Consider the following 72089-nt stretch of genomic DNA (forward strand, 5'->3'; position numbering starts at 1 on the left):
TGGGGGTTCGATTCCTTCCTTATTTATTTTAAAATGATATGCATAGTTTCTCTGGGTGTGTGATATGGTTGGTCTACTGTTAAGACCTCGTCTTGATGGAAATGCTTCTCGGGTAATAAGCATTATTGGTATTACTGTGGTTAAAGAAATCAATGGGCCTCTAGATGAAATAGTATTTCCTACTGTGTATGCATCTGGGTAGTCAGAATATTGTTGTGGTATTCCAAACAGGCCTAGAAAGTGTTCTTGGAAAAGGTTATGTTAACATCTACAAATACATTTCTGAAGTGAATTTTTGCTCATGTCAAGTTGAGTGTAGCCTGAGAATAATGAGATTCAGTGCAGAAAGCCCCCTATAATAGCAAATCGCCCACTGAAAGTACATAATGCAACTATGTAACTACATAGTGTATATCATGAAGAAAATATCTGAAGATGAATTAGCCAGGAAAATTCCTGTTAACCCTCTGACTGTGAAAAGAAATACAAAACCTAGGACTCACATTATAGCTGGGGATCATTTAATGTTACTGTCAAGAGGCATTGCTAATCAACTGAACATTTGTACTCTTGTTGGCCTAGTAATTATAGTGGCTGATGTGAAATAAGTTTGGGTGTCAACATACATCTTTACTGTGAATATACAATGTTCTCATATAATAAATCCTAAGAATCCAGTTGACACTATAGCTCAGACCATTCCCATGCACCTGAAAGGTTCTTTTCCCCTAAGTAACAGGTTACAATATATGAAATCATCCTAAATCCTGGCAAAATCAAAAGATATACTTCAGAGTGTCCGACAAATCAGATCAATGTTGATACAGTATTGGGTCCCCTCCTCCTTCAGGATCAAAGAAAGCTGTATTTAGATTTCAGTCTGTTAATAGCATGGTAAAAATACCAGCTGCCTATACAGTTAGTGATAGTAATATGGCTGTGATTAGGACTGGTCATATGAATAATAGTGTTTGATATTGGGATATGGCAGGGGTTTATATTAATAGCTGTAGTAATAAAATTGATAACACCTAAGATAGAAGAAACACCTGTTAGGTGTAGAGAAAAAATAGCAAAGTCTACTTAAGCTCCAGCATGAGCTAGATTTCTGGCTAAAGGTGTAGACAGCTCAGCCTGTGCCAGTGCCTGCTTCAACTCTTGGTGATGCAAGCAGTAAGAGGAAAGAGGGAGGGAGAAGTCAGAAGCTTATTTATTCAGGGAAAACTATGTAATTAGCTCCAGCTGTCAGGGAAACTAATCAGTTACCAAAGCCTCCAATCATAATAGGTAGCACTATAATGAAAATTATTACAAATGCGTGAGCTGTTACAATTACATTATACATTTGGCCATCTCCAAGTCGAGTTCCAGGTTGGCCCAAGCCAGCACAGATTAACAACCTTGGGGCTGTGCCTACTATTGCCAGCCAAAATCTTGGCCTTCTTTGCCCACTGACGCTGAACGAAAAATATGGAAACCGGGTTTGGAGGAAATAGAATGTTGACTTTTATTCTTAGGTGGCAGAGAGGAGAAACGCAGTAGGCTTATGCCTCGAGAGCTGTGCCCTGCCCCCCATGAGGAATCTAGGGGCTTACAGAAGGCAAGAGCTCACAGTCAGGAATCAGTGATGAGGAGCAAAGGGAATAGGATCTTGATTTCTTCCTTTTGCATTGTTTCAAAGACAGTAGGAGATTGACGTCTATAACCCCGTAATTGAGTCTGGCATTCGGTGACCCTGTGGCCTTCTTTCTGACACGTAACTACAAGGGAAAGAGTGTTCTGAGGGTAAACACCAGATAGGGGATATATTTAGTGCAGAGTCAAAGGAAAATAGGTGACAAGTGTAGCTTCTGCAGAGTTTAGGGACAGAAAAGCAAACTTAGTCACAGACGTTCAGCGTGAGGAGCAGTTACAGGAAAAAGAAAAGTTAGGGATGTTCAGCCCTGCTGACTCTTCTCTTTATCTTCTTTGTTGTCAGAAAAGAAAGGAGAAAAACTCATTCCTCCTTTCCCCTTTCACTGCAACACTGTCTTCCCGGCTCAGGCACCAAATAGTAATTATATAGTGCCGATATCTTTACGGTTAGTTGAAAACAATAGGCAGTTAGTGAACATAGGCTGAATGGCTGAGCAAGCTTTAGACTGTAAACCTAAAGACAGGGGTTTAATCCACTTTTTCTTTTTACTAAGTCCTGTATGAATATTTCACGTTCAGTTGCAAATTCAAAGAAACCGGTTCAATTTTCTGGGACTTATACCGCTTTTTTTTTTTCTTTTTTCCTTTGCAATAGAAGTAGGTTGAAGTCAGTTGACCAGGATATTTAGCTGTTAACTAAAAGTTCATGGGGTTATAGCCCACCAATCTAGAGAGGGTTTAGCTTGAAGTGGCTGGGTTGCATTCAATTGATGTAAGATATTATCTTGCAAACCTTATGAACAGGAATTAAGTAAATTGTACTTGCTTAGGGCTTTGAAGTATAAGGAACACCCTTGTAGTACAGGAAATTTCCTGTAGTTCATACAATAAAGAGTCTGCTTGCAATGCAGGAGACCTGGGTTCCATCCATGGATCGGGAAGATCCCCTGGAGAAGGGAATGGCAATCCACTCCAGGATTCTTGCCTGGAGAATCCCACGGACAGAGGAGCGCGGTGGGCTACAGTCTATGGGATCGCAAAGAGTCGGACATGACTGAGCGACTAAGCACACAGCACACAGGGCATTGAAGCTCTTGGTCTAGTTAACCTAAATTCCTATTTCAGTACTGAGAGAATTGGAGTTATGGGTAGGAGTATTGTGGCTATTACAGTTATTGTGGATAGGAGTGTTATTTGTTTCACAGTTTAGAAACATCATGCTTTCTCTGTTATTTGTGGAGAGGAATAAGGTTAGTGCCATGGAGGCTGTGAGTCATATGTTGAAGTACGGTAGTGCCATGATTGCTATTACTGTTGGTAAAATGATACTCTTTTTGGTTGTTGTTATTTTTCAATAATTATTCACTTGGGTCTGAATCCTAATAGTGGTGGGAGGCCTCCTACTGATAATAGAATGATGAGAATAAGGGTTCTTATGATTGGTATTTTGTTGCATGTATGTGATAGTGATAATGTGGTGGTGCTGGAGTTGGTTATGAACATTCTGAATATGGTGGAAGTTAAGATAATATAACCAGGTTTAGTGGAGAAGGCAATGGCAACCCACTCCAGTACTCTTGCCTGGAATATCCCATGGATGGAGGAGCCTGGTAGGCTGCAGTCCATGGAGTTGCTAAGAGTCGAATATGACTGAGCAACTTCACTTTCACTTTTCACTTTCATGCATTGGAGAAGGAAATGGCAACCCACTCCAGTGTTCTTGCCTGGAGAATCCCATGGGCATCCTTTGTCCTGGAGGCTGCAGTTCCTGGGGTTGCAAAGAGTCAGACATGGCTGAGCGACTAAGCCCAGCACAGAATACACTATTAAATTAACTGATGGTGAAATTTGGTATAGCACAGACATGGGTGCAAGTTTTTGTCATGGTCATAGGATGAAGCCAGATGTTAGTAAAATGTATTGTATACCTTCTGGTACTCCAATGTGAAATGCAAATATTCCCAGTTTTATTCATAAGGCTATCATTATTAATATGGATGCTGTTGGATTGAATAGTTTTGTGACAGTCCATTGGCCTGAGAAAAATAAACAATGACAGCTATCATGAGTAATATTGATGTGGTGGATTGTGTCAAGTATTTAGTTGATGCTTCTGTTACTCCTGGGTTGAAATTATTTATTATGATGGGGATCATGCCTAATATATTTCTTTCAAAGCCAAATAGATAAGTAATCAATTGAGATAATTATAATGACAATAAATCCTGAGACAATAGTTGATAGGATAATGATAAATGATGGGACTTGTTAGTACCGAAAGGGTATACATGATCATTTTTGGGGTACAGGCCCAGTAGTTTAATTAGCTGACCTTACTTATAGAATGTTGTGTAATTTGGTAGCACAAAGAACTTTGGATTCTTAGGGGTATGTTCAGTTCCTATAATTCTAGATATAAGAGGATTTAAATATCTATTATTTACTCTCTCAAAGTAACTCTAGTCAGACACATTTTTTATGCTTGTGGAAGAGTACTTGATAATAGGATGGATAAGGATATGTGTCATGTGCATAGGGCTTAGTGTTAGGGATTGAAAATATTTGAGAGTAAATGTATTCACTGGTCATATTGGAATCAGCGGTATAATTCTCAAATTGATAGGAAGGAGACTGTTAATGATAGTGATTTGGTTCAGTTCAGTTGCTCAGTCCTGTCCGACTCTTTGTGACCCCGTGGACTGCAGCATTCCAGGCCTCCCTATCCGTCACCAACTCCTGGTATCCACCCAAACCCATGTCCATTGAGTCGGTGATGCCATTTCACCATCTCATCCTTTGTCATCCCCTTCTCCTCCTGCCTTCAACGTGTCCCAGCTTCAGGGTCTTTTCAAATACGTCAGCTCTTCGCATCTGGTGGCCAAAGTATTAGGGTTTAAGCTTTAGCATCAGTCCTTCCAATGAATATTCAGGACTGATTTCCTTTAGCATGGACTGGTTGAATATCCTTGGAGTCCAAGGGATTCTCAAGACTTCTCCAACACCACAGTCAAAAGCATCCGTTCTTCAGCACTAAACTTTCTTTATAGTCCAACTTTCACATCTACACATGACTACTGGAAAAATCATAGCTTTAACTAGACAGATCTTTGTCGACAAATAATGTCTGTGCTTTTTAATATGCTGTCTAGGTTAGTCATAACTTTTCTTCCAAGGAGCAAGCCTATTTTAATTTCATGACTGCAGTCCCCATCTGCAGTGATTTTCAGTTCAGTTCAGTTCAGTTGTTCAGTCCTATATGACTCTTTGCGACCCCATGAACCGCAGCACACCAGGCCTCTTATCTATCACCAACTCCTGGAGTTTAGCCAAACACACGTCCATCGAGTCGGTGATGCCATCCAACCATCTCATAATCTGTTATCCCATTTTCCTCCTGCCCTCAGTCTTTCCCAGCATCAGGGTCTTTTCAAATGAGTCAGCTTTTCAGATCAGGTGGCCAAAGGATTGGAGTTTCAGCTTCAGCATCAGTCCTTGCAATGAACATTCAGGGCTGATCTCCTTTAGGATGGACTGGTTGGATCTCCTTGCAGTCCAAGGGACTCTCAAGAGTCTTCTCCAACACCACACTTCAAAGACATCCATTTTTCGGTGCTCAGCATTCTTTATAGTCCAACTCTCACATCCATACATGACTACCAGAAAAACCATAGCTTTGCCTAGATTGACCTTTGTTGGCAAAGTAATGTCACTGCTTTTTTGCCGGGACCAGCCGGCAAACTGAACAAGTCCCGACCGCAACCACACGGAAGCCTGAGAAAAAAAAAGGATGATAGTAAAGGATGGGGTCGAGAGGGCTGAATGCTCTTTAGGCAAGTCAGCGATTTTATTGAGTAGAACAGCTACCTTTATACTAGTACAAGCAGAAAACATAATTCATAAAAAATGCCATCTGGTGTCTGTCACATCAATACAATTCTTTGTTTTAAGTGATTGCAGAAGCTTACATCTTGTTTTTGGCATTCCCAAAATAAACTACTAAGTGAAGGTCACTACTACGTTTTTCTCAAGGAAGAACAAAGGAGGCCCAGCAAATATTTTACTACTTTATCATGGGGTGGCGGGACAGGGAATGGCCCCCTTCAAGGCCTTTTCCCAGGGCCTATTTGGGCCTTGAGCAGGCCGGCTCCCCGCATCTCCCCCTTTTTTATTTATTAAAGGCCGAGACTCCCTACTCATTCCTCGAGAAAAAGCAGACAAGGTTAATTTTTCAAAATACGAGAAAATTTCACAATTCTTTCAGTGACCAAATTCATAATGCATTGTAAAATACATGGTCCACAACAAAGAAAACAGAGTACAATAACAAGCACTGTAAGCAGGTTTTTCCACCAATCACTCGTAAACCAGGATTTAACTTGCTCCCAAAAAGAAAGGGAGGAATCCTGCATGGAAAGTATTTGATGTTGAAGATCATTTACAGCATCAGACACATTGGAAGATAAATCTGGGATATACACATAACATTCTACTTTTATTACAGCACAGGTAATTCTTTTTGACTCATCGGCGAAATCCACCATGGTAAGCCATTTACAACTGACAAAGGCATGGCAGTGTATACCCAACAAGCAGAGGCATTATGAGAGTCAGCATAGGAATGAGTCCAAGAAAGAAAAACATTTCCTTCGGCTCTGGGAAATGCTTGATTCATAACAGCGCATGCTAATGCAAGCACCAGGTAGGATAGAGAAATGTGTGGATTGGTTGTATCCGCAGCAATGTGTCTTGCTTGTTCCACGAACTCATGCAGTTGTTGATTTGTTGGCAGAACATTCCTCTCTCGTGTCTGCATACTCTCCATTCGAGCTGTCAGTGACCGTCTCCGTCTGGCGTACCAGCCTCTCCGGGAGCCAGCGCGGTGCTTCGGCATCCTGTGGGAAAACACAAGCATGTCCCCGCCCCCGTATCAAAACAGGGTCAGGGCCATGCCACTGATTAGTAATTGGATCTTTCCAAGTCACGAAAGGTTTGTTGGTAGCGGCTGGGGACCAGAATCGCTGTGCCGCGGTCTTGCCTTTAGAGTCCAAATTTAAAAAATTAAGAATGAAAAGGGCATGATGTAAGTAATTATATGGTGTGAGGGGATATAACTCCCCCTTCTTTAACTTTAAAAGCTGATGTTTTAATGTCTGATGAGCTCGTTCAATGATGCCTTGACCTTGGGGATTGTAGGGGATGCCTGTTTTAAGAGAGATAGAGAGACGGGAGCAAAAATTAAGAAAAGCGGCAGAAGTATATCTAGGTCCGTTGTCTGTTTTGATGATCTTTGGAGTTCCCATAACGGAGAATGCTGCAAGGCAATGTGCGATACAGTGTCGAGCTGCTTCTCTTGTTTGTAAAGAGGCAAAAATATATCCAGAAAAAGTATCTATATTAACATGAACATATTTTAGTTTACCAAAGGAAAGAATGTGAGTTATATCCATCTGCCATAAATGGTTGGGAAGGAGGCCGCGGGGGTTCACACCATAGTGAGGAACAGAAAAAAATTGAGGACAAACAGGGCAGCGTTTAACTATTTGCCTGGCGGTTTCACGGGGTATTTTAAATTGTAATCTGAGGGTATTGCTCTTTTGATGATGTAATTGATGAGAGCGTTCTGCGAGTTGGGCCTGGGAAAGGAAAATTTGAGTGGCTGAATCAGCTAATGCATTTCCAGAAGTAAGTGCTCCAGGTAGATTTGTATGAGCGCGAATATGGCCAAAAAAGCATTTATGAATCCTTTGATGTAAAAGAGCTTGTATATCTCGAAACAGTTGCTGAATCACTGAATTGACAGTATGAATAAAGGGAACAGTTTCTAACTGGTTAAGAGCTCTAACAACATACAGACTATCAGAAAAAACATTCAGAGGTTCAGAGACAAAGTGTTGTAAAACAGCAAACACGGCGCATAATTCTACTTCTTGTGCAGAGGAACAGCCTGTAAACCAGGAGGTAACATTATCATTAATAACATAAGCAGCCTTCCCGTTTGAGGATCCATCGGTGAATACGGTGACTGCGCCTTTAAGTGGCTGCGAAACAACTACAGAGGGAAACACAAAGTCCTGTTGATTAGCAAAGTGTAGCAGTTTATTAGCAGGAAGATGATTTTCTAATCTGCCGGCAAAATGAGCTAGGGCTGCATTCTAGGAATCGCTGAACTGGAATAGCCAGTCCTGTTGTTCCTTAGTAAATGGTAAACAGATAAAGTAAGGGTCTCTCCCCAATAATTTTCTGGAATCTCGATGGCCCTTAGCGATAAGAGTACTGACTAGATCAAAGTAAGGAGTGAGTACCGAGCAGGGGAAACAGGCAAATGTATCTAATAAAGAGGGGAATCTGGAAAAAGAACAGCTGCAGGGGTGTGTTTAGAAGGAAGTATATATAAACCCCATTCTTTTATATAATCACAATGAGAACTTGTTTGAGCAGCCAAAGCTTTTTCTACTATATTTAAAGCTTGGCGTCCTTCATCAGTCAAAACCCGAGGCGACGTAGGCTCTGAAGGTCCTTTAAGAATATCAAACAGAGGTTTTAATTCTCCAGTAGTGATTTTCAAATAAGGACGAATCAAATTAATATCTCCTAATAATTTTTGAAAATCGTTCAATGTTTTCAAATTATCTTTACGAAGTTTTAATTTTTGAGCTTTAAAAGTCTCTCCTTCCAGTCTAAAGCCTAAATAAGAATAAGGTGGGCTATGTTGAACTTTCTCAGGAGCTATTTGAAGGTCATAGTGCTGTAAATCAGCCTGCAAGCCAGAAAAGGCAGATAAGCACTTTAAAGCTTACTTGTAGTCTATTTCTTTTATTTTTGTCTGCAAAAATTTCACATTGTTTTCCAAATTTTGATTTCTATAGCAAATAATCTCTCCCAGAGAGGCAGGCCCTAGAGACCTGCTTCCAATCATTAGGAGGTAAATATTGACTATTTAAATTCTCAATGATGGACATAGTAAAAGGAGCAGTTGGTCCATACTGAGCACAGGTTTGTTTTAATTCTTTAATTTGTTTGAATGGCAGGGGTTCATAATACCTTCGCTGTTGAGCGTCTTCAAGGACGGGGAAAAGGATAGGAAATCCTGCCAAGGTTTCTCCCTGTTGCCTCGCCTGGCGAATTGCAAGTTGGAGGGGAGACAGTTTGGAGGTGTTTTTTACACATAGTGCCTGTGCGGAAGCCTCAGACCCCTTTTGCATATCAGCTCTTGGTGGGTCTAATCCGGCAATAACGGACGGAGGCTGCGATGGTAACTGATTAGAGGGACATAAGGGCTGGGAAAAAAGCTTTAAGTTAAGAGCATCAAGATGGTTAGTCACAGCTGTAAGCAATTTTTTAACCTCCGAAAAAGGGGATAATTCCACTTGTGTTTTAACAGTGGTTTTTTCAGCAGCAAATAACTCCCACGGATCTTTTGCTTGCTCAGCAAGGTCTAATTCAGAATCAGAGTCAGAGGAACTCTGTACAGGAGGTTTTTCTGCCATATCAGAACCATGCTCCGAAGGAGGAGCAATAGGCAAGGTGGGAGGTTTGCCAATTATATTCTTTAATGCAGTCTCCAATTTTTTGCTTTCATGTTCAGGGTCCAAACAGTCCCTGATAAGAGTCCATAATGAATAGGCATCTAACGGTACCTTCTCAGCCCCATGTAAAGAATAATACTGCTGAATTTGTTCTCCCACCTTCTTCCAAGTTTCTATATTTACAGTCCCATCCTCAGGGAACCAAGGACAAACTTCTTCTACAAACAACAAAAACTTTTCTAATTTATGTTTAGCAACAGTAACTCCTCTCACCTTTAACATAGTCTTAAGCATAGTTACAAAAAGTTCTCTACTACTACCTTGACCCATAGTTTATACTCTCGACTAAAACCCTCTCCGCCCTTAAAAAATCTGTACTCACGTTTCTCTTATTTTATTTTATTTTATTTTTCTCGGGATCCCCTCTGTACTCACGTATCGGGCGGCTGCGACCGTGTAGCCCAATCGAGTCCCTGTTCGAGGCGCCACTTGCCGGGACCAGCCGGCAAACTGAACAAGTCCCGACCGCAACCACACGGAAGCCTGAGAAAAAAAAAAGGATGATAGTAAAGGATGGGGTCGAGAGGGCTGAATGCTCTTTAGGCAAGTCAGCGATTTTATTGAGTAGAACAGCTACCTTTATACTAGTACAAGCAGAAAACATAATTCATAAAAAATGCCATCTGGTGTCTGTCACATCAATACAATTCTTTGTTTTAAGTGATTGCAGAAGCTTACATCTTGTTTTTGGCATTCCCAAAATAAACTACTAAGTGAAGGTCACTACTACGTTTTTCTCAAGGAAGAACAAAGGAGGCCCAGCAAATATTTTACTACTTTATCATGGGGTGGCGGGACAGGGAATGGCCCCCTTCAAGGCCTTTTCCCAGGGCCTATTTGGGCCTTGAGCAGGCCGGCTCCCCGCACTTTTTAATATGCTGCCTAGATGTGTCATAGTTTTTTTTCCCAAATAATAAGCCTCTTTTAATTTCATGGCTGCAGTCACCATCTGTAGTGATTTTGGAGCCCACCAAAATAGTCTGTCACTGTTTCCACTGTCTTCCTATCTATTTGCCATGTAGTGATGGGACCAGGTGCCATGATCTTAGTTTTCTGAATGTTGAGTTTTAAGCCAGCTTTCTCACTCTCCTCTTTCACATTCATCAAGAGGCTCTTTAGTTCTACTTCACTTTCTGCCATAAGGGTTGTGTCATCTGCGTATCTGAGGTTTTTGATATTGCTCCTGGCAATCTCGATTCCAGTTTGTGCTTCCTCCAGCCCAGCATTTCTCATGATGTATTCTGCATATAAGTTAAATAAGCAGGGTGATAATATACAGCCTTGACATACTCCATTTTATGTTTGGAACCAGTCTATTGTTCTATGTCCAGGTCTAACTGTTGCTTCCTGACCTGCATACAGGTTTCTCAGGAGGCAGGTCAGGTGGCCTGGTATTCCCATCTCTTTCAGAATTTTCCATAGTTTATTGTGATCCACACAGTCAAAGGCTTTGGCATAGTCAATAAAACAGAAATAGATGTTTTTCTGGAACTCTCTTCCTTTTTTGATGATCCAGCGGATGTTGGCAATTTGATTTCTGGATCCTCTGTCTTTTTTAAAACCAGCTTGAACATCTGGAAGTTCACGGTTCATGTATTGCTGAAGCCTGGTGGACCCCCTCCGCTCCAAAAAAAAAAAAAAATCTGTCACTGTTTCCGAGTTTTCCCATCTATTTGCAATGAAATGATGGGACTAGATGCCACAACTTTAGTTTTCTGATTGTTGAGTTTTATGTACACATTTCCCAAAGAGGGTGTTTGCTTTCACCAGTGCACTCGCTTGGCAGAACTCTATCAGCCTTTCCTTGCTTCACTCCGTGCTCCAAGGCCCAACCTGCCTGTTACTCCGGGTGTTTCTTGACTTTCTTCTTTTGCATTCCAGTCTTGCAGGTCTTCATAGAGCTGTCCAACTTCAGCCTCTTCAGCAACACTGGTCAGGGCGTAGCCTTGGATTACTGTGATATTGAATGGTTTGCCTTGGAAATGAATAGAAGTCCTTCTGTCGTTTTTGAGACTGCATCCAAGTACTGCATTTCAGACTCACTTGTTGACTATGATGGCTACTCCATTTCTTCTGAGGGACTCTTGCCCACAGTAGTAGATATAATGGTTTCAATAATACGTGAACTGTCAACATCAAAATGTTCATGGTGCTTTTAGAAAAGGTAGAGGAACCAGAGATCAGATTCCCAACATCCACTGGTCACTGAAAAAGCAAGAGAGTTCCAGAAAAATATCTATTTTTGCTGTATTGACTATGCCAAAACCTTTGACTGTGGATCACAATAAACTGTGGAAATTTCTGAAAGAGTTGGGAATGCCAGACCACCTGACCTGTCTCTTGAGAAGCCTGTATGCAGGTCAGGAAGCAACTGTTACAACTGGACATGGAACAACAGACTGGTTCCAAATTTGAAAGGAGCGTGTCAAGGCTGTATATTGTCAGCCTGCTTATTTAACTTATATGCAGAGTACATCATGAGAAATGCTGGGCTGGAGAAAGCACAAGCTGGAATCGAGATTGCTGGGAGCAATATCAATAACCTCAGAGAGGCGAATGACACCACCCTTATGGCAGAAAGTGAAGAACAAATAAAGAGCCTCTTGATGAAACTGAAAGAGGAGCATGAAAAAGCTTGCTTAAAGCTCAATATTTAGAGGAGAAGGTAATGGCACCCACTTCAGTACTCTGGCCTGAAAAATCCCACGATTGGAGAAACCTGGTAGGCTGCATGGGGTCACAAAGAGTCGGACAAGACTGAGCGACTTCACTTTCTGTTTTCACTTTCATTCATTGGAGAAGAAAATGGCAACCCACTCCAGTGTTCTTGCCTGGAGAATCCCAGGGATGGGGGAGCCTGGTAGGCTTTCGTCTACGGGGTTGCACAGAGCTAGACACGACTGAAGCGACTTAGCAGCAGCTGCAGCAACATTCAGAAAACTAAGATCATGGCATCTGGTCCCATCACTTCATGGCAAATAGATGGAGAAACAGTGTAAACAGTGGCTGACTTTATTTTCTTGTGCTCCAAAATCACTGCAGATGGTGATTGCAGCTATGAAATAAAATGACGGTTACTGCTGTTAAGAAAAGCTATGACCAACCTGGCCAGTGTGTTAAAAAGCAGAGACATCACTTTGCCAACAAAGATCTGTCTAGTCAAGGGTATTGTTTTTCCAGTAATCCTGCATGGATGTGAGAGTTGGACTATAAAGAAAGCTGAGTACCAAAGAATTGATTCTTTTGAACTGTGGTTTTGGAGACGACTCTGGAGAGTCCCTTGGACTGCAAGGAGATCCAACCAGTCCATCCTAAACATAATCAGTCCTGAAAGTTCATTGGAGGGACTGATTTTGAAGCTGAAACTCCCATACTTTGACCACCTGATGTGAAGAACTGACTCACTGGAAAAGACCCTGATGCTGGGAAAGATTGAAGGCAGGAGCAGAAGGGGACGACAGAGGATGAGATGGTTGGATGACATCACGACTCAATGGACATGAATTTGAGTAAACTCCGGGAGTTGGTGATGGACAGGGAGACCTGGTGTGCTGGAGTCCATGGAGTTGCAAAGAGTCGGACACGACTGAACGACTGAACTGACTGACTGATGTTTCTCTCATATGCTGGAGAAGCAATTGCGTCACACTCGTGTGACTCTGAGGAGATACCCCACGTCCAGGGGCCAAGGAGAAGCTCCAGAAAGATGGTACGAGGGGCGCAGTCACATTCAGAATCAAACCCCACACCTGCCAGAGACACTCAGGGGGCTCAAACGCACCCTGTGCAAACCAGGACCTAGACCCACACAGAGACTGAGACAGAACTGTGTCTGGGTGTGTCCCGAGGGATACGGGTCAGCAGGGGACTGCCGCAGGAACAGGGACTCTGGGGGCAGCAGACCTGGGTATGGCATAAGCCCTCTTGGAGAAGTTCACCATTAACCCACCACAGAGCCGCCAGAACGTCCACAGGACTGAGAAACAGACTCCTGGAGGGCACAGCAGAACCTAGTGCACACCAGGACCCAGGAGAAAGGAGCAGTGACCCGCAGGAGACTGACCAGGACGTGCCGTGGGTGTCCAGGAGTCTCTGCTGGAGGCGTGGGTTGGTGGTGGCCTGCTGCAGGGTTGGGGTGCTGATTGTAGCAGGGCCTGCATGGCATCTTTAGAAGGAGGTCGCCATTCTCTTCATCACCTCCACCATAGTTTGGCCTCAGGTCAAAAAACAGAGGGAACACAACCTCGCCCTTCAACAGAAAATTGGATTTCCATCAGAGGGCAGACAGACTGAAAACCACAATCACAGAAAACTAACCAATCTGATCACACGGAGCACAGCCTTGTCTAACTCAATGAAACTATGAACCATGCTGTGTAGAGCTAGCCAAGACGAGCGGGTCATGGTGGAGATTTCTGACAAAACATGGGCCACTGGAGAAGGGAATGGCAAACCACTTCAGTATTCTTGCTTTGAGAACCCCATGAGCAGTATGAAAAGGCAAAAAGATAGGACGGTGAAAGATAAGCTCCCCAGGTCGGTAGGTGCCCAATATGCTTCTAGAAATCAGTGGAGAAATAACTCGAAAAGAATGAAGAGAGGGAGCCAAATAAAAGCAACATCCAGTTGTGGATGTGATTGGTGATGTAAGTAAAGTCCGATGCTGTAAAGAGCAATATAGCATAGGAACCTGGAATGTTAGGTCCATGAATCAAGTCAAATTAGTGGTCAAACAGGAGATGGCAAGAGTAAACATTGATATTTCAGGAATCAGCAAAATAAAATGGACGAGAATGGGTGAATATAATTCAGTTGACCATTATGTCTTTTGGGCAAGAATTCCTTAGAAGAAATGGAGTAACCCTGATAGTCAACTAGAGTCTGATGCAGTACTTGGATGCAATCTCAAAAACAACAGAATGATCCCTGTTCATTTCCAAGGCGAACCATTCAATATCACAGTAATCCAAGTCTGTGCCCCAACCAATCAGGCTGAAGAGCTGAAATTGAATGGTTCTATGAGGACGTACAAGACCTGCAAGAACTAACACCCAAAAAGTTGTCCTTTTCATTAAAGGGGACTGGAGTGCAAACGTAGGAAATCAAGAAATATCTGGAGTAACGGGCAAATTTGACCTTGGAGTACAGAATGAAGCAGGGCAAACCCTAATAGAGTTTTGCCAAAAGAATGCTTTCACCATAGCAAACACCCTCTTCCAACAACACAAGAGAAAACTCTACACATGGCCATTACCAGATGGTCAATACCGAAATCAGGTTGATTATATTCTTTGCAGCCAAAGATGGAGAAGCTCTATACAGTCAGCAAAAAGAAGACTGGGAGCTGACTGTGACTCAGACCATGAACTCCTTATTGCCAAATTCAGACTTAAATAGACGAAAAATGGAAAAATCACTAGACCATTCAGGTATGACCAAAATCAAAACCCTTATGACTATATAGTGGAAGTGACAAATAGATAGAAGGTATTATATATGCTAGACAGAGTGCCTGAATAACTACGGATGGAGCTTTGTGGCATTGTATGGGAGGCAGTGATCAAGACCATCCCCAAAAAAAAGAAATGCAAAAAGGCAAAATGGATGTCTGAGGAGGCCTTACAAATAGCTCTGAAAAGAAGAGTAGTGAAAGGCAAAGAAGAAAAAGAAAGAGATACCCATTTGAATGCAGAGTTGCAAAGAAGAGCAAGGAGAGATAAGAAAGCCTTTCTCAGTGACCAGTGCAAAGAAATAGAGGAAAACAATAGAATAGGAAAGATTAGAGATCTCTCCAAGAAAATTCGAGATACCAAGTAAATATTTCATGCAAAGATGGGCACAATAAAGGACAGGAATGGTAGGGACCTAACAGAAGCAGAAGATATGAAGAAGAGATGGCAAGAATACACAGAAGAACTGTACGAAAAAGATCTTCCTGACCCAGATAATCACGATGGTATGATCACTCACCTAAAGCCAGACATCCTGGGATGTGAAATCAAGTGGGCCTTAGGAAGCATCGCTATGAACAAAGCTAGTGGAGGTGATGAAATTCCAGTTGAGCTATTTCAAGTCTTAAAATGATGATGCTGTGGTAGTGCTGCGCTCAGTGTTCCAGCCAATTTATAAAACTTAGGAGTGGCCACAAGACTGGAAAAGGTCAGTTTTCATTCCAATCCCAAAGAAAGACAATGCCAAAGAATGCTCAAACTACGGTACAGCTGCACTCATCTCACATGCCGGCAAGGTAATGCTCAAAATTCTCCAAGTCAGGCTTCAACAGAGCATGAACCATGAAGTTCTCGATGTTCAAGCTGGATTTAGAAAAGGGAGAGGAGCCAGAGATGAAATTGCCAACAGCCATTGGATCATTGAAAAAGCAAGAGAATTTCAGAAAAACATTTCCTTCTGCTTTATTGATTATGCCAAAACTTTTGACTATGTGGATTACAACAAAGTGTGGAAAATTCTTCAAGAGATGGGAATACCAGACCACCTGACCTGCCTCGTGAGAAACCTGTACGCAGGTTAAGAAGCAACAGTTATAACTGGACATGGAATAACAGACTGGTTCCAAATAGGAAAAGGAGTACGTCAAGGCTGTATATTGTCACCCTGCTTATTTAACTTATACGCAGAGTACATCATGAGAAATGCTGGACTGATTGAAGCACAAGCTGGAATCGAGATTGCTGGGAGAAATTTCAATAACCTCAAATACGCAGATGACACCACCTTTATGGCAGAAAGTGAAGAAGAACTAAAGAACCTCTTGATGAAATTGAAAGAGGAGAGTGAAAAAGTTGGCTTAAAACTCAACATTCAGAAAAGTAAGATCATGGCATCTGATCCTATCACTTCATGGCAAATAGTTGGGGAAACAGTGCAAAAGGGGCTCAAAAATAACTGCAGATGGTGATTGCAGCCATGAAATTAAAAGAAGCTTGCCCCTTGGAAGGAAAGTTATGCACAACCAAGACAGCATATTAAAAAGCAGAGACATCACTTTGCCAAAAAAGGTCCGTCTAATCAAGGCTATGTTTTTTTCGGTAGTCATGTATGGATGTGAGAGTTGGATTATAAAGAAAGCTGAGCACTGAAGAATTGATGCTTTTGAACTGTGGTTTGGAGAAGGCTCTTGAAGAGTCCCTTGGACTGCAAGTAGATCCAACCAGTCCATCTTAAAGGAGATCAGTCCTGAGTGTTCATTGGAAGGAGTCATGGTAAAGCTGAAACTAATACTTTGGCCCCCTGCTGCAAAGAGCTGACTCATTGGAAAAGACCCTGATGCTGGGAGGGATTGTTGGAAGGAGGAGAAGGGAACAGCAAAGAATGAGATGGTTGGATAGCATCACCAACTCAATGGACATGAGTTTGCGTAAATTCCGGGAGCTGGTGATGGATGAGGAGGCCTGGTGTGCTGAGGTTCATGGGTTCGCAAAAAATTGGTCACGACTGAGCAACTGAACTGAGCTGAGAATAAAGATTTGTTGTAAGTGTCATGCACTGAAGCTAAGTAAGAATCATGCTGTTGTTTTAATAAAAGCTGTATCAGCATAGGATTTGGAGAAGGCAATGGCACCCCACTCTAGGACTCTTGCCTGGAAAATCCTATGAATGGAGGAGCCTGGTAAGCTGTGGTCCATGGGGTCGCGCAGAATCAGACATGATGGAGTGACTTCACTTTCACTTTTCACTTTCATGCATTGGAGAAGGAAATGGCAACCCACTCCAGTCTGGCCTCTGGTAGAGTTTCTGCTCCCCAAGGACTGGGGATATTGTCTGTCTCCTCACGGTTGTCCCGTGCCTGGAACACGACCTGACCAGAGGCAGGTGCTAAGCAAATATCTGTAAATGAGTGGACGGTCCGAGTGTGGAGATGCACAGGACAGGCGGCGTCAGGCTGCAGAGTGGGGGTTAAGTAGATTAGGAGGCCGAGCCGGGAGAGAGGCGTACAGGATTTCTGAGTCCGCACTCCCAGCCCCCTTGGGCTCAGCTCCACCCAAGCCCGTCTGTTCCCCAGACACCCTGTTTTCTACGGCACATTCCCTCTGGCCTTCACTCACCTGTATGTCCTGCCCTGCATGACTTAACAGCAGCTCCAAGGCTGCTCCTACCAGCTGTGCCTGAAGCCTCTTTATGCTGAAACTGGGATCCCAAGGGCGCCCCCTGAGAGGGGGCCCCTTCCCTGCCCGGGGCCGGGTGCACCTTGTCTGTGCCGTGGGCTCTGCTCTCTGCAGTTGTCTGCCTGATCGGGTCTCTGCCTGACCCAGGGCCGGGAGTGCTCATGGGTCGGTGTGTCCCCGCTGAGTCTAGCAATCCGCCAGGCCGAATCCTGCTGGCCTGCATCGTGACACTACAATTTACTGGTGACATGGGTCCCACCCTGGAGCACCGCTGACAACGTGCCCACTGGTCTCAGCTAGACTTCGCTGTTGGGCCGGGAGCCAGATGGTCAGTGCTGTTGGTGGCTGTGGGCATGGCTGCCATCACAAGCCTTCTCCTTGGGGCTCAGCGGCTGAGCCGTCAGGGTGTGTGCAGAATGCTCTGCAGACCTGCACAGGGGGTCAGCGCTGGGCCTCAGCCAGAGAGCGGAGACACCGACGTGGGGCGTGCCCTCCATTAGGACACTTTCCGGCCTCCTGGGCTGTTTTGTCCCACCTTCGAGGAACGGGCGGAGCTGCTGCACTCATTCTGCCCACCCGCTCCAGAGCTGCCCTCACTGACCTCCCCTGCATTGGGATCCGACCAGTACATTCCTGGTCCCAGCACCAAGCCAGGGCGCCCCGGAGCCCCGTCAGTTAAGGGGTCAGGGGAAGCAGAGCCGCTTTGTTTTGAGCTGGAGGGGATTCGTGTGGGTAGATCTCTCATTTCCTCCAGCGACACTTGTGCCTCACGGCGCCCAGGGCTCCCAGCCAGCCTGTGGGCCGCCGTGGGACCCCGTCTCCTGTCGGCCCCTCTTCTGACTGGTTGGTCCATGTTCTGACTGCTCGGGGCTTGGTGCTCCTGGGTTGAGTGTCTATTGTAATTGGCTAGGGTCTGTTCTTTTTTTTTTTTAACCAGTATTTTTTTTTTTTTTCTTTGAACTATGGCTGGCTTACAATGTGTTAATTTCTGCTGCACTGCTCAGGGATACACTTGTACACATATATACAATCTTTTTAAAAATATTCTTTTATAGTTTATCATTGGATACTGAATATGGTTCTCTGCTATGCAGCAGGGCCTTCTTTATCCATTCTACTTATGAAAGCTACATCTGCTGACCCCAGCCTCCCACTCCGTCCCTCCACTGCCCCTCCTCCTCGGAGAGCGCCAGTCTGTCCCCTCTGTCCCCGAGTCCATTTCTGTTTCATGTGTGTGTGCTCGGGTGTTCAGTTGGGTCTGACGCTTTGTGACCCAATGGACTGTAGCCCACCGGGCTCTTCTGTCCATGGGATTCTCCAGGTGAAAATTCACCGCTGGGTGAGTGCATGCCTGTGGTCACTCTGGTCTGTCACAGACCTATCAGAGGCTGTCTGCTGAGTGAATGCATGCTTGTGGTCACTCTGACCTGTCTCAGACCTCTCAGAGGCCATCCACCAGGTGAGTGCAAGCTCGTGGTCACTATGGCCTGTCACAGACCTCTCAAAAGCCATCTGCTGGGTGAGTGAAGGCAACTGGTCACTCTGGTCTGTCACAGACCTGATAGAGGCTGTCTGCTGTGAGTACAGGCTCATGGTTGCTTTAGTCTGTCACAGACCTCTCAGAAGCCATCTGCTGGGTGAATGTGGGCTTGTGGTCACTCTGGTCTGTCACAGACCTTTCAGAGGCCATCCGCTGGGTGAGTGCAGGCTCATGGTCACTCTGGTCTGTCACAGACCTCTCAGAGGCTGTCCACCCTTTGAGTGCAGGCTTGTAGCCACTGTGGCCTGTCACAGACCTCTCAAAAGCCATCTGCTGGGTGAGTGCAGGCTCATGGTCACTCTGACCTGTGTCAGACCTCTCAGAGGCCATCTGCTGGGTGAGTGCAGGCTCGTGGTCACTCTGGCCTGTCACAGACCTTTCAGAGGCCGTCCACCAGGTAAGTGCAGGCTCGTGGTTACTCTGGTCTGTCACAGACCTATCAGAGGCCATCCGCTTGTTGAGTGCAGGCTCGTGGTCACTATGGCCTGTCACAGACCTCTCAAAAGCCATCTGCTGGGTGAGTGCAGGCTCGTGGTCACTGTGCTCTGTCACAAACCTCTCAGAGCCTGTCCGCCGTGTGTGTTCAGGCTTGTGGTCACTCTGGCCTGTCACAGACCTTTCAGAGGCTGTCCGCTGGATGAGTGCAGGCTCGTGGTCACTCTGGTGCACAGTTTCCACAGGCCTGTCGAGAGGCACCATGTGGCTGCCCCAGCTAGGGGCCACTTATTGCACTCTTGCTGCCCCGAAGTTATGTCTGGAGAAGGCTAATCCCAATGAGAAACTACTTTCAGACTTCAGCTCACATCCCAGGAACTAGTCTTCCAGCCTTAACAGGTCACTCGGGGTTTCCTGTGTTAGTGCTCACAGCTCACAACCCCTAGAGAGTGGCCCGTATCTGGGGACACATGTCCTCTGCTGCTAAAAGTGACATTACACTGTGTTCCCAGGGATGGACCACAAGGGGTGATGGGAGAACGTCTGCCCTACATGATTGGAGGCACTGTGCCCCCAGCCCCTGCCTTCTCCCCACTCAGGTACGGAATGTGGGAGAGCCGGAGGGGGAAGCTGGGTCCCCAGTGAGACCCTCTCAGCAGAGCTGGGCCTGTGTCAGGCTTGGAGGGTGTGACCGAGAGTTTGCTGGACAGGACGGCACATTTAGAGGGCCTCCTGCAGTGCAGGTTTCAGGGCTAGATAGCAGCTAAGTGCAGAGCATGGTGGCTGAGCTGACGGCTGTGGATCCTGCAGGCTGAACGCTGAGCCCTGAACGTTGGAAGGTTGTCTGGAGTCACAGGACCTGCTTGCTCTCTCTTCTGAGATGATCTCAATGGGGACCCAGGTTCCCCTCCCCACACACACACACTGTCTAGAAGCAATCAAATTAAAGCCACTTCTCATGGTGAACCTTGAGGAAATTCAGGAAAGAAAAGAATACCTGCTTTCCAGCAGCCATCAGGCTGCAGCCATTCCCCACTGTGATCCCTGAGGAAACTCAGGAAAGAAAAGAATACCTGCTTTCCAGCAGCCATCAGACTACAGACAGTCCCCACTGTGAGCCTCGAGGAAACTCAGGAAGGAGAAGACAGGATGCTGCTCCCAGGTGATATGGTGTGTGTCAAAGGGATGATTCCAGTGAGATGGCTGGTGCATCTTCCCACACACAGAAAAGTGCTAAGTTCCTTAACTTTAGGTGCTGCCTCCTGGTTTTGAAGTCCTAAAAGATGTGTAATGAATAAAGCAACTCTCAACACCTGTATTATAATATTATTATGTCTGTACATAGGAAGTAGAGACTTTCCAAAGAACGACAGAAGACAAATCTCAACTTTCAGCGCACTGGCACCAGTGGTGGGCGCTCCCCAAAAGGTGCAACTAGTGGGGCAATTAGAACACTCGTCACCCTTTTCCCATGAGATTGTGGAATGGACGCTGACACTGGGGAATTGTTACGGGGAAGAACAATATCTGACTCTATGTTGAATGTTTTACTTTAACCTTTGCTTCCTGTTGGTCTTTTTGCTACAGAGATGCTGTCCATACCTAATGGCCTGCCTCAGGAAACCCCGCCCCTCTGCCTCTGTCCAGAACCTGTCCACCTGTGGATGGCTACAGCAGGGAGAATGTAACACATCTCCTCCCGAGGCTGGCCATTCCAGATATTTGCCAGATTAATGGCCTTTTTAATTTATTTCCTCACCTCCCAGCTCTGTGTTGTATCAAAGACACTGGCAAATAGACCCTGACAAGATGGTTTCTTCGAGATATAAGTCTGCTATCTTCTCAATCTGCTGGCTTTCCAAGTAAAGTCATATTCCTTGCCTCAGCACCTCGCTTCTGATTTATCGGCCTGTTGGGAGGCATGCAGAGTGAGCTTGGACTTGGTAACTACACCACATGCCTCGAAGTCAAAAAATCAAAACATAAAATTGAAGCAATATTGTAGCAGATTTAATAAAGACTATGAAAATGGACCATATAAAAAGATCTGAAACCAAAAACCAAAAGGAGCACAGTGGATGTCTGAAATATTTAGAAAGGAGTTCGTGCCCCTCTTGCCCATACCCCCTGAAGCCACACTGGACATTTAGGACCTGTCCATTCAGGACACCCTCTCCAGACCCCAGCTGGAGGTGCTCTGCCCCCAGTGCCCACCTGGGTCTCAGGAGGTGGCAGGGACCGACCCTGGGGGATCTCCTCTCTGGTCCAGGGGGGCATCACACCAGCCACCCTGTCTCCCTGCCCATAATAAATAAGGAGGGTTGTCAGCGCCTGGGTGAGTGATGCTGTGGGCACCTGGACTGCCTCGTCCTTGCGAGATTTCGTGTGAAGACAACACAGAAGGCGAACCAGCCAAGAGGGATCCAGGCAGCAGTGAACCCCTCTTTACAGGGACCCTGTGAGACCCAAGACTCACTCTGCCCACCCTGCTCCGACTTTTGGGAACTGGCCTGTGTCATTCTCTGGGCAGGAGGAGGGAAGGACAACTCGGTCTCTCTTCCACCTCCTGAGACCCAAGTCGCCATCTGGGGTCCAGAGAGGGTGTCCTGAATGCACAGGGCCTAACCGTTCAGTGAGGCCGGCCCTCGTCCACAGTGCACTGACCTGCTGCCGGGTCTCAGGTTCCCTGGCATCCAGCTCCCCCATCGCCAACCCCAGCTTGGTGTCTTGGGAGCCCCTCACTGGCCGGCACTCCGCAGGTGAAAGCTGCATGCCCAGCGAGAAGGAGGAGAAGCCGGTGGGGCAGGGGCCCAGCATGGAGTGTCCAAGGCCCTTCTGCACCCCCAGGAACACCCAGCCCCGCCTTCCGTGGCCTTTCTCCTCTTCAGTATGTCTCTTTGTGGCTGATGTTGCCAAACCCCTTCCTCTGGAACAGAAGGCTCCATGACCATGGAAGGGGTGGAGATGAGGAGGCGCTGTAGCCCTAAACCCAGAGAGCTTCAGAACCAGCTTCCCTGAGCCCTGAATGTACTGCCTGTTACATCTGTACCAACCGAGGCCGAGATCCAGGCAGATTCTCTGTGGAAACACTTTCCATGTCCAATGAGAGAACCAAACTAGGCCAAGATCTGGGCAGATTCTCTGTGGAAAAACTTTTCTGTCCAACAAGCGAGGACTTGTTAACCCCCAACTGAACCCCAAGACGTGGGATGTGCGTAACTCTGGAGACTGAAGGGAATGTGTTTGAGAGGCTTCTTCCCGGGCGGCTCCCTGAGGTTCCTGGAGTTACTGGACCCAGAGGTGGAGCACTCTTGCTTCTCTCCTCACTGCAGGCCAGACGGTGCCCCCAACCGCACAGCCCTGCTCCCCTGCCTCCCTGAGTTCAACAGAAACCCCCCGGTCATGAGGCCAAAGCTCAGTCTTCTTGGTGAGTAGAGCAAAGGCCAGTGGGAAGGGGGGTTGAGGCTGAAAGGTTTTTTGTAGAAGAAAGACACGGACGTGTGTTCCCGTGTGTGGTGGCCAGATGCTGCAGTAATTGATGTTCCCCACACATTTATGGGTGGGTTTTACTTTCTGTATTTTCTAAATTTCTTCTTTCTTAAACAGTTGCATATTATGAGAAAATTTTGCAATGCACCATGAGCACTTGCAAAATAAGATCTTTTGTTTTTTTCATTTCCTAAAATGTTGCAGTTTTCTCTGGTGACAGATGAAGAGCCTCCTACTTTTAAGTATTCATTTAATTGGCTGCGCTGGGTCTTAGCTGTGGCATGCAGGGCCTTCAGTTGCAGCATGTGGGAAATAGTGCCCTGGCCAGGGATTGAACATGGCCTCCTGTGTTGGGAGCTCAGAGTCCTAGCCTCTGGATCAGCAGAGAATGCTGCGATCTCCTACTTAAAAAAAGGTTGTTTATTTATTTTTGGCTGTGCTGGGTCTTCGCTGTTGTGCGAGCTTTTCTCTGGTTGTAGAGCGTGGGGGCTGCTCTCTCGTTTCTGTGCTAAACTTCTCCCTATGGTGGCTGCTCTGGTTGGGAAGCAGAGACTCTAGGATCTTGGGGTGCAGTAGTTGTGAACGGACTTAGTTGCTCCACGGCACGTGGGGTCTTCCCAGATCAGGGATTGAACCTGTGTCTCCACGGGTGTGGTCGACCTTAAGAACACCACGGACTTCACTCTGTGTTGGAGCTAGGTTCCGGGTCTCAGCAAGCGTGGCTTCCTGGTGCTGTCCCCACCCTAACTCACCCAGGGTGGGGGGCTTTGTGTCCACCTTGTCCCCTCGTGCAGCCTGGTCATCCCGGGACCCGTGCTGTGTGAGCATCTGCTCTGCTCACAGCGCACCCCGGGGCCCATCAGACTTCACTCATGAAAGGGAATTGTAAGGATGACCTATTCCATGGTTAAGAATTTCAAGGTCACGACAGCATTGACCAGAGAGTTCGGGCACATGTACGAGGCCCATGCATAGAGAAGCCGCGGTGTGGGCTTCAAGGACCCTCCGTGTGGGGGTGGGATGGGGGCCGGACGGGGATTTCCAGCAAACGCGGCTCCAGGTCTATTCTCGTCGGGGGGACGACTGTGTCCCTGCCTGTCTGTGGAGGGGCCCTGGGGCTGCCCAGCTCAGCAGGAACGGCAGGGGTGCGAAGGGAGGTCACCCTCCTTTAGCATCCCTGACCTCACACCCCCTCATCAGGGCATCCTAGTGCCTGAACGGCCCCTTCCTCATCTATCTGAGTACTTGGAAGGTGTCAGGGCTGGAGGACATGCAGAAAACAAATTCTGTAAAGCAATTATCCTTCTATTAAAAATAAAAAAAGATTAAAGAAAAAAACACAAAGGGCAGCAAAAGTGGGCTTGCATTCTCAGCCAACCTCTGCCAGTTTCCGCCTGTGCTTATGCATCAGACCAAAAGGCTGGTGCTCCCACCCTGTATCACAGATGAGAATACAGACACAGAGAGGTTGAGCATGTTGCCCCAGCTCATGCAGCTACTTGTGGCAGGGCTGAGACCTGGACTCCTGTGGTCGAATCTGGAGTCCAGATGCTGTCATGACCCCGAGGGAGCGGCAGAGACCAGACGGCCCATGCTGAGTCAGGCGCGCGCGCACACACACACGTGCATGTGGCCTTCACCTTTGCGGCTACAGAAGTCAGAGGGAAGCAGAGGGCCACCAGGAGAGTCCAAAGGAGAGCCGGGGTCTATAAGGAGGAGAGGCCCCACTTCCCAGGAGGCCGGGGAATTCCCTTCCTTGGTGAGTCTGACTCCACTCTGCATTCCTCTCCCTGGACCCAGGATTGACTGTCCAGTGACCTAACTGAGTTGGCTCCAGAATTATGCCTTCCCAGGGGTTCAGCTAACTGGACTCCACTGCTGTCAGTGATAAGGGGGGAATGAGTACATAGTCTGCGCTTCAGATTTGTGTGGGGACAAAATTTATTAGAAGAGGAGTACTAAGTAACCATGAAGGCAATTGGCATGAACATCTCCAGAACACTTAAGAAACCCTCTGCTCTTTAACTACTTCCTCTCCTGTCATGAAATTGGAAGGTCTATTTAACAAATAATTCTGTGCTTATCACACTGTTTCTTTAAAATATTTATTATATATTTATTTTTTTGGCTCGGCTGTGTCTTAGTTGCAGCATGTGGGAGCTAGTTCCCCAAGCAAGTATTGAACGTGGGTCTCTGCATTGGAGTTTTGACCCCTGGACAACCTGGGAATTCTCTCCTCATACTCGTGGGGACAGTAACGGGTCACAGGCCTCCTCTGAGGCCCCCTGAGAGCTGAGGCATGGGGTGGCTGCAGAAATCCTCCTGTGGCTAAGGTGTGGTTTGTTGCTCATGACTCACTCACACTCCCTGCAAACCTAGGTCTACTCCCCTGTGTGTGTCCTCTGGTGTCTGATGAGGGTGGATATCTGACTGAAGCTTTGCCCACACTCCCTGCAAACATAGGGCTTCTCCCCTGTGTGTGTCCTCTGGTGTCTGATGAAATTAGACCCGTGATGGAAACTTCGGCCACACTCCTCGCAAACATAGGGCTTCTCCCCTGTGTGTGTCCTCTTGTGTGAGATGAGATTTGACTTATCACTGAAGCTTCGCCCACCCTCCCCGCAAACATAGGGCTTATCCCCTGTGTGTGTCCTCTGGTGTCTGATGAGGGCTGACTTCTGACGGAAGCTTCGCCCACACTCCCCGCAAGCATAGGGCTTCTCCCCTGTTTGTGTCCTCTCGTGTGTGCTGAGACTTGACCTGTCCTTGGAGCCTTGCCCACACTCTCCGTATGTGACCTTCATAATCCCTGAGACCCCTGCCCCCATGAGCAATGTGCCTGTGTCCTCTGAATTCAGTTTTTGGCTTGTGCTGGGCTGGTCTGTCATTCTCTCATGCACCCCAGAAGCCCCCATTTGCCCTCCGGGTGAGTAGGAAAAGACCCTTGAAATCCTCTTCAGCCTTACGCTTTTCAGCAATTGTTGGGGCCTCTCCTTGGCCTCCTGACCCTCAGGTTTGTCGCTCGGGCTGTGTGGATGGGAATATCGCTGATTTTGACTGCCTGGGCAGGGATCCTCTGGTTGGAGGAGGTCTCTTTCAGATGGTCTCAGGAGGGTCTGAGAGGGGTGACTGCGTTGGATGTGTTGGCTGAGGAATTTCTGGCTGGAGAAGGCCAGAGAGCAGGAGGCACATGGGTGGATCTTGGGCTTCGGTTCTGCTGAAAGAGGAAGCTTTTGTCAGGTAGTTGGTTTGCCGTGGTCAGGCCCTCCCCACTCATCATCTAAGTGTTGACAGTGCACGATCTGTCTCCCATCAAGTGTCTTTACAGTCCATTTTTCCGTTCCACTCTTATTCTCTACATCTACAGAAATCCAGGAAGCGGGTGTCAGGGGCCTTTTCTACATATCACCCGTATAGGGACCTTCCAGCTGCATCAGAGGCAGCGTCTCTCCTGATAGAGATGGATCTGCAGGGACTTTCCCTGCGGGTAAGTGTCTGAAAAGTCACGTCACAGTGGCCACAGGTATTTACCCTACTGAGGGATAAGACTTGATGACTTAGGTGGAATCTCCTGAGTGGCTCCCTGTGAGGGGAGAGGGTCTATTAAGTTAGGGGCGCCTGGCCTGGAGCTCTCTGCATATGGGAGGCAGCACAGGGGGTGGTTGGAGCAGGTGTGGGTAAATCTGACTTTGTGGTTCCTTGTTCAAAGAGCAGCCTTGGTGCCAATCTCTGCAGGAAGTGAGTTTGAGCATGGACGAGACCGAGCGGCCCAGGTCCCACTGACTACAGGTCTGGCTCCTGCTGCCCAAACTGGTTCACAAATTGCTCCTCTTTCAGTTTCCCATAAATCATAAAATAAAGGCATATCCTTTCTCAAGCCTCACCAGTACTCATACCTCATTTATTTCATTCAGGCTTAATCCACTTAACATGCACTAGGAAGCCCTGTTTAAAAATATATCTCCAGCCAGACTCTTCACAACCTCACTCCCGAGCACATTAGCCAGCCCACTCTCCCCTCATGTCTGGAAATGAAGTGACCTCTGAGGAGACTCCCCGCTGCTGTCTCTTCCCAAAAGTGAACCAAAGCATCGTCTTAGCACAGAGAGCATGCCGCTTGCAGCTGAAAGCCTCGTGGTTGTTCTGTGTCACCCAGGAGGACCCCTGGGGCCTGCACGTGGACACAGGCCCTGAGGCTTCCGTGTCCAGTCCGGCCTCTTTCCTCTCCCTCTGTGCTTCCTCCCTCGACCCCTGGCATGGCCTCTCTTCCCCGCCCTGGGGCTGTGGCACTGGCTGCTCACCTGCCTGGAATCCTTCCCCGCAGGTGTTATCTCTGCAGAGACCCTGCCCCACCGTCCTGCACCACACCCCACCCTCTGCTCACGCTGACCCGAGGCACATTCCCTGCGCTGGTTTTCCTCAGAGCACAAGCCGCTGTCTGGTGTGAAGCCCCTGCTGCCCCAGGGCAGTGGTTCTGTCTGTTTCCGTGCGTGGAGCCCCGTCTGTCACAGAGCGTGAGCTCACATGACAGCAGACTGGAACAGTAACTGAATGGGCATCTCTGTACACGTGTCGCTTAGAAATGGGAGGAAATGAAGCAGAAACAAATAAAGGGCAGAGAGCTGGTAGGTGCTCGAAATGTTGCTTTTTGCTTCTCAGCCTTTTAGCAGAAGGTGATGTTGCACATTTTTTTGCATGAAATATTAAAAATTAGAACTAGCATTTTTGATATAAAATTTTTTCCTAACAGTCATATGAGAAGAATCAAATTCTGAGGCATTTTAACTGCAACTCAACTGACTTTGGACTGGATTGTCCTCTGCTTCGAAATCGGACCTCGGAGGCTCCCAGGATGGGGTGGGGTGCTGGAAGAGGGGAGACACTCACCTCTCCCGGTCGCGAGCTCACTCTTCCCCCTGCTGTTCCACTTGATGCCAAGGTCCTGACCGTACTCGTCCCCGTACCAGACCAGCAGCTCACAGCCCGGCCTGACCACCCGGCAGGTTCGGTAGAAGATCTGCCCGTGATACTGGAAGGCCACCAGGTTCTGCTCCTCGTCGTCCCGGGCACAGTTCACATACCTGGGGGCGAGGCCGGGAAATGGAAAGAAACCTCAGGGGATGAGTGCTCTCCACTCTCCGACCATGCCCAGCTCCTTGCCTTCCGCCTCTGAGGCCGCCCCTCATGTGGACCTTCTGTTCACACCTTGGACCAGGCCATGTGAATTCCCATGCTTTTCTCTCCTTACCTAAGTAGCCAGACTCATCTCCACCTGGACTGTCCGTGATGCTGGTGACCTCCAGCTCCTCTAAACTCTGAATTAAGTTCTCTTTCATCCACAGGACTTGGGGCTCCTTGGCTAGCACGCAGCCCTCAGCACTCACCCCAGCCTGCCTTCTCTCCCGAGGCTTTCTCCCATCTCCCCACGTGTATCCAGGGTCCTATTAGCTTGCCCACCCCCTCCCACGGAAACTTGGAGAGAGCTCTGATGTAGCTTGGGACACGGAACAGTAATAGTCTGTTCACTGTCTGCCTGCCCTGATGAAAGGAGAGGCCCTCAGAGAATGGCCCTGCTCAGGGCCATCCTGCCCCGATTCCTTCTGAGGCCTCAGGGCCCACCTCTCACGGGAACCAAGCCTGAGGAGGTTGTTGCCCACAGAAGGTCAAGGTCTCCTGTGTTAGGTCATCCTGGCGTGGGCAGTTACTCAAAGATAGAAAAAGTAAGGTTACTGCTCCTAAAATCATTTGGCAAATGTCTGTTTGCAGTATGTTCTCCAAAAGGACATGGGTTGTGTGATCTGCTTCAGTACCGAAGTTCACTGTCTAAACTGAAACATAAAGGGCATGGTAAGTGTCCACTAACTGAGTTAAAGTGTCCCTGGTGAACCTAGACTCCTCAAGTTGCTTTCAAGTCCACCAGTTTTGTTCAGCATATAGACTTGTATCTTGACGGCACATGCCATATTTTTATTTCCTTATTTCTAGTGTCTTTTGAAATGAAAGAGAGTGATATGGAGGGAAAATAGGAAAGAAAATGTGAAAGCTGCTGAGGGAGCCGTGTTGAGAAGGAAAGGGGCGTGGGATGGAGGGAGTCTCAATGTCTACACACTGCAGACTCACGGCACCCACCTCATCCAGTTGGCCCAAGACGTGTCCTTTCCATCCACATACTCGTAGCAGTTCCTCCCTTTGGTGATCTGAGTGTCAGAGAAAGAGTTACAAGCTTTCCTTTTTTTTTTTTTTTTTTTGGTAAGAAGCAATAGAAGAGCTATTTCCCTGTGTAGTCATTGGTGCTTTTCAGCCTGCATGGATTCAACTGCCAGTCGGGCCACACGGTAAGCTCCTTATTCATCATTCCAAGTCTGAGTGTCTTGGTTCATTGAAGGCAAGGGCTCCACAAGGGAGGAGTCACTTCTGTGTATCTCTACACTCTGCTCCCACCTCTCCTCTGACCTTAGATAGAGATCTAAGTGTCTGTAGACTGTGTTCCCACCTCTCCTCTGACCTTTAGATAGAGGACCTGAGTGTCTCTACACTGTGCTCCCACCTCTCCTCTGACCTTTAGATGGAAGTTCTGTGTTCACGCCCAGGACACACAGTACACAGGGCTGACTCTGTCATTGCCGACCGTGTTATCACCATCTGTGTCCTCCCATGTAGACATGAAGTGCTCCCCACCACATACAAGCGGTTAGAGGCCAGAGGACAGGGAAACGGGTGCTTCTCACCAGCCAGGCGTATCCACTGTTGGCGGCCTCTTCATCGTCTGTGATCTGGCCCTCATAGGGGCCAAAGTGCAGGCCCAGCGGCAGATCGGACGCCTCGTTCCACACTCCAAGCCCAGCGTCAGGGATGCCCGACAGTCTGATGTTTAACCCAGGGGGCAGCGTGAGGGCTGAGCGATTGGCATGCCCCTTTTCCACTGCACAGTCCTTTACAAAGGTTGGGGGCCCATGGGCAGCACAGCTGTCGATGAAGAAGTTCTGACACTCCTCACAATCTGGAGGTGAGAACAGGGAATGAGAGGAGTTATAGTGATGTTGCTGGTAGCAATGACCTTCAGAACGACCTGGGGCATTCATGACCTTTGGCCTCGATCTTGTACCCTAAGTCATAGATGAAGGGGATGATCGGGGGACCAAGTGGTGACGTGAGGTTAGTGGATCAAGGGCTCGTAGCCCCTTCTCCGTGAGTGGGCCAGCGGGGTCACTCACAGAGGTAGTCGTCATCCTGGGGCTCGCTGACCTCTTGGTACACGTGGCCCTTTCTTTCCCGTAGACTGTACCTCTTCACTCCAATCTCCTTTCCTCTGAGTTCTAAGATGGAGAACAGAAGCTAAGGAAGGCTGGTGGGGTCTGGGGAGTTAGTCCCTGTTTTATCAGAAAGTGTGAAATCTCCTACCTGTCCCTCTATACACTTTGTTAAAACTTTCTTACATGTAGTTTTCAAACTTTACTTTTGGAATTTTATGCTTTTATGATACAATATTAATTTCTTGGCCAGACTGCATGGCTTGTGGGATCTTAGTTCCCTGACTTGGAATGGAGCCCACACCTCCTTCAGTGGAAGGGTGGAGCCTTAACCACTTAAATACCAGGAAGTCCTTTCTCTATGCTTTGTTTTTTGTCCCTTTAACTACAGGTTCAGGAGACTGAGGCTCCACTGACCACAGATGCCCAGTTCAGTGATAGCATCTTGCACTTCCTGTTAGTAGGTTTAACTTCCAAACCATCTTACTTGGGAAATAGTTCAATGACACCTCTACTCAGACAATATATGGTAAGGGCTCATGATACCTAAGGCACTGAGCAGAGGTCTGGGCATAAACACTAACAAAGCTCGGTTCCCATTATCACAGCTGGATTTATTGAACTACTTGTAGGTGTCAGACTTTTCATTTAATGTAAGGCTTTCAAGCACTGTATGAGTCATGTACCTTATCCTCACTTTACAGATACCAATCAGGACCTCAGAAAATGTATAAGATTTTCCCAAGTCCCCAGGGCTAACTTCATGTCTCAGATCAGTCCAGCTTTAACCCATGCATACCCAAAGTCCATGCCACACACCTAGTCCATGCTTATTAGTTTTTCTATAGGGTTTAGAGGAACTAATTAGAGGAACTCCCCAAATTTTCTCTTACCGACTTTTTGTCTGGGGTGCTGTCCAGTGTTCCTTGCTTTTCTGGGAGTGGGGACCGGTTTCTGAGCCTGCTTGGAGCCACTTGTCTTCAGTGATTTTGCTGCTCCCGGCATTTCCTTCAAACCAGATTCATTACTTAATGGTGTCCTGGACATTCTCTTCCATGTGAGTAAAAGACAACATGCATTTCTTTAGTTCTTTAGGACTTTATGAAGTGTTTTCACATGCATGACTTGAGTTAATACTTTGACAATTCTTGGAAATACCTGATTTGTGGGGAGGGGGTCTGAACACTGGAGTGTAAAAAAAGGACCTACATGGATAGTGAATCAAAACTAGAATTGATATCTTAAGGTTCTTCCCCTTCAACTTTCTGAATAAAAGTGCGAGCAAGGCAGGGAGAATAGCTGGAGGTCAGGGAAAGAAGAGGGTAAGGGCTGGTAGATAGATCCGGGGGGTTTCTATTAATTAGTGGCCCTTTGATGGACGAGGAACTATGGTAAATTACAGAGGGGGCAAAACACATCTGGAAAATAAGGTGACAAAACAGTGAGATTAAGAAGAGAAAAGACGATTGGCAGAAACCCATTTAGACAATAAAGAAAATGTGATGAAAGCTACAGGGTGCCATGTCCTAGCGACAATGTTTGGAATTAAAGTAGCTGGTCTCATCAGTTCTCCTTGAACAAGGCTGTATGACTAGCTGGTTCTACTCAGTTTTCTGATCCATGAATTGGTATACAGGCTAATTCTTAATATTATAGTGGACATGAAATTTAATAACCTTCAACAAATTGTTGTGTGAGCTATTTAATACAGTAAGAATGTGAGCGTATATCTCTGGTATCAATTTATTCCCTAAACTGCATCTATATTTGAAATCTAGCTCACAGATACTATCTTCAGCATTCTTTGACCTTTCTACTCCTAGATGAATGCTTAAATGTGGAGTCACTCATTCATAAAGCATTCAGGGGGCCCTCAGGGACTTTGAGCTGGGCTTGGACTTCTGCGAATGAATGGGTGTGGGCTAGGCTCTCAAAGCTCGCCACACAGGGGCAGGCTAAACACATGATTCCAAACAGGAGACTTGCCTAATTGGAGCTCAGAGGAAGAAGTTGTTACTCCCTGTTATAAAAATGAGCATTTGAAATGATGCCCAGATGATCAGTTTCTACTCAAATGTGGGTAATCTATGTGAAGTCCTTCTGTTATTTTCTTATTTGTTGCTTTTCAGTCATAAACCTGAGGCTTATCAGGGTTGCAATTTGCTTCGTCTTATTGGAGTGGGAAGCTCTGAGATAGGGATCTTCTCTCCTTCTTCATCATGGACTGTCCACTCTACAAGCTGCCCGGCATGTCCTTAAGCTTCTTCATCTTGGACCATCCACTCTACAAACTGCCCAACATATCCTTATCTTCCCTTAGTCAGATGTCTTAGCATATCCCTCCCTAGCACAGCACAAAAGAACTGAGGTTGAAAACATCTCTCAGATAAATGATATAAAGATGTGTGAATAAGCTTCAAAGAACTATGGAAGCTTTAATCAGTTTGTAAGGGGTTTAGAGTACGTGCATTGGTTTAGATTGCACTACCAGTGATACTGTGATCCCAGGCATATAATTAAATGTTTTCACCTCATTTGTTTGGGTCTATAATGGTGATATCTATTTACCTAATTATAGGTACTGTAGGATTGTTTTAAGGTTTAAGTAAGTTTATTCACATAAAATGCTTAAAGTCTGAAATATTTTGAAAATAACATAACAATAGAACAGGATACTATGGTTGTTGTTCTTACTAACTATAAAGGTGGTGATGATATCAGACAGTGTGCTAAAGATTCAGGACAGGAAGGCTGCAGTCTCCAGGATCTCTGTGTTTTCTCCTATTCTCACCTGTGACTGGATCCATGAGGAGGATATTTTGTAAACAGGATTTGGGAAATACGCACCTTCTGGTGTTTACTGTGCTCCACTCTGTAGGGCATCGAAGAAGGTTTACCTAAAAAGTGATGAGAATCAGTGTTTTGGTTGGTAAATGTTTCCAAACTCTGGGTATTCTAATTAAGGACACATAATTCTAAGCCAGAGAGTGACAAAGACAATGATTACCAAAGGAGGAATGGAAAATGATTTCTGTATCATCAACTCCCATGGTTCCACTGGGAGCATTACATAATTTTCTTAAAATTAAAAAAAATATGAAACTTCATCTGTGCCTCATCTGATATTCATAAAATATCTAATAAATTTACTAGTCTTTCATGACAAAAGTACTCAACAATGTAGACATAGTAGGAAGTGACTGCAATATAATAAAGGTCATATATTGAAAGGCTATCTCTAACATCATAGTCATCAGTGTAAAAGATCAAAGAAAAAAGGCAAGGATGCCCGTTTTCAACATTTCTGTTCACCATAATATTAGAACTCCTAGCCAGCACTGTAGGTTAGAAATGGAAACAAAAGGCTTCCATTTGGAAAGAAAGAAGTAAAATCATATCTGTTCACAGGTGCCGGTTTTATGTGTAGAAAAATCTTTAAATCCACATACACAAAAAACCTGCACAGAAAGTTGCACGGTACAAAATCAACATTCAAATATCTTTCCGTGCATGAAGAATGACCATTCCACAAAGGAAAATAAGAAAACAATACTATTTATTTTTTATTTTTTTGAAGCTATAGTCGAGTTAAATTAAAAAAAAAATATTTATTTTTATTTATTTGTTTGTGCCAGGTCTTTGTTGTGGCATGTGGGATCTAGTTCCCTGACTAGGGACAGAAACGAAGTTCTCTGCATTGGGCATGTGGAGTCTTAGGCACTGGACAAATAATCTTATTTATAATAGCATTGAAAAGAATGAAGTAATTAGAAACAAACGTAAGGAGATGAAAGACTTATATGTTGAAAATTACAAAATATTGCTGAAAGGAGTCTGACATAAATAAATAGAAAGGCATCTCATGTTTATGGATTTGGAGGCTTAATATTATTAAGCTGTTCATACTACCCAAAGCAATTTAAACATTCAATGCAATTCCTATTAAAATCCCAATGGAAGTTTTTTCGGATATAGCAAATCCATCCAACAGTTAACACGGAATCTCAGAGCACCCCAAATAGGCAAAGCAATCTTAGAAAGAACAGCAAAGCTGGAGGCCTCAGATTTCAGAACACACTACAAAGGTACAGGAACCACAAGAGTGTGGATTTGGCAAAACATGTGTGCTTAGTCGCTCAGTCTTCTTGACTTTCTGTGACCTTTTGGACTGTAGCCCACCAGGCTCCTCTGTCCCGGGGATTTCTCAGGCAAGAATACTGGACAGGGTTGGCATTTCCTTCTCCAGGGGATCTTCTTAACCCATGGATTGAACCCGCATCTCCTGTGTCTCCTGCACTGAAGGCAGATTCTTCATCTGCTGAGCCACTGAGGAAGCTGGCTGGCATAAAGACAGATATGTCAATCAATGGAACAGAATAGACAGCCAGAAATAAACTCTTGGATACATGGTCTAATGATCTTCATCTAGGGTGTCAAGATAATGGGGAAAGTTTAATCCCTGTAATGAATGGTGCTGGGGAAACAAAATAACCATATGCAAAATAATGAACATCTTACATCTTGAAGAAAAATCAATTCAGAATGGATGAAACACCTAGATGCAAGACTTGATAAGACCCTTAGAAGACAACAAGGGTGAAGCCTCAGGACACTGAATCAGCAATGATTTCTTAGATATGGTGCCAAGTGCACAAGGATTAGGAAAAAAGTAAAAATAGACAAATGAGATTAATCTTAAAACCACTGTGCATCAAAGACACTAAACAGAGTTGAAAAGGCCACCTATAGGATGGTAGAAAATATTTGTAAAATCTGCATCTGATAAGGGATTACTAAGCATACACCAGTTTGAAGGCTACCTATAAGCCAGGAAGAGAACCTGTTTGAACATGATGGCACCTTGATATCAAATTTCCATGTTCCAGCATTGTAAGAAAACAAATTTCTGTGGTTTAAGGAATGCAGTCTGTTTTGTTAAGGCAGTCTGCGCTGACTAACAGTGAGAGAAGTATACACAAATGGCCAGCAAATATATGAAAAGATGCTTAATATTACTAATCGATAGGGAAATACAATTTGAAAACTTCTGTGATGGGCAATATGTATAAGAAGACAATAGCAAGTTTGGTAAGGATATAAAGAAATTGGAACCCTTATAAACTATTGTTGGCAATGTAAAATGTTGCAAGCTTTCTAGAAAAGACTATGGAGTTTCCACAGAAAATTAGAAGTGCTGTATGATCTAGCAATCCCACTCAAGAATGTGTTTCTGTAAAAAATTAAAAGCAAAATATTGACTAAATAGTGGGCAAATGTATGGTCATTGCCGTATTCTTCCCAATGGGCAATATGTGTGAGCAATCTAAATGATCACTGGTGGATAAAAGATAAAGATTATATATAAGACATATGTTATAGCTCTTATATCCACATGCACACAACAGAATGTTTTGAAGCCTTAAAAAAGAATTCTGTCATATGATACATCAAGGATGGGCCTTGATGATATTATACTAAGTGAAATATACCAATCAAAAACGGCAAATATGGCCTGATTCCACTTCTATGGGGTATCTAAATTAATCAAATCCATGGAAACAGAAAATATAATCGTGGTTGCCAAGGGCTGTGAGGAGGAAGGTTTGGAGAATTGTTCCTCAGTGGTTTAGGGCTTCAGTCACGCAAAATGTAACATTTCTATAGATTTGTTGTATAGCAATGCGTTTATATATCCCCAGTGGCTCAGCAGTAAAAAATCCATCTGCAATGCAGGAGATGCAACAGATGCAGGCCCAATCCCTGGGTTGGGAAATCACCTGGAGCAGGAGATGGCAACCCACTCCAGGATTCTTGCCTAGAGAATCCCATGGACAGAGGAGCCTGGTGGGCTCCAGTCTCTGGGGACGCAGAGTCAGACATGACTGAGCGATTAGCACTGTGGCCACTAACACTAACGTGTACATAGTTAGCAGCGGTGTGCCATACACTCAGAAACTGTTAAAAAGGTAAATAAAGACGAGCAGGTGTATGGTGAACCGAGGCGTATGTATTCCCCATGAAGAATCTCTCCTAATGTCAAAACCTTTGCAGACAACCAAATGTTTGGTTTTCATGTCCCTTTCACTAGTTTTAATAACATCAGGGAACAGAGAGACTTCCCTGGTGCACAGTGGATGAGAATCTGCCTGCCAGTGCAGAGGACACAGGTTCGATGGCTGGTCCAGGGAGATGCCACTTTCTGCGGGGCAGCTGAGCCTGTGTGTCAGAAACTACAGAGCCTGCACGTGCTCTGCAACGAGAAGACACTCACCGCAACCAGAGAAAGCCCATGGACAGCAATGAAGACCGAGTGTAGCCAACTAAATAAATAATTTTTAAAAATCTGGGACAACAGAAATCCATAGATGGAGAATCATAGAACTATCTAAATTGTTTTCTCCAGTCAGGCAGTTTAACTCTCATAAACTGTTTTAGCAGCAGAAGAGGAAGTGAGCTGCTCACTTCTATTTTATAATAAGTGTACTTTATTTTATTTACCTGATGCCATCTCTGGTCAGTGAAATGTGGGAGAGATCATAGAGCATAAATAATTCTCTCCAATCCTTTCCGAGAATCAAAATAAAGAATTAGTTTAACCTTAGGGTAAGGAGATCACTGGTCTTGTTTTATATACATACATAAATAATGTATCTTGACATAATATGTTAATCATTTCCTCTTTGAAGAGATTTAATCCAATAACCAATAACCAATCTGTTTGGTGAATTTATTTCTAAGGTTTGTTTAACTGCCTTTCACTAAGAATGTTTAGCAAGATAATTCTTTTTTTAAAAGAATGATAAATTTTAACCATAAAACTTTTGAGCGTTACACTGGAAAGCCTATACATTCATCTTCATTCAGGCTAATGTCAATATTCAGCCACAGCCACTTGGGAATGCTGAAAATTATGTTTTCCTTGCTAATGGCTGAGATGTAGTTGAGACCTAAGCCCAGGCTGGTTTCAGCAGGACACGTCCACATCCTCCTGGCCTCTCACCTTGCTGCCTTGGTGTCCATTCTTCATCAGAATCCTCAGTGTCATCTCCCTGGGGCTTGATGGCCTGCCTGCGGGGATGCATGAAATCTGGTCGAGTGGCTCTGAAACCTGGAAAGAAGCAAAACATTTGTTCTAAGAAGGGGAAACAAAGCATAGAAGCAATGGAAAGGGTCACAAAGTCAGGGAATCTGTGGGATGCGCTGGGGGAATCTAGAACAAGGCAAGAGGTGAGCTCTGCACTGCAGGGTCACCCTCCCTCTGATACAGAACTGCAAACATTTCCTCCAGGTTAGTCTCCACACAAAAGGAAACTGTGAGCAGGTGAAGCCACCTAAGAGCAGGCCAAGTGAACCCTGAGGGTGAAGACCTGTTTCAAGTTTCCCAGGCTCACAGGCGCCCAGCACTTCCTGTTACCTATAGCAATTAGCGCTTCGTAGTTTCTTTTCACATTCCTATATCGGATTTTTTCCCATTCTCCCATCTCTTCCCATTCTTCCTTGGAGAAGTATACGGAGATGTCTTTGAAAGCATCTTTGTCCTAAGGAAAATAATAGAATTCATCAGTGATTTACTAATCTAAGTCAGGCCTTAGAGCTGAGGCTTCTCCTCCACCTTTTGTGCGGGGAGTAGCCTGAAGCTCCTGGATGGTCTGTGTGAGACAGGGATGAAGACTTTCCTTCCCGACTGTGTCCTGCTTTACTGAACAAACACTGAGCATTTTCCTAACTCTCCCTGGACACAGAGCAGTTGAGAAGCTAGTGTCCTGTTTTGTCCCTCTCCACCCCACCATCTCAGACAGGACCAGGCATTGCCATCCTGTGTACGGTCACAGGGAAGTTCACTCAGCTGCACAGGCAAGCAGTCTGTGGTGCTTCAGGGACCAGCGCCGTGTCCTTCCTATAGAGCTGGCTTCGAGCCCAGCTTTGCTGCCTCCACCTCTCACCGTGGGCTTCCCCTCTGTTCTCCCGGCATTTCCCTCAGTGCTCTCCTCTTGAGACCTGTTCGGCCTCATGGCCACTGGAGTGCTCAAGGCCAAGGTGCCTGTGGAAGAAGAAGGTGCTGAGATAGCCCAGACCGGTGTCCAGAGCCTGAGCTGCCTGCCTTGGGTGGAGTATCCAGGGCAGGAAGATGAGGGGAAAGTCAGGGTGAGGGTATTGGTGGGATGGATGGATCCTGACTAGATATGACAGATCAGCGTAATATGAACTAGATTTGGTTTCTTTGGTTCACCTACAATTCAGCTGCTCTGAGGGAAGGCACTGGGAGGGATGTGACTGTGGGTGACGGAGGGATTCTCGAGGAGACCCTTAAATCCCTAACTGCTGGACTGGGGTCAGGCTGAAACCAGGGCTCTGTTCCAGTGAAGCAGAGGGAATGTTTTTCCAAGAAGGGTTTCGAGGATCTCCTCCTGGGGACTCAGAAAAATCTGGGCATAACGTAGGTTCTACGTCTAAGGGAGAAGTCGCTCTGCTTGAGGAAATCTATGTCCCATGGGCTGAAGTAACTGGGGTCCTCAGACAGGGGGACTGGGGATCTTTTTTCTGATGTTGAATGCGCAGGGTGAGAAAACTTGGGATCTGTGAGGCTGAAGGAAATCGTGGGTTTCTTTTTAAGGGACTTTAGGGCTCCGACAGGCAGAACAATTAGGGTCTTGAGGAGGAAGAGTTTTAAGAGCTCCCAGGCGGAGGTATTCAGGGTCTCCGAGGTTTAGGAAATTTGGTCTCTCTGCGGGTGGTATTTTTAGGTTGCCTCAGGCTGAGGGGAACTAGGGTTAATCTAGGTATTTGAATGTCGCATCAGTAGGGGATTCGGTGTTTCTGTGGGTGAAGGGACTTGTAATCCCTGAAGCTGACGAGAGGCAAGCCTGCTTCAGATTAAGACTCAGGTTAGTCAAAGTTGACGGGATTTCGGGCCTCCCAACCTGGAATTTGAAGCCATCAGGCTAAGGGTTTATGATGGCTGCACAGGACGCGTTCCCGTCAGCCTCCCCGCTGTCCTGCCGCGCTGCCCACCTTCTCCCCAGGAGCGTTAGAAGTTCAGCGAATTCCAGTCCTTAGGCGCTGAGGTGAAGTGACGGGCCAGCAGCCTGCCTGTACCCTGTCAGGCACAAGCGACCAATCGGCGTGGTGACTGAGGCAGTCTGGCCAATAGGCGCCCGGAGGGTGCGGAGCGCGATGGAGGCCCCGCCCCACCGCTCGGGGATTGGCTGCTATGTGGGCGTGTCTGCCAAGCCTCCAGTGCGCAGGCGCAGCTTGGCTGGTCTCTTTGTTTTCAGGCATGGCCTCTGAGACCTGGATCCTCAGGTGGGCGGGCTGTCCTCAGGCTGAATGTTTCTTTCCAGTGCCCTCAACTGGTATATCGGCTCCACCAGACTGACACCGCGCTCCCGGAGTTTATCCTAGGCCCACTGTGCCCTGCCTTATCAAATCCAGTTTTGGCGAGAACTCTTATGTGGTGAGTACTGCATTATTCAAGGGAAACGGTGTAATTAACTACATTCTGATGAGATGCACGATAAACACCGTATGGTCAAAGATTTAAATACAACGCGTGGAATAAGGATGTTAGAAAAAACATGGAGGATTTTTAACCTGAAAGTGGAAGTGACACTGATGAGCCATCTGTTTATTTAATGTAGGTATGAAAAGCCTGCAGAAATGAGGTATAAGTAAAACCTCAAAGCCTTGCAAGTGTTTTCTGTAAGCCAAGGCATCGATCTGGAGGACTGTGGATCCATAGAGCTGAGTTTGCCTGACACCTACTGGTTTCGCAAGATAAAATAGAGACACTGTTTCTGGCCCTTAGGTAGCTTTGCTCTCATAAAAATAATGTGATTTCCATGTATTGGAAGCAAGGCTACTGATTGTAGCATTAGTATCAAGTAGTGGTTGGGAGTCTGGATGGAGAAATGTTACCAGAAAAGCGAGTTTCCCTCTTGGTGGGTGTAGAGCCAGAAGGTACAACGCAGCCAAAGCTCATGGGAAGGAAAAGTGTATTACTTGCAGAACTATGGAGAACACCATGGAGCTTTCCAGAACACTGTCTCTGTAAACCACAAAGTTTGGTAAACTTTAATCTATGAGTACAGGCATGTTCCGGCTTCTGTTGTGACTCAGATGGTCAACAATCTCTGCATAGCAGAAGACCCGGGTTCAACCCCTAAATGAGGATGATCCCAAGAGGAGGGCAGGGCAGTCCACTCCAGTATTCTTGCCTGGAGAATCCCATGGACAGAGGAGCCTGGTGGTCCATGGGGTTGCAAAGAGTCAGACATGAGTGAGTGACTAACACTTTAACTTTACAGGCAGGTTCATTAAGGGTCTTGGGCTGTGGGAGACTCCAAGCTTCAGTTGATTGAAGTCTTGAGAGTCAGAACCAGTCACCATCAGCATCCCTTACATTCAAGCTGGTCTGGTAAACATATAGATATCTATTCTTGGTATAGATATAGATATCTATTCTTCTTCATATTCTTTCTCCTTATCAGTTCAATTCAGTCACTCAGTCGTGTCTGACTCTTTGCAGCCCCATGGACTGTAGCACGCCAGCCTCCCTGTCTATCAGTAACTCCCGGAGTTTGCCCAAACTCGTGTCAACGGAGTCGGTGATGCCATCCAACCATCTCATCCTCTGTGGTCCCCTTCTCCTCCTGCCCTCAATCTTTCTCAGCATCAGGGTCTTTTCAAATGAGTCAGCTCTTCACAGCAGGTGGCCAAAGCATTGGAGTTTCAGCTTCAACATCAGTCTTTCCAATGAACACTCAGGTCTGATCTCATTTCAAATGGACTGGTTGGATCCTCTTGCAGCCCAAGGGCCTCTTGAGTCTTCTCCAACACCACAGTTCAAAAGCTTCCATTCTTCAGCACTCAGCTTTCCTCATAGTCCAACTCTCCCATCCATACATGACCAGGGGAAAAACCATAGCCTTAACTAGACAGACCTTTGTTAGCAAAATAACATCTCTGCTTTTTAATATACTGTCTAGGTTGGTAATAACTGATCTTCCAAGGAGTAAGTGTCTTTTAATTTCATGGCTGCAGTCACCATCTCAGTGATTTTGGAGCCCCCAAAATAAAGTCAGCCACTGTTTCCCCATCTATTTGGCATGAAGTGATCTGACCAGATGCCATGATCTTAGTTTTCTGAATGTTGAACTTTAAGCCAACATTTTCACTCTCCTCTCTCACTTTCAACACGAGGCCCTTTAGTTCTTCTTCACTTTCTGCCATAAGGGTTGTGCCATCTGCTTTGCTGATATTTCTCCCGGCAATCTTGAATCTAGCTTGTGCTTCATCCAGCCCGGTATTTCTCATGATGTATTCTGCATAGAAGTGAAATAAAGCAGGGTGACAATATATAGCCTTGATATGCTCCGCTCCCAATTTGGAACCAGTCTGTTGTTCCATGTCTGGTTCTGACGGTTGCTTCTTGACCTGCATACAGATTTCTCAAGAGGCAAGTCAGGTGGTCTGGTATTCCTATCTTTTGGGAACTTTCCACAGTTTATTGTTACCCACACAGTCAAAGGATTTGGCATACTCTATAAAGCAGAAATAGATATTTTTTCTGGAACTCTCTTGCTTTTTCGATGATCCAGTGGCTGTTGGCAATTTGATCTCTGGTTTCTCTGCCTTTTCTAAAACCAGCTTGAAGATCTGGAAGTTCACAGTTCACATCTTGCTGAAGCCTGGCTTGGAGAATTTTTGACATTATTTTGCTAGTGTATGAGATGAGTGCAATTGTGCTGTAGTTTGAGCATTCTTTGGCATTGCCTTTCTTTGGGATTGGAATGAAAACTGACCTTTTCCTGTCCTGTGACCACTGCTGAGTATTCTAAATTTGCTGACAGATTGAGTGCAGCACTTTCACAGCATCATCTTTTAGGATCTGAAATAGCTCAAGTGGAATTCCATCACCTCTGCTAGCTTTGTTTGTAGTGATGTCTCCTAAGGCCAACTTGACTTCACATTCCAGGATGTCTGGCTCTAGATGAGTGATCACACCATCATGTCTATGTGGTCCATGAAGACCTTTTTTGTTCAGTTCTTCTGTGTTTTCTTGCCACCCCTTCTTAATATCTTCTGCTTCTGTTAGGTCCATACGACTGATGTCCTTTACTGAGCTCATCTTTGCATGAAATGTTCTCATAATCATAAGTTTTAAGGTTGCTATTGCAGGGAATGGCCACAAGGCGTCAGGATTTCTTCATGCTCAGTTTTGATTGCCTTGAATGTGAAAACTTTCAAGTTTTAACTCAAGACTGTAATTCAATATGGAATGTAGCTGAAGAAACACCCAAAAGCTTGTGTGTTTTTTCTGAACATTCTTATTTATTTATTTTAATAATTTTTTTTAGTTTACTGGCAGATTCATGTTGCATGTGGGGTTTTTAGTTCCCCGACCAAGTGTTGAACGCTCGCCCCCTGCATCTGAAGCACAGGATCTTAACCACTGGGCTGCAGGGAAGTCCTCCTAAGCTTCATTTTTTTTAAAGTAACCTTTATTTCATATTGTAGTAACATTGATATACCTTGTGTTGTTGGTGGCGGGTGAACCGAATGTATTTTCTATTCTGTTGTTGTTCAGTTGCCGAGTCAGGTCTTTTTGCAGGAGCATTCCCTTTTCTACAGGCCCTGTTATACTGGTTAGACATCTATTTGTATATACATAAGTGTACATAAATGTAAATATCTAGATACATAGATATGTAAATTTCCAGATCGAGATATAAATGTCTAGGTACATAGATATATAAATGTCTATATGCATAGAAATATACATTCTAGGTACATAGATGTATAAATACCTAGCTTCATAGAGACATAAATATCTATATACATAGGCATATAAATATGTATGTAGATACAGACATAACTATCTATGTATATACAGATATAAATATCTATTTTAGATACATATAGGCATAGATATCTATATACATCGACATGTAAATATCTGTATACACGGAGGAGCATTACACAGTGGACAATGAAGGAGACCACCTTATAGACAGAATAAATGATACAGATAGTGGCACTTATAAGAGCATACTAGGAGAGAGAAACATAAACAATTTCAAACAAAGAGAACACAGCTAAGCAAGATGCATGTGACTAGTTTTAATCTGAGGGCACTAAACCAACAAGTCCACAGGGCGTCAGTAGCTGATGGCAAAGTCTGGAAGGGTGAGATAGTGAAAACAAGTTAAATGTTTCATCTTTGTTTACAAAAGTTACCTTATAAATGTTTGGATTCATAGTTGTTACCTCCTTAGGTATGTATCATCCTATATATCCTCATATGCCCACATCCAAACTGCTTCAACTCAAATCAAGCATAACTCCAACTTGCTGCAACTCTAATTAGTCAATTGTTGCAGTTTCATGAAAAAGACACATTGTGATTCTTTTGTATAGACCAGTAATGGTTAGGATTTCTGTCTAATGTTTATTTTTGTTAGTGTCCTTAGAGATCATTTACAATTTCAACTCTTCTCCCTGCTTCACCTTGTTCTGATTCAATTGACATTGGAAAAGTCATGGAAGGAGTGTTTAATATAATCTGAACTCACCAGGTATCTATTGTTTGGTGTACATAAAGATCTGAGAAGTAGACTTCGATGGATATAAATATAAATATTGTGGATATGGAACATAATTAAAATTGCTAGAGTCATTTGACCAGAGAGCAATCACAATGGATCCACTTCATCTCCCACACCCATGAGGACATGTTTATCTTGGTAATAATATCAGCGACTGAGGAATTAAAGTGCTGAACGGTTGTTGCTGAACAATAAGACGCTGGAATTCTTAGCCTGAGAAGGAGATGAATTCATTCCAGGGTCAGAGACGATGAAGAAGGAATTCATAGGGCCTGGACTCCATCTCAGGCCTGTCTGTGCTGATCGTGCTCGGCCAGCTCTCCCGTGGACTCTGAACTCTCTGCTTAGTGCCTGTGGGAACGACAATGGAAGGATAAGACTCCCTCCAGACAGGGGAACCTTGAAGATCACATCCAGGTTACACATCACCTAAGAGAAAACAGACACTAATCACCACTGCCTCCAGACACTATCTATCAGAATGCAAGCACAGGCTTATCGGTTATTAACTGGTTGGAATGTAACCGCGCGCTTATTGATTACTGACTGTTTGAACACATAACACGTGAATGATGGGGTTATTGTGACTGTATTTACCCTTCCTTTGTAAACATCAAGGGATTGGGATGGTGGGTTTGGACACGTACACATGGGGTATAAAAGATTTTCAGAAATGCTGGTCGGGGCCCTTGGCTAAGAAGAACCGCACTCCACTATCTGCATTGTCCTTCTGAGTGAGTTTGTTTCCCGGAAAGCGTGGCTACAACATTTGGTGCATTGGCCGGGAAGCTCCTCACTTTGAGGAGACAGGTCTCATTTGAGGCCACCCCAAGGCTTTGTAAGTTGAATCTCTTAGAGGGGGGAAGGTGCCTCACCCCTCTGGAAGGATTCTGCGTCTCAACGCCCAGACCTTTCATGTCACCAGGTAGTGGACTGCAGCAGGGGAACTGAGCGCTCAGGTGAGGAGGAACCCACCAGGCAGGGTGGAAGAGGGGTCTGATCACCCCCCTGGGAGGGACTAGAAGGAGCGGGGACCCACAGGAGCCTGGAGTAGGCAGGCGGCGATTGCTTGGTACACAGGTAGACGAGCGTTCTGGGGTTTGGGAAGGAAATTTGTGATGGTCATTTAGGAGGTGTGTCCACGCCGTCTCGGGAGTAATTATTATCAAGCGATCACCAGGGGATTTTTAGGATAGGAAACTGGTCCTTGTATGCTCGTAATCTGCCCTCCCCCAGGAGGTGTCCTGTCTGCTGTCAAATTCTTGATCCCTTGGAATTGTTAGGCTAGAAGGAGGGGGATACAGAAGTGAGTATGAATTGGCTTTTCCGGAGATGGCCTGGGACATGGGATATTTAACCCATCTGTGTTTTCATTCGCACCTGATCAAGCCCACCAAGGCAGAATGGACTTTGAGGGAGAAACAGTCTTGGACCATGTGATGTTCTGGTTCAGCTATGCTGACCGGCAGGTGAAGACATGCCGATCCCCCTTTTCCCGCTGGGGTCTGGCAGGTAAGGCGCTTCTCACCCCAATTAGGAAGGAGGCAGAATGGCAATTTAAGTGTCACTGAGTGGAAATATGAGAAGTACATAGGGTACTGAGAACTTTGTAGACAGAACGAAAAGGAAAAGTACAAGAAGGCCTGAGAAGGTAAGCAAGATGGGGCGAAGTGAATCTAAGGAAACTGTATTGGAGTGAAAATTTTAAAGAAGGGATTAGGAGGAGACTATGGGGTGAAGATGACGCCTAACTGCCTCCACATACTCTGTGAGGTCGAATGGACCCCTATGGGAGCAGGATGGCCACGAGAGAACATCATGAACTCAAAAATAGTGGAAGCAATCTATACAGTAGCCACAGGAGAGCCAGGACACATGGATCAATATCCATCTATTGACTCACGGCTAGGGTTAGCTTGAGACCTTCCTACTTGGACAAGGTTCTGTATCCAGAAGGGAAAGGGAAAAATATTAAGGGCACAAAAATTGACTGATGATAAAAAAGGGAATTCTATAGGATTTTGACGGGGATGACCTGACCCCTCCCCCATGTTGGATAATGACACGGCTGCCTCCCAGGGCTCTACCAGGACCAGAGGCCACCTTAATGCCCGATCCAGGGCCAGGTGAAGTTCCTGCAGCAGCTGCTGCTCCTCCGCCAGCTTTCCCGGAGTTCGTAGAGCCGCCGTTTTGGCGGGCTCTGATCCCGGTGACAGAAGCCTCTGGCCAACACTTCCAGGATCCGCCTGCCTGCCAATGCAGAAGATGCAAGAGACGCGGTTTCGATCCCTGGGTCAGGAAGATCCTCTGGAGGAGGGAATGACAGCCCACCCCAGTGTTCTTGCCTGGAAACCCCCCTGGACAGAGGAGCCTGGTGGGCTACAGTCCATGCTGTCTCAGAGTCGGACACGACTGAGTGACTAAGCACCCCCCAATAGGCACATGTTATTAGCAAACGCTTAATTTATCCCTCATCCATAACATCTTTTCGATAATCTTAAGTTGGTTTTCTCAGTTTGTGAGTGTTTCTAACTTGGTGAAGTACTTCATTTGCATTAGGTGGCTCAGATGGTAAAGCGTCTGCCTGCAATGCGGGAGACCCAGGTTCAATCCCTGGGTTGGGAAGATCTCCTGGAGAAGGACATGGCAACCAGTACAGTATTCTTGCCTGGAAAATCCCATGGATGGAGAAGCCTGGTGGGCTACAGTCTATGGGATCGCAAAGAGTCGGACATGACTGAGTGACTTCACCTCACGCACTGGAGTATAATTCTCAATGATATCTCATGACGTTTGTCTTTCTCTCTCTGACCTGCGCTTAGTATGAAGATGTCTGTCCATTCATGATGCTGTTGGTGGCATTATACCAAATCGAGCTTCTGATTGCTAAGTGTGTGCTAAGTTGCTTCAGCCATGTCTGACTCTCTGTGACCCCATGGACTGCAGCCCACGAGGCTCCTCTGTCCATGGGGTTCTCCAGGCAAGAATACTGGAGCGGGTTGCTATTTCCTCCTCCAGGGGATCGTCCCGCCACAGGGACTTCTGATGGTCCTGTCTCTAATAGAGTTGATGAGCATCTTGTTATGTGCCTCATGGGAATCTCTATGCCTTCTTAGAAGACATATCTGTTTCTATCTTGGGCCCTTTTATTTCTCGGGTTGCTTGTTTTGTTTTTTTGACATTGAGCTGCACAAACTCTTTCTATGTTTTGGACACAAATTCCTTGTGGGAATGTTTGATTGCAAATGTATTTTCTCATTCTGTGAGTTGTCTTTTTCCTTTGTTGAGAGTTTCCTCTTCTGTGCAAATGTTTCAGGTAGATTATGTCCTGTTTTGTTACATTGGATTGATGTTTCATCATTCTAAGATTTGGAGCCCAGAAGAATTTCCTGTGATGCATGTCAAAGTGTGTCCTGTGTATATTTTCCTCAAGAATGTCACAGTCTCCATCTTCCCATTTAGATCTTGTATTTTTGTGTATGTTGTTGGGGAACATTCTGATCTCATTCTCGTTTTCATTGTTCGAGGAACCCACACACTGGTCTTCAGAGGGGCTGTCTCCAGCTTCCATTCCCAGCATCAGAGGAGGAGGGTTCCCTTTTCTCCAAGCGTCTGCAGCGCTTGATGTTGGTAAAGGGCTTGCCAGTGGCCCTTCTGACCGGCCTGAGCTGACACCTCGTTAAGGGTTGGCAGGCACTTCCCTAATATTTAGCGGTGTTGCCGTCATTGCATGTGATTTTTTTCCTTTAAGGGTGTGAGTTAAAGGTAACTGTTGAACTTGGCTCTGTGACCGTCTGCTAAGTTTAGAATTCTTGTTTGTTGACCCTCCCTGGGGGTCAGCTTCTGGAGGGCAGTAGTTTACTTACAACCCCAGGGCCCTTGTGAATATCAAGTGCCTGGAATGACTGAAGGAAGGACAGAAGGGGACGACAGAGGATGAGATGGTTGGATGGCATCATCGATTCGGTGGAGCTGAGTTTGGGCAGACTCCGGGAGTCGGTGATGGACGGGGAAGCCTGGCGCGCTCCAGTCTGTGGGGTCGCAAAGAGTCGGACACGACTGAGGACAGGACTGAACTGCACACAGCTTTCAGAGTTGTTGTTACAAAAAATGACCACGAGGTGGGAGCATTGTTTTTGCTTCAAACTTCACTGGTCCGTTTCTGTGCATCCCTTGTTTTATTTCCAAGTAGGGTTGATTCCCGATACTGTCACGCGTGGAGGAGCTTGCTTCAGTGATACACCGACGCCTGTCAATTCTTTCTTGGATTCCTTTTCCCCAGATAGAGGATTACAGTGTCTCCAGGAGGCTGCCCTTTGCTATTCAACATTTTTTTTTCCCGATTTTCTGTTTGATGTATATTGATGTCTGTTCCTTGCAAACTCTTCATTTATCGCACATCCCTAACTTTATATTTTAATAATCATAAGTTGGTTTTCTAAGTGTGTGAGTCTGTTTCTACTGCGTAGTAGCCTACATTTGCATTAATTGTAAGAAGATAGCTGTCAGTGATACCTTCTGACACTTGTCTTTCTCTCCCGGCCTTCCTTTCCTTAGTATGGTAGTCACTCTTTCCACCCACGCTGTTGTCACTGGCATTATTCGGCTCTGATTCAGGGCTGGGTAGCATTGCCGGGTACAGGGGCACCACTCTGTCTGCAATTTCCTGTCGATGGATATCCTGGTTGAATTTGTTGCAGGGGAAGGAAAAAAAGGGCTTCCCTGGTGGCTTAGCTGGTAGAGAATCTGCCTGCCAATGCAGGAGGCGTGGATTCAATCCCTGATTGGGGAAGATCCCCTGGAGGAGGGCATGGCAACCCACTCCAGTGTTCTTGCCTGGAGAATCCCATGGATTCTGGTGGGCTGCAGTCCATGGGGTCACAAAGGGCTGGACACGACTGAAGTGACTGAGAATGCATGCAAAGGAAAAAAAAAGACAGGGTGAGCTTTTTAATTTTTCCCTTTTTTGAGAATAAAGGAGATAAAACAGTGAGCTGGTGTGAACATTCCTAGTTTTTTTTTTTTTTTTTTTTACTTTTAACTGCTCATATCTCTGAATGTCTGTAACTAAATTTGCTTTTCTGCCCCCTAATTCTGCAGGAGCTACAGTAAACATTTTTTCCTTGGACTGTATGCTAAATACATCCTCTGTCTGGTGTTTATGCTTTACAACACCGTTCCCCTTGTACTTACATATTAGAAAGAAGGCCGCAGAGTCATCGAACTGCCAGAGTCCGTTCCTGGGTTATTGACTTCAGTCTATGACTGTCTTTGAAAAAATGCATGAGGAAGAAAGCGAGGTCCTGTCGCCTTTGTTCCTCATCACTGTCTCCTGACCGTGAGTCCTTGCCTTATGTAAGCCCCTAGACTCCTTATGGGCGGGGTGTGGGGCACAGTTCTTGAGGCATGACCCTCCTGTGTTCCTCTCTCTGCTGGCTTGAGAATAAAAGCCACCTTGGTATTTCCTTCAGACTCTGTCTCTGTAATTTTTATTTGGCTTCCCTGGGAAGAGAAAGCCAAGATTTTGGCCAGCAACCATTCTAGCTTGGCCATTGTCAGTCGAGCTGCCCTGAAGACAAGTGTTCATGGGTAACTGTGAATTCTGATTTTTTCTGGATTGGAGCACAAACGTGGGATTGAGGTTAGGGCCATGTGGTTTCTGGATGTTTACCTGATAAGGAACCTCCTTCCTGGTTTTGATAGTTCCTGCAGCCATTTACATCCCCACCAAGAGTGTAGGAGAGTTCCTTTTTGCCTCCACCGTCTGCAGCCCGTATTCTCTGTAGATGTTTTAGACGGTGCCATGCTGACCTGTGGGAGGGGATTTTTCATGGCAGCTTTGATTTGCGTGGATTTAGTACACAGTGGTGTGCTGCAGTCCACGGGATTGCAAAGAGTAGGACATGATGAGTGACTGAACTACATAGTCAGCTGCAGGAATTTTCCTGGTACTTTTCGATACTGTACAGAGTGACTACAGTTTACTTCTTGAAACTATGTTCTTAAAAGTTGGCCCTGTTTGAATTCATGTCTGATGATTTACCCCAGGACATGACTGGACAGGAGAGGTCATTTACACTCCCGCAGGCCTTGTGAATACGAAGGGCCCAACAGCACTAAGTTTAAAGTCGTTTTTCTGGAGGACGGCCCTAAGGAAACAGCATTGCTTCCTGCCCCACTCTGGTCCACAGGCATTGAGTCTCATGGAAAACTCTGTTCAGGGATTGTCAGCTAGAGTGGACTGTGCCAGAAGAAACACCCCAGGCTTGAACCTCTTCTCCTTCCCCCTTCCCCAGTGTCTGCAGGATACATCCCAGGTTTTTGGAACACCACTCTCAGAGGGTGCTGTCATCTGTAGGCGGGGTGACCCTAAGGATGGAGGCTGGAGGTAGGAACCCCAGCCTAGGGGACATAGACTGGCCAGGGGACCTTGCAAACCTGTTCCAGCCCAGAGGTTCCACCAATTCTTGGGTGATGTAGGCTTGGTTTCTCTGCAGGAGGTTCCACCTGCATCTGGAGATTGGGGGCTCATGCAGAGGGCAGGAGGCACCCCAAGTCCATCGTGGGGCCACATTTCCTGCCGCATGCTCCCAGCTCCTCTGCATTGAGCCCCTCCAGTCTTGGGTTCCCTCCAGCTTGAGTCCCTCCAGCTCAGGTTCCAGGGATGTGACACCATCTGGGTCACCGTGGCCTGAGGGCAAGAGTCAGCCTTTCTGATTCCTGTTTTGTACTTTGTTCCCCAATTTGAATTGCAGTATGTAGTTGAATGACAAGGTTGTGGGTGTTTTCTTCTTTTTTTTGGATCGACAGCAACTTGTTTCACTTGTGCGTAGATGTATATATCTTCCCTTCCAGGTTCTTCTCTGGTATAGGATGCTGCAGAGTGTTGAATAGGATTCCTGTATTACTCAGTGGGTCCTGGTGGACACTTTTTTTAAAAAATAATATTAGCCTCCCTATGTTAGACTGAATCATTTTATTACTCCCTGTCCCACATCCGGTCCCATCACTTCATGGCAAATAGATGGGGAAACAGTGGAAACAGTGGCTGACTTTTTTTCTGGGCTCCAAAATCACTGCAGATGGTGATTGCTGCCATGAAATTAAAAGACACTTCCTCCTTGGAAGGAAAGTTATGACCAACCTAGACAGCATATTAAAATCAGACATTAATTTGTCAACAAAGTCAAGGTTATGGTTTTTCCAGTGGTCATGTATGGATGTGAGAGTTGGACTATGAAGAAAGCTGAGCACTGAAGAGTGGATGCTTTTGAACTGTGGTGTTGGAGAAAACTCTTGAGAGTCCCTTGGACTGAAAGAAGATCCATTCAGTCCATCCTAAAGGAGATCAGTCCTGAGTGTTCATTGGAAGGACTGATGCTAAAGCTGAAACTCCAATACTTTGGCCACCTCATGCAAAGAGATAACTCATTTGAAAAAACCGTGATGCTGGGAAAGATTGAGGACAGGAGGAGAAGGGGACAACAGAGGATGATCTGGTTGGATGGCATCACTGACCCAGTGGACCTGAGTTTGCATAAACTCTGGGAGGTGGTGATGGACAGGGAGGCCTGGCGTGCTGCGGTTCATGGAGTCGCAAAGAATCGGACACGACTGAGCGACTGAACTGAACTGAGCTGTCCCAGAGTTTTTGTTTTTTTCTGGGGACCATTGATTCTTTTCTGAGTCTGTGAGACAGTTTCTCTTTGGTAAAGAAGTTCATCTGTATCCATTTTTAGATCCCAGCTACAAGTGATATCCTGTGTTAATATCCCTCCCTGTCCCCCTCACCTCACTATGATCATGTCTAGTTTCTTCCCTGAGGCCTCCCAGGGCATTCTTTCCTGCTTGTTATGGCTGAGTGATGGTTCATCGTGTCTATGTACCCCATCTTCTTTATTCCTTGTGGACGTCTTTGTTTGCAAATGTTTTTTTCCCCATTCTGAAGACTGTCTTTCTCTTTCATTAGGGTTCCTTTTCTGTACAAACACTTTTAACGTTAATTCAGTCCTGTTTTCTTTCTTTTTTAAAAAAATATAAGTTTTTTTATTTTAATCGGAGGCTAATTACTGTACAATATTGTATTGGTTTTGCCATACATTGACATGAATCTGCCCTGGGTGTAAATGTGTTCCCCATCCTGAAACCCCCTCCCACCTCACTCCCCATCCCATCCCTCAGGGTCATCCCAGTGCCCTGGCTGTGAGTGCCCTGTCTCATGCATCGAACCTGGACTGGCGATCCATTTCACATATGATAATAGACATGTTTAAATGCCATTCTCCCAAATCATCCCACCCTCGCCTTCTCCCACAGAGTCCAAAAGACTGTTCTATACATCTCTGTTTCTTCTGCTGTCCCGCATACAGGGTTATCGTTAGCATCTTTCTACATTCCATATACATGCGTTAGTCTACTGTATTGGTGTTTTTCTTTCTGGCTTACTTCACTCTGTATAATAGGCTCTAGTTTCACCCACCTCATTAGAACTGATTCAAATGTATCATTTTTATTGGCTGAATAATGTTGTATATATGTACCACAGCTTTCTTATCCATTCGTCTGCCAATGGACATCTAGGTTGCTTCCATGTCCTGGCTATTATAAACAGTGAACATTGAGGTACATGTGTCTCTTTCAGTTCTGGTTTCCTCGGTGTGTATACCCAAGAGTGGGATTGCTGGTTCATATGGCAGTTCTATTTCCAGTTTTTTAAGGATTCTCCACACTGTTCTCCATAGTGGCTGTACTAGCTTTCATTCCCACCAACAGTGTAAGAGGGTTCCCTTTTCCCCACACCCACTCCAGCATTTATTGCCTGTGGGCTTTTGGGTAGTAGGCATTCTGACTGCTGTGAAATGATACCTCATTGTGGTTTTGATTTGCATTTCCCTGATAATGAGTGATGTTGATCATCTTTTCATGTGTTTGTTAGCCATTTGTTTGTCTTCTTTGGAGAAATGTATATTTAATTCTTTGGCCCATTTTTTGATTGGGTCGTTTATTTTTCTGGAATTGAGCTACAGTAGTTGCTTGTATATTTTTGAGATTAATTCTTTGTTGCTTCGATTGCTATTATTTTCTCCCATTCTGAATGCTGTCTTTTCACCTTGCCTATAGTTTCCTTTGTTGTGTAAAGGCTTTTAAGTTTAATTAGGTCCCATTTGTTTGTTTTTGTTTTTATTTCCAGTATTTTGGGAGGTGGGTCATGGAAGATCCTGCTGTGATTTATGTCGGAAAGTGTTTTGCCTATGTTTTCCTTTAGGAGTTTTATAGTTTCTGGTCTTACGTTTAGATCTTTAATCCATTTTGAGTTTATTTTTGTGTATGGTGTTAGAAAGTGTTCTAGTTTCATTCTTTTACAAGTAGTTGACCAGTTTTCCCAGCACCACTTGTTAAAGAGATTGTCTTTTCTCCATTTTATATTCTTGCCTCCTTTGTCATAGATAAGGTGTCCATAGGTGCGTGGATTTATCTCTGGGCTTTCTATTTTGTTCCATTGATCTATATGTCTGTCTTTTGCCAGTACCATACTGTCTTGATGACTGTGGCTTTGTAGTATAGCCTGAAGTCAGGCAGGTTGATTCCTCCAGTTCCATTCTTCTTTCTCAAGATTGCTTTGACTATTCGAATTTTTTTTTTTTTTTTTGTATTTCCATACAAATTGTGAAATTATTTGCTCTAGTTGTTTGAAAAATACCCTTGGTATTTTGATACCATTGGTAGCTTGGTAGGGATTGCATTGAATCTATAGATTGCTTTGGGTAGTATACTCATTTTCACTATATTGATTCCTCTGATCGATAAACATGGTATATTTCTCCATCTATTTGTGTCCTCTTTGATTTCCTTCACCAGTATTTTATAGTTTTCTATGTATAGGTCTTTTGTTTCTTTAGGTAGATCTATTCCTAAGTATTTTATTCTTTTCATTGCAAAGGTGAATGGAGTTATTTCCTTAATTTCTCTTTCTGTTTTCTCATTGTTAGTGTATAGGAATGCATGGGATTTTTGTGTGTTGATTTCATATCATGCAACTTTACTATATTCATTGTTTAGCTCTAGTAATTTCTGGTGGAGTCTTTAGGGCTTTCTATGTAGAGTATCACGTTTTCTGCAAACAGTGAGAGTTTTACTTCTTTTCCAATCTGGATTCCTTTTATTTCTTTTTCTGCTCTGACTGCTGTGGCCAAAACTTTCAAAACTATGTTGAATAGTAGCGGTGAGAGTGGGCACCCTTGTCTTGTTCCTGACTTTGGGGGAAATTCTTTCAATTTTACACCATTGAGGATTATGTTTGCTGTGGGTCTGTTGTATATAGCTTTTATTATGTTGACGTATGTTCCTTCTATTCCTGCTTTCTGGAGGTTTTTTTTTTTTTTTATCATAAATAGATGCTGCATTTTGTCAAAGGCTTTCTCTGCATCTATTGAGATGATCATATGGTTTTTATTTTTCAATTTGTTAATGTGGTGTATTATGTTGATTGATTTGTGGATACTGAAGAATCCTTGCATCCCTGAGATAAGGCCCATTTGGTCATGATGTATGATCTTTTAATATGTTGTTGGATTCTGTCTGCTAGAATTTTGTTAAGGATTTTTGCATCTATGTTCATCAGTGATATTGGCCTGTAGTTTTCTTTTTTGTGGTATCTTTGTCTTGTTCTGGTATTAGGGTGATGGTGGCCTCATAGAATGAGTTTGGAAGTTTACCTTCTTCTGCAATTTTCTGAAAGAGTTTGAGTAAGATAGGTCTTCAGTCAGTTCAGTTCAGTTGCTCAGTCGTGTCTGACTCTTTGCAACCCCGTGAACCGCAGCACGCGAGGCCTCCTTGTCCATCACAGACTTCCGGAGTTTACTCAAACTCATGTCCATCGAGTCAGTGATGCCATCCAGCCATCTCATCCTCTGTCATCCCCTTCTCCTCCTGCCCCCAGTCCCTCCCAGCATCAGGGTCTTTTCCAACGAGTCAACTCTTTGCATGAGGTGGCCAAAGTATTGGAGTTTCGGCTTCAGCATCTATCCTTCCAATGAACACTCAGGACTCATCTCCTTCAGGATGCACTGGTTGGATCTCCTTTAAGTCCAAGGAACTCTCAAGAGTGTTCACCAACACCACAGTTCAAATACGTCAATTTTTCGGCACCCAGCTTTCTTCACAGTCCAACTCTCACATCCATACATGACCACTGAAAAAACCATAGTCTTTACCAGACGGACCTTTGTTGACAAAGTAATATCTCTGCTTTTTAATATGCTATCTAGGTTGGTCATAACTTTCCTTCCAAGGAGTAAGCATCTTTTCATTTCATGGTGGCAATCAACATCTGCAGTGATTTTGGAGCCCCCACAAATAAAGTCTGAGACGGTTTTCACTGTCTCCCCATCTATTTCCCATGAGGTGATGGCACCAGATGCCATGATCTTACTTTTCAGAATGTTAAGCTTTAAGTCAACTTTTTCACTCTCCTCTTTCACTTTCATCAAGAGGCTTTTTAGCTCATCTTCACTTTCTGCCATAAGGGTGGTGTCGTCTGCATATCTGAGGTTACTGATATTTCTCCCGGCAATCTTGATTCCAGCTTGTGCTTCTTCCAGCCCAGCGTTTCTTATGATGTACTCTGTATATAAGTTAAATAAGCAGGGTGACAATATACAGTCTTGACGAACTCCTTTTCCTACTTGGAACCAGTCTGTTGTTCCATGTCCAATTCTAACTGTTGTTAGCTCTTCTCTAAATTTTTGGTAGAATTCAGCTGTGAAGCCATCTGGTCCTGGGCTTTTATTTGCTGGAAAATTTCTGATTACAGTTCCGATTTCCGTGCTTGTGATGGGCCGGTTAAGATCTTCTATTTCTCCCTGGTTCAGTTTTGGAAAGTTATACTTTTCTAAGAATTTGTCCATTTCTTCCAAGTTGTCCATTTTATTGGCATATTGCTGCTAGTAGTAGTCTTTTATGATACTTTATATTTCAGTGTTGTCTGTTGTGATCTCTCCGTTTTCATTTCTAATTTTGTTGATTTGGTTTTTCTCCCTTTGTTTCTTGATGAGTCTGGCTAACGGTTTGTCATTTTTATTTATCTTTTCAAAATACCAGCTTTTAGCTTTGTTGATTTTTGCTATGGTCTCTTTGTTTCTTTTGCATTTATTTCTGCCCTAATTTTTAGGAGTTCTTTCCTGCTACTAACACTGGGGTTCTTCATTTCTTCTTTCTCTAGTTGCTTTAGGTGTAGATTTAGGTTATTTATTTGACTTTTTTCTTGTTCCTTGAGGTAAGCCTGTATTGCTGTGAACCTTCCCCTTAGCACTGCTTTTACAGTGTCCCATAGGTTTTGGGTTGTTGTGTTTTCATTTTCATTCGTTTCTATGCATATTTTGATTTCTTTTCTGATTTCTTCTTTGATTTGTTGGTTATTCAGAACCATATTATTTAGCCTCCATATATTTGAGTTATTAATAGTTTTTTTCCCTGTAATTGAGAACTATTCTTACTGCATTGTGGTCAGAAAAGATGACTGGAATGATTTAAATTTTTTTGAATTTTCCAAGGCTAGATTTATGGCCCAGGATGTGATCTATTCTGGGGAAGGTTCTATGTGCACTTGAGAAAAAGGTGAAATTGATTGTTTTGGGGTAAATGTCCTATAGATATCAATTATGTCTAGCTGGTCCATTGTGTCATTTCAAGTTTGTGTTTCCTTGTTAATTTTATGTTTAGTTGATCTATCCATAGGTGTGAGTGGAGTATTAAAGTCTCCCACTATTATTGTGTTACTGTTAATTTCCTCTTTCATACTCATTAGCATTTGCCTTATATATTGCAGTGCTCCTATGTTGGGTGCATATATATTTATAATTGTTATATCTTCTTCGTGGATTGATCCCTTGATCATTATGTAGTGTCCTTCTTTGTCTCTTTTCACAGCCTTTATTTGAAAGTCTAATCTGTCTGATATGAGTATTGCGATTCCTGCTTTCCTTTGGTCTACGTTTGCGTGAAATATTTTTTTCCAGCCCTTCACTTTCAGTCTGTATGTGTCCCTTGTTTTGAGCTGGGTCTCCTGTAGAGAGCATATATAGGGGTCTTGCATTTGTTTCCTTTCAGCCAGTTTTGTCTTTTGGTCGGGGCATTCAACCCATTTACATTTAAGGTAATTATTGATAAGAATAGTCCCCTTGCCATTTGCTTTGTTGTTTTGGGTTCACATTTATACAACCTTTCTGTATTTCCTGTCTAGAGACGATCCTGTCGCATTTGTTGGAGAGCTGGTTTGGTGGTACTGAATTCTCTCAGCTTTTGCTTGTCTGTAAAGCTTATGAATTCTCCTTCATGTCTGAATGAGATCATGGCTGGGTACAGTAATCTGGGTTGTAGATTATTCTCTTTCATTATTTTAAGTATGTCCTGCCATTCCATTCTGGCCTGAAGAGTATCTATTGAACGATCAGCTGTTATCCTTATGGGAATCCCCTTGTGTGTTATTTGTTGTTTCTCCCTTGCTGCTTTCAATATTTGTTCCTTGTGTTTGATCTTTGTTAATTTGATTAATATGTGTCTTGGGGTGTTTTGCCTTGGGTTTATCCTGTTTGGGACTCTCTGGGTTTCTTGGACTTGTGTGACTATTTCCTTCCCCATTTTGGGGAAGTTTTAAGCTATTATCTAAGCTATTATCTCCTCGAGTATTTTCTTATGGCCTTTCTTTTTGTCTTCTTCTTCTGGTACTCCTATGATTCGAATGTTGAGGCTTTTCACATTGTCCTAGAGGTCCCTGGGGTTGTCCTCATTTCTTTTGATTCTTTTTTCTTTATTCCTCTCTGTTTCATTTATTTCCACCATTTTATCTTCTACCTCACTTATCCTATCTTCTGCCTCCGTTATTCTACTGTTGGTTCCCTCCACAGTGTTTTTGATCTCATTTATTACATTATTCATTTTTATTTGACTCTTTTTTATTTCTTCTAGGTCTTTATTAAACATTTCTTGCATCTTCTCAATCCTTGTCTCCAGGCTATTTATCTGTAACTCCACTTTGTTTTCAAGATTTTGGATCATTTTTATTATAATTGTTTTAAATTCTTTTTCAGGTTGTTTCCCTATCTCCTCCTCTTTTGTTTGCTTGGTGGGAATTTTTCATGTTCATTTACCTACTGGGTATTTCTCTGCATTTTCAGCTTATTTAGATTGCTGAGTTTGGGGTGGCCTTTCTCTATTCTGGTAGTCTGTGGTTCCTTTTTATTGTGGAGGTTTCTCCCAGTGGGTGGGGTTGGACGATTGGCTTGTTGTGGTTTACTGGTTAGGGAAGCTTGCGTCTATGTTCTGGTGGGGGGAGCTGGATTTCTTCTCTCTGGAGTGCAATGGAGTGCCCAGTAATGACTTTTGAGATGGGTCAATGTGTTAGGTGTGACTTTGGGCAGCCTGTATGTTGACACTCAGGGCTATATTCCTGCGTTGCTGGAGAATTTACGTGGTATGTCTTGCTGTGAAACTTATTGGCTCTTGGGTGGTGGTTGGTTTCAGTGTAGGTATGGAGGCTTTTGGATGATTTCTTATTAATTAATGTTTCCCACAGTCAGGAGTTTTCTGGTGTTCTCAGGTTTTGGGCTTAAGCCTCCTGCCTCTGGATTTCAGTCTTATTCTTCCATTAGCCTTAAGACTTCTCCATCCATACAACACTGATAATAAAACTTCTAGGTTAATGGTGAAAAGGTTCTCCACAGTGAGGGACATGCAGAGAGACATACATGAAGAAGAGGAGAGGGAGGGAGCAGATAGAGGTGAGCAGGAGGGGAAAAGGGGGGATTCAAGAGGAGAGAGACAGATCTACACAGTACTCTGTTCCCTAAGTGTTCTCCATAGCCCAGAACACCCACAGAGATTCACAGAATTGAATTGAAGAGAGAAGGGGGAGGGAGGAAATAGAGGTGATCTGGGGGAGACAAAGGAGAGTCAAAAGAGGGAGTGAGTAATCAGACCAGTAATCACACTCCTGAGTAAAAATGGGTACTGAAGGTTGGATTCGTAAATGTCCAAAATTGATATCAAATACTGAAAACAAAGATTAAAATTCTAGCGTAGAGATTGGACTCTTAAAAATACAATATTAAGAGAAAAATCCTCAACAAATTTAAGAAATATATATGAAGTTTGTTTTAAAAATAGGGGCTTTTTTTTTTTTTTTTTTTTGCCAGGTATAGTGGGTTATAAAAATGAAAATTAAGGAGTAATGACTAAAACAAACAAAGTTTTTTAATTAAAAAAATAATAATAGTAAAAGTATATCTAGGAATTTCTCTGGAGCTGTTGCAGGCAGTGTGGGTTCGGTTCAGTTTCAGATAGCTCCTTGTTCCAGCTTACACTTCTCGATATCTATAGGCCCCTTCCACTGCAGCCAGTGTTAAGTACAGGGATTTTGATCTGTTGCACCTGTCACTTCTAAAGTGGTTCTGTTTGTTTATTTGGCTTCTGTTTGCAGGTCTCTTCAGTGTCTAATTTCAGCCCTGATACAAATGGGAGGAGGTGGTCTCTTGTTTAGGTTCGCTTGGTCAGTCGTGCTGCGGGGAGGGAGGGGCGCTGCAGACAAATGTCACTGGCGTGTGTGGGGAGCACTAGCAGCGTTCTGGCCACGCTGGGTTTGCCCCCGCTCACGGCGTGAATGCTTTCCCCGGCTACACTGCTCAGGCTCCTGGTTGCTCTCCAGGGAGCGGGCCCTGAGTTGCATGCACTTCCAAGGCCCAAGCCGCTCAGGTTCAGGTTCTCGGGTACTCCAGGAAGGCGCAGACTTGGTTGGGCCTGTGTTTCATGCCTTCGCCGTCTGAGCAGCTCAGGGAACCAGGAGCTTGACGAGCGCACTCTCCTCAGGAGCAGCGCGCCTTCTCCACTCCGCGGTCCCAGCCTCAGTTTCCAGGCGCGCCCTTGGGTGCGCCTTGTGTCTCTGCTGGGGAGCTGATCTCTGGCTGCGACCCTCCTGGTGGATGTCAACCATCCAGAGTCTCAGGAAGTCTTTGGTTAGAAACTGGAAGCCGGTTTGCAGTTTGGTAGGGGATGCCATCTCTGGGACCGAGTTTGCCCCTTTCCGGCTCTGCCTGGAGCCCCTCTCCCCCCTGCCTCCAGCGGGGGATGGGCCGGTCCGCAGCCAGGCTAGCTCTTCTCTGGTATTGCTCAGTCCTTTGTTCTGTGAATGGGCTGGCTGTGCCTTAGGTTGGGGCTTTTCGCAGGTTAATTCTCTCTCTCTCTCTTGCCATCCCACAGTTTAAGATGCTATCTCACGTTAGCTCCCTTAGATGGCCCTCAGGGCATTCAGGTCCGGTCCTTACCCCAAGCAATGCTGCCCGCTTCTCTCTGTTCAGCCCCCCTTGCTGGTGGCGAATGCGAGCGTCTGGGATACTTTTCTGCTGGGAGTTGCTTTTAGGCATATAATATGTGGGTTTTGTTTATTTTTCCTCCTGGTTAGGATGCCCTCCGAGATTTGAAAACTTTTCCCAGACCCGCCGGTGAGAGGGTTTCCTGCTGTTTGGAGACTTCCTCTATTAAGCCTCCCTTCCCTGGGCGGATCTCCATCCTTAACTCTTTTGTCTGTCTTTTTATCTTCTCTCCTACTTCCTTTTAAAGACAGCGGGCTGCTTTTCTGGGTGCCTGATGTCCTCTGCTTGCAATCAGAAGTTGTTTTGTGTAGTTTGCTCTGCGTTTAAATGTTCTTTTGATGAATTTGTGGGGGAGAAAGTGGCCTCCCCGTCCTATTCCTCTGCCATCTTAGCTCCCTCCCAAGTGCTCAGCCTTCTTTATGGCCCAGCTCTCACATCCGTACATGCCTACTGGACAAACCACAGCTTTGACCATATGGACCTGGCTTGTTTACACACTAGGGGCCTGCCGACCACAGCCATGGTGCCCTGACCAAGGGAACGTGTGACCCCAGTTAGGGAGGTCTGGGGACTGAGCCTCACCCCATCTGCGTGGGCCAGAATCCTGTGCAGAGGGAGACCATACACTCGAAGTTTAGAAAAAGGGAGGAACACATGTGAGCGTCGCTTGACTTCTGTTTAGGAATCAATGCTTTACAGTATCGTTTTATCCATATCTCTGCCTATTTCCTCTTCACCCCTGAGCGGTTCCCCATCTCTGGGGCTCCTGGACACTCCTCAGGTGAGCTACCTCGTAATTATTCCAATTCACCAGCAAGAGCATGGGGTGAAGGGAGCAGGTTTATCTGGGCAATTGATTGCAGAGCACATGGACCAGCAAAAAGCCACTGAGCAGCAGGTGAGGTTGCAACTGTGTTCTCCTTCCAGAAGACATCATACTCACTCAGCAGAGACCAGACCTGCCGCGCCTCTTCCAGCCCTGCATCTGGTGTGCTTTCACAGAATCTCAGTGGGGACCCAGACTGCTAGAACCAAGGTAGTGTGTTCAACATTATTATGATGGCTGTAAAAACAGTTAATATCACACAGAACAGAAGGGAACGTGGGAGAGCAGGAGGGGGAAGCTGGGTCCCCAGTGAGACCCTCTCAGCAGAGCTGGGCCTGGGTCAGGCTTGGAGGGTGTGACCGAGGGTTTGCTGCACAGGACGGCACATTTAGAGGGCCTCCTGCAGTGCAGGATTCAGGGCTACATAGCAGCAAAGTGCAGAGCATGGTGGCTGAGCTGACGGCTGTGGATCCTGCAGGCTGAACGCTGGGCCCTGAACGTTGGAAGGTTGTCTGGAGTCAGAGGACGTTCTTGCTATCTCTGCTGAGATGATCTCAGCGGGGACCCAGGTTCCCCCTCCTTCTCTCTAGCAGCCATTGGAGTGCAGCCACTCCCCACAGGAGCCCTGAGGAAACTCGGGAAGGAAAAGACAGGATACTGGCCGCAGATGGCGAGGTGTGTATCAAAAGGAATAATTTCAATGAGAGGACTCTTGCACCTTCCCATACATTAAAAATGCCAAATTCCTCACCTTTAGATGCTGCCTGCATTTTTGAAGTCCTAAAAGATTCTCACTGAATAAAATTTAACTCTCAACACCTAGATTATAAATATTTTTATGTCTACACATATGAAGTAGACACTTTCCAAAGAGCAACAAAAGACGAGAAATCTCAACATTCAGCACACTGGCACCAATGGTGGACAATCCCCAAAAGATGCAACTGATGGAGCGATTAAAACAATCATCACCCCTTTTCCCATAAGACTGTGGAAGGGACACTGAGTCTGGGGAATTATACAGGGAAGAACAAAATCTGACTCCATGTTCAAAAAATATATATTTTTTCAAATTATATCTTTTATTTTAACCTTTGCTTCCTGTTGGTCTGCTTGCTACAGGGATACTGTCCATACATAATGGCTGCCTCAGGAAACCCCGCCCCTCTGCCTCTGTCCAGGACCTGTCCACCTGTGGATGGCTACAGCAGGGAGAAAGTAACACATCTCCTCCCGAGGCTGGCCATTCCAGGAGATATTTGCCAGATTAATGGCCTTTTTACTGTATTTCCTCACCTCCCAGCTCTGTGTCCTATAAAAGACACTGGCATCCAGACCCTAACAAGATGGTTTCTTCGAGATATTAGTCTGCTATCTTCTCAATCTGCTGGCTTTTCAAGGAAAGTCATATTCCTTGCCTCAGCACCTTGCCTCTGATTTATCGGCTTTTTGTGAGGCATGCACAGCGAGCTTGGACTTGGTAACAATCCCACATGCCTTGCAGTCAAGATATCAAAACATAAAATGGAAGCAATATTGTAACAGATTCAATAAAGTCTCTGAAAATGGACCATATAAAAAGATCTGAAACCAAAAACCAAAAGGAGCTCAGTGGTTGTCTGAAATGTTTAGAAAGGAGTTCGTGCCCCTCTTGCCCATACCCCCTGAAGCCACACTGGACATTTCGAACCTGTCCATTCAGGACACCCTCTCCAGACCCCAGCTGGAGGTGCTCTGCCCCCAATGCCCACCTGGGTCTCAGGAGCTGGCAGGGACCGACCCTGGGGGGTCTCCTCTCTGGTCCAGGGGAGCGTCACACCAGCCACCCTGTCTCCCTGCCCATAATAAATAAGGAGGGTTTTCAGCACCTGGGCGAGTGATGCTGTGGGCACCCGGACTGCCTCGTCCTTGTGAGATTTCGTGTGAAGACAACACAGAAGGCGAACCAGCCAAGAGGGATCCAGGCAGCAGTGAACCCCTCTTCACAGGGACTCTGTGAGACCAAGACTCACTGCGCACCCTGCTCCGACTTTTGGGAACTGGCCTCTGTCATTCTCTGGGCAGGAGGTGGGAAGGACAACTCGGTCTCTCTTCCACCTCCTGAGACCCAGGTCACCACCTGGGGTGCAGAGAGGGTGTCCCGAATGCACAGGGCCTAACCGTTCAGTGAGGCCGGCCCTCGTCCACAGTGCACTGACCCACTGCAGGGGCTCAGGTTCCCTGGCATCCAGCTCCCCCATCGCCAACCCCAGCTTGGTGTCTTGGGAGCCCCTCACTGGCGGGCACCCCGCAGGTGAAAGCTGCATGCCCAGCGAGAAGGAGGAGAAGCCGGTGGGGCAGGGGTCCAGCATGGAGTGCCCAAGGCCCCTCTGCTCCCCCAGGAACACCCAGCCTTTCTCCTCTTCAGAATGTCTCTTTGTGGCTGATGTATCCAAACACCTTCCTCTGGAACAGAAGGCTCCATGACCGTGGAAGGGGTGGAGGTGAGGAGGCGCTGTAGCCCTAAACCCAGAGAGCTTCAGAACTAACTTCCCTGAGTCCTGAACGTACTGCCTGTTACATCTGTACCAACTGATGCCGAGATCCAGGCAGATTCTCTGTGGAAACACTTTCCATGTCCAATGAGAGAACCAAACTAGGCCAAGATCTGTGAGATTCTCTGTGGAAACACTTTTCTGTCCAACAAGCGAGGACTTGTTAACCCACAACTGAACCCCGAGACGTGGGATGTGCGTAACTCTGGAGACTGCAGGGAATGCGTTTGAGAGGTTTCTTCCCGGGCGGCTCCCCGACGCCCCTGGAGTTACTGGACCCAGAGGCGGAGCACTCGCGCTTCTCTCCTCACTGCAGGCCAGACGGTGCCCCCAACCGCACAGCCCTGCTCCCCTGCCTCCCTGAGTTCAACAGAAACCCCCCGGTCACGAGGCCAAAGCGCAGTCTTCTCGGTGAGCAGAGCAGAGGCTAGTGGGAAGTCGGGTGGAGGCTGAAAGGTTCTTTGTAGAAGAAAAACACGGACGTGTGTTCCCGTGTGTGGTGGCCGGATGCTGCAGTAATTGGTGTTCCCCACACATTTATGGGTGGGTTTTACTTTCTGTATTTTCTAAATTTCTTCTTTTTTAAACAACTGCATATTATGAGAAACTTTTGCAATCAACCATGAGCACTTGCAAAATAAGACCTTTTGTTTTTTTTTTTTTCCTAAAATGTTGCAGTTTTCTATGTTGACAGATGAACAGCCTCCTACTTTTAAGTATTCATTTAATTGGCTGCTCGTGGTCTTAGCTGTGGCATGCAGGGCCTTCAGTTGCCGCATGTGGGAAAGAGTGCCCTGAGCAGGGATTGAACGTGGCCCCCTCTGTTGGTAGCTCAGAGTCCTAGCCTGTGGATCAGCAGAGAATGCTGCGATCTCCTACTTAAAAAAAGATTATTTATTTATATTTGGCTGTGCTGTGTCTTCGCTGCTGTGCGGGCTTTTCTCTTGTTGTAGGGCATGGGGGCTGCTCTCTCATTTCTGTGCTGAACTTCTCCCTGTGGAGGCTGCTCTGGTTGGGAAGCAGAGACTCTAGGCTCTTGGACTGCAGTAGCTGTGAAAGGACTTAGTTGCTCAATGGCACGTGGGGTCTTCCCAGATCAGGGATTGAACCTGTGTCTCCACGGGTGTGGTTGACCTTAAGAACACCACGGACTTCACTCTGTGTTGGAGCTCAGTTCCGGGTCTGAGCAAGCGTGGCTTCCTGGGGTGGTCCCCATCCTCATTCACCCAGGGTGGGGGGCTTTGTGTCCACCTTGTCCCCTCGTGCAGCCTGGTCACCCCGGGACCCGTGCTGTGTGGGCATCTGCTCTGCTCACAGCGCAACCCGGGGCCCATCAGACTTCACTCATGAAAGGGAAGTGTAAGGATGAATTATTCCATGCTTGAGAATTTCAAGGTCGCGACAGCATTGACCAGAGTGCTCAGGCACATGTACGAGGCCCATGCATAGAGAAGCCGCGGTGTCGGCTTCAAGGACCCTCTGTGTGGGGGTGGGATGGGGGCCGGATGGGGATTTCCTGCAAATGCAGCTCCAGGCTCTGTGCTCGGCAGGGGGACGACTGTGGGCCCTGCCTGTCTGTGAAGGGCCCCTGGGGCTGCCCAGCTCAGCAGGAACGGCAGGGGTGCGAAGGGAGGTCGGCCTCCCTTAGCGCTCCTGACCTCACACCCCATCATCAGGCCAGCCCAATGCCAAACGGCCCCTTCCTCACCTAGCTCTGAAGACCTGGAAGGTGTGGGGGCTAGAGTAGATGCAAAAAACAAATTCTGTAAAGCAATTATCATTCTATTAAAAATAAAAAAAGATTAAAGAATAAAACACAAAACATAGCAAAGATGGGGCTTGTGTTTTCAGCCAGACTCTGCCAGATTCCGCCTGTGCTGACGCATCAGACCAAAATGCTGGTGCTCCCACGCCGTATCACAGATGAGAATAGAGACACAGAGAGGTTGAGCATCTTGCCCCAGCTCACGCAGCTGCAGAGGGCAGAGCTGAGAACTGGACCCCTGTGGTCGAATCTGGAGTCCAGATGCTGTGATGACCTGAGGGAGCGGCAGAGACCAGACGGCCCATGCTGAGCCAGGCGCATGCGCGCACACACACACGTGCAGGTGGCCTTCACCTTTGCGGCCACAGAAGTCAGAGGGAAGCAGAGGGCCACCAGGAGAGGCCAAAGGAGAGCCGGGGTCTATAAGGAGGAGAGGCCCCACTTCCCAGGAGGCCGGGGAATTCCCTTCCCTGGTGAGTCTGACTCCACTCTGCATTCCTCTCGCTGGACCCAGGATTGACTGTCCAGTGACCTAACTGAGTTGGCTCCAGAATTATGCCTTCTCAGGGGTTCAGCTAACTGGACCCCACTGCTGTCAGTAATAACGGGAAATGAATACATAGTCTGGGATTCAGATTTGTTTGGAGACAAAATTTATTAGAAGAGGAGTACTAAAAAACCACGAAGGCAATTGGCATGAACATCTCCAAAACACTTAAGAAAGCCTCTGCTGTTTATCTACCTCCTCTCATGTCATGAAATTGGAAGGTCTATTTAACAAGTAATTCTGTGCTTATCACACTCTTTCTTTAAAATATTTATTATATATTTATTTATTCGGCTGTGGCGTATCTTAGTTGCAGCATGTGGGAGCTAGTTCCCAAAGCAGGTACTGAACATGGGTCTCTGCATTGGAGTTTTGACCCCTGGACCACCTGGGAATTCTCTCCTCATACTCGTGGGGACAGTAAGGGGTCACAGGCCTCCTCTGAGGCCCCCTTAGAGTTGAGGCATGGGGTGGCTGCAGAAATCCTCCTGTGGTTAAGGTGTGGTTTGTTGCTCATGACTCACTCACACTGCCTGCAAACATAGGGCTTCTCCCCTGTGTGTGTCCTCTGGTGGGTGATGAGGAGGAACTTCCGACTGAAGCTTCGCCCACACTCCCTGCAATCATAAGGCTTCTCCCCCGTGTGTGTCCTCTGGTGTGTGATGAGATGGGCCTTCCGATTGAAGCTTCGCCCACACTCCCTGCAAACGTAGAGCTTCTCCCCTGTGTGTGTCCTCTTGTGTCTGATGAGATTGGACTTATCACTGAAGCTTCGCCCACAGTCCCCGCAAACATAGGGCTTCTCCCCTGTGTGTGTCCTTTGGTGTTTGATGAGGTCGGATTTCTGACTGAAGCTTCGCCCACACTCCCTGCAAACATAGGGCTTTTCCCCTGTGTGTGTCCTCTGGTGGGTGATGAGGAGGGACTTCTGACAGAAGCTTCGCCCACACTCCCTGCAAACATAGGGCTTCTCCCCTGTGTGTATCCTCTGGTGTGTGATGAGGACTGACTTATCACTGAAGCTTCGCCCACACTCCCCACAAGCATAGGGCTTCTCCCCTGTGTGTGTCCTCTGGTGTCTGATAAGGACTGACTTATCGCTGAAGCTTCGCCCACACTCCCCGCAAACATAGGGCTTCTCGCCTGTGTGTGTCCTCTGGTGGGTGATCAGGACTGACTTCTGACGGAAGCTTCGCCCACACTCCCCGCAAGCATAGGGCTTCTCCCCTGTGTGTGTCCTCTGGTGTCTGATGAAATCTGACTTCTGACGGAAGCTTTGCCCACAGGCCCTGCAAATGTAGGGCTTCTCCCCTGTGTGTATCCTCTGATGTCTGATGAAATCTGACTTCTGAATGAAGCTTCGCCCACACTCCCCGCAAACATAAGGCTTCTCCCCTGTGTGTGTCCTTTCATGTGTGATGAGACTTGACCTGTCCTGGGAGCCTTGCCCACACTCTCTGCATGTGACCCTCATAATCCCTGAGAACCCTGCCCCTGTGAGCAATGTGCCTGTGTCCTCTGGATTCAGTTTCTGGCTTGTGCTGGGCTCGTCTTTCATTCGCTCATGCACCCCAGAACCCCCCATTTGTCCTCCGGGTGAGTAGGAAGAGGCCCTTGAAATCCTCTTCAGCCTTACGCTTTTCAGCAAAGCTTGGGGCCTGTCCTTGGCCTCCTGATCCTCAGGTTTGTCGCTCGGGCTGTGTGGATCTGAATATTGCTGATTTTGACTTCCTGGGCAGGGATCCTCTGGTTGGAGGTCTCATTCAGATGGTCTCAGGAGGGTCTGAGAGGGGTGACTGCGTTGGATGTGTCGGCTGAGGAATTTCTGGCTGGAGAAGGCCAGAGAGCAGGAAGCACATGGGTGGATCTTGGGCTTCGATTCTGCTGAAAGAGGAAGCTTTTGTCAGGTAGCTGGTTTGCTGTGGTCAGACCCTCCCCACTCATCATCTAAGTGTTGACAGTGCACGATCTGTCTCCCATCAAGTGCCTTTACAGTCCACTTTTCAATTCCACTCTTATTCTCTGCATCTACAGAAATCCAGGAATCAGGTGTCAGGGTCCTTTTCTACATATCACCCAGATAGGGACCTTCCAGGTGCATCAGAGGCAGCGTCTCTCCTGATAGAGGTGGATCTGCAGGGACTTTCCCTGCGCGTAAGTGTCTGAAAAGTCACGTCACAGTGGCCACAGGTATTTACCCTAATGAGGGATAAGACTTGATGACTTAGGTGGAATCTCCTGAGAGGCTCCCTGTGGGGGGAAGATGTCTATTAAGTTAGGGGCGCCTGGCCTGGAGCTCTCTGCATATGGGAGGCAGCACAGGGGGTGGGTAGAGCAGGTGCGGCTAATTCTGACTTTGTGGTTCCTTGTTCAAAGAGCAGCCTTTGTGCCGATCTCTGCAGGAAGTGGGTTTGAGCCTGGATGAGACCGAGCGACTCAGGTCCCACTAACTACAGTTCTGGCTCCTGCTGCCCAAACTGATTCACAAATTGCTCCTCTTTCAGTTTCCCATAAATCATAAAATAAAGGCATATCCTTTCTCAAGCCTCACCAGTATTCATACCTCATTTATTTCATTCAGGCTTAGTCCATTTAACGTGCACTAGGAAGCCCTGTTTAAAAATACATGTCCAGTCAGACCCTTCACACCCTCACTCCCAAGTATCTTCAGCCAACCCACTCTCCCCTTATGTCTGGCAATGAACTGACCTCTGAGGGGACTCCCCGCTATTGTCTCTTCCCAAAAGTGAACCAAAGCATCTTCTTACCACAGAGAACATGCTGCTTGCAGCTGAAAGCCTGCGGTTGTTCTGTGTCACCCAGGAGGACCCCTGGGGCCTGCGCGTGGACACAGGCCCTGAGGCTTCCGTGTCCCGTCCAGCCTCCTTCCTCTCCCTCTGTGCTTCCTCCCGCAACCCCGGCATGGCCTCGCTTCCCGGCCCTGGGGCTGAGGCACTGGCTGCTCCCCTGCCTGGAATCCTTCCCCGCAGGTCTTATCTCTGCAGAGACCCTGCCGCACCGTCCTGCACCGCACCCCACCCTCTGCTCACGCTGACCCGAGGCACGTTCCCTGCGCTGGTTTTCCTCAGCACCAGCCCCTGTCTGGTATGAAGCCCCTGCTGCCCCAGTGGTTCTGTCTGTTTTGGTGCGTGGAGCCCCGTCTGGCACAGAGCGTGAACTCACATGACAACAGACTGGAACAGTAACTGAATGCGCATCACTGTACACGTGTCGCTTAGAAATGGGAGGAAATTAAGCAGAAACAAATAAAGGGCAGAGAGCTGGTAGGTGCTAGAAATGTTGCTTTTTGCTTCTAAGCCTTTCAGCAGAAGGTGATGTTACACATTTTTCTGCATGAAATATTAAAAATTAGAATATTTTTAATATAAAATTTTTCCTAACAATCATATGAAAGGAACGAAATTCTGAGGCATTTTAATTGCAACTCAACTGACTGTGGACTGGATTGTCCTCTGCTTCGAAATCGGAACTCGGAGGCTCCCAGGATGGGGTGGGGTGCTGGAAGAGGGGAGACACTCACCTCTTCCGGTCGCGAGCTCACTCTTCCCCCTGCTGTTCCGCCTGATGCCAAGGTCCTGACCATACTCGTCCCTGTACCAGACCAGCAGCTCACAGCCCGGCCTGACCACCCGGCAGGTTCGGTAGAAGATCTGCCCGTGATACTGGAAGGCCACCAGGTTCTGCTCCTCGTCGTCCCGGGCACAGTTCACATACCTGGGGTCGAGGCCGGGAAAGGGAAAGAAATCTCAGGTGGTGAGTGCCCTCCACTCTCCGCCCATGCCCAGCTCCTTGCCTTCCGCCTCTGAGGCCGCCCCTCATGTGGACCGTCTGTTCACACCTTCGACCAGGCCATGGGAACTCCCATGCTTTTCTCTCCTTACCTAAGTAGCCATTTTCCGGAACCCAGTTCCAGACTCATCTCCACCTGGACTGTCCGTGAGGCTGGTGACCTTCAGCTCCTCTAAACTCTGAATTAAGTTCTCTTTCATCCACAGGACTTGGTCCTTCTTGGCTAACATGCAGCCCTCAGCACTCACCCCAGCCTGCCGTCTCTCCCGAGGCTTTCTCCCATCTCCCCACATGTATCCAGGGTCCTATTCGCTTGCCCACCCCCTCCCATGGAAACTTGGAGAGAGCTCTGATATAGCTTGAGACATGGAACAGTAATAGTCTGTTCACTGTCTGCCTGCCCTGATGAAAGGAGAGGCCCTCAGAGAATGGCCCTGCTCAGGGCCATGCTGCCCCCCATTCCTTCTGAGGCCTCAGGGCCCGCTTCTCACTGGAACCAAGCCTGAGGGGGTTGTTGCCCACAGAGAGTCAAGGTCTCCTGTGTTAGGTCATCCTGGCGTGTGCACTTACTCAAAGATAGAAAAAGTAAGGTTACTGCTCCTAAAATCAATTGGCTAATGTCTGTTTGCAGTATGTTCTCCAACAGGACATGGGTTGTGTGATCTGCTTCAGTACCGAAGTTCACTGTCTAAACCAAAACATAAAGTGCGTGGTAAGTGTCCATTAAGTGAGTTAAAGTGTCTCTGGTGAATCTAGACACCTCACGTTGTTTTCAAGTCCACCAGTTTTGTTCCGCATATAGACTTGTATCTTGACGGCACATGCCATATTTTTATTTCCTTCTTTCTAGTGTCTTTTGAAATGAAAGAGTATGGTATTGAGGGCAAAGAGGAAGGAAGATATGAAAGCTGTTGAGGGAGCCGGGTTGAGAAGGAAAGGGGCGTGGGATGGAGGGAGTCTCAATGTCTACACACTGCAGACTCACTGCACTCACCTCATCCAGTTGGCCCAAGACGTGTCCTTTCCATCCACATACTCGTAGCAGTTCCTCCCTTTGGTGATCTGAGGGTCAGAGAAAGAGTTACAAGCTGTCCTCTTTTTTTTTTTTTTTTGGTAGGAAGCAATAGAAGAGCTATTTCCCTGTGTAGTCATTGGTGCTTTTCAGCCTGCATGGATTCAACTGCCTGTCGGACCAAACGGTAAGCTCCTTACTCATCATTCCAAGTCTGAGTCTCTTGGTTCATTGAAGGCAAGGGCTCCACAAGGGAGGAGTCACTTATGTGTATCTCTATACTGTGCTCCCACCTCTCCTCTGACCTTTAGATAGAGGTCTTGAGTGTCTGTAGACTGTGCTCCCACCTCTCCTCTGACCTTTAGATGGAAGTCCTGTGAGTGTGTACCAAGGTGTTCCCACCTCTCCTCTGACCTTTAGATAGAGGTCTTGAGTGTCTGTACACTGTGTTGCCTCCTCTCCTCTGACCTTTAGATGGAAGTCCTCTGTTCACGCCCAGGGCACACAGTACCCAGGGCTGACTGTGTCTTTGCCGACCGTGTTATCACCATCTGCATCCTCATATGTAGACATGAAATACCCCCCACCACGTACAAGTGATTAGAGGCCAGAGGACAGGGAAACGGGTGCTTCTCACCAGCCAGGCATATCCACTGTTGGCGGCCTCTTCATCATCTGTGATCTGGCCCTCATAGGGGCCAAAGTGCAGGCCCAGCGGCAGATCGGACGCCTCGTTCCACACTCCAAGCCCAGCGTCAGGGATGCTCGACAGTCTGATGCTTAACCCAGGGGGCAGCGTGAGGACTGAGCGGTTGGCATGCCCCTTTTCCACTGCACAGTCCTTTACAAATGTTGGGGGCCCATGGGCAGCACAGCTGTCGATGAAGAAGTTCTGACACTCCTCACAATCTGGAGGTGAGAACAGGGATGAGAGGAGGTACAGTGATGTTTCTGATCGTAATGACCTTCAGAAAGAACTAGGGCATTCATGGCATTTGGCCTCGATCCTGCACCCCAAGTCATAGAGGAAGGGGATGGCCGGGGGACCAAATGGTGAGGTGAGGCTAGTGGACCAAGGCCTCATTGCCCCTTCTCCGTGAGTGGGCCAGCGGGGTCACTCACAGAGGTAGTCGTCATCCTGGGGCTCGCTGACCTCTTGGTACACGTGGCCCTTTCTTTCCCGTAGACTGTACCTCTTCACTCCAGTCTCCTTTCTTCTGAGTTCTAAGATGGAGAACAGAAGCTCAGCAAGGCTGGTGGGGTCTGGGGAGTTAGCCCCATTTTATCAGAAAGTGTGAGATCTCCTACCTGTCCATCTCTACACTTTGTTAAAATTTTCTTATATGTATTTTTCAAACTTGTACTTTCGTAATTTTATGTTTTCATGTTCCATTATTTATTTCTCGGCCAGACTGCATTGCTTGTGGGATCTTAGTTCCGTGACCAGGAATGGAACTAACACCTCCTGCAGTGGAAGCGTGGAGTCTTAACCTCTTAACCACCAGGGAGTCCCTTCTCTCTATTTTCTTTCTTCTCCCTTTAACTACAGGTTCAGGAGACTGAGGC

At 46.2% G+C, this 72089-nt stretch overlaps 2 pseudogenes; both read right to left on the reverse strand.

The window, feature by feature from the left end:
- Positions 1–25165: 25165 nt before the first annotated feature.
- On the reverse strand, positions 25166–31066 carry LOC136157730 (histone-lysine N-methyltransferase PRDM9-like; annotated as a pseudogene).
- A 35155-nt stretch (positions 31067–66221) lies between these two features.
- The window catches only part of LOC136161849 (histone-lysine N-methyltransferase PRDM9-like), a 13439-nt pseudogene continuing 7571 nt past the window's right edge, over positions 66222–72089 (reverse strand).

The sequence above is a fragment of the Muntiacus reevesi genome, chromosome 2 (genome assembly GCF_963930625.1).
Source record: "Muntiacus reevesi chromosome 2, mMunRee1.1, whole genome shotgun sequence".
Classification (NCBI taxonomy): Eukaryota; Metazoa; Chordata; class Mammalia; order Artiodactyla; family Cervidae; genus Muntiacus; species Muntiacus reevesi.